This window comes from Varroa jacobsoni, unplaced genomic scaffold (assembly GCF_002532875.2).
Source record: "Varroa jacobsoni isolate VJ856 unplaced genomic scaffold, vjacob_1.0 scaffold_1280, whole genome shotgun sequence".
NCBI classification, from domain to species: Eukaryota; Metazoa; Arthropoda; class Arachnida; order Mesostigmata; family Varroidae; genus Varroa; species Varroa jacobsoni.
The window spans coordinates 571399-643487 of NW_019214182.1; the positions used below are offsets into that span (position 1 = coordinate 571399).

Sequence of the window (72089 nt, forward strand, 5' to 3'; positions counted from 1 at the left end):
GCCTCAAACTAAGAGGTTGTTGGTAACGATGATGAGATGATACGAAACGCTGCACTAGCAGCAAACTTCAGCCTAGAGAAAACCCTGTACATACGTTTCCATATCGCCTACATTGCCGAGCGGGGACTGACGAAAGAATTGTGACCTCTAATTTTTAAAAACCGTCCAAGCACTCCTTATACATTATAATCTGTACACTGCCACACTGATACGGAACATAATACACCCATAATATTGTGAATTTGCCCAATGCTTCTATTGTTACTTTAATCAGCTATATCAGACATACTAAGATTAATGCAATGTTGGTTGGTTTTTACTAGTCACTATGACTTGAAGGGTGAGCTACTGCTTGAATAGTAACTATAGCTTAAACTTAATTGGTCACTTCTATTCAACTTGGCCGAACCATGGCTAAACTGTGTCAAACGTATTATATCTGGTCTACAATAGATTAATTAGACTTGCCCTATTGTTCGAAACAAATGAGGTACATGCTGATCTATAAACACATCCCATTTTCCGTTCTTATATATAGTTACATTTAAATTTCGAAACGCTTGTTGTAGCAGCTGTGTTACTTGATAAAGCTCAAAAGTTAAGTTCAACTTTTTCTGAAATTATACCAATATAATGTGATGACGCATTACATTCAAAATTCCGTAAAAAATATATCTCGACGAGCACTACGCTTCATACAGTGCCTAACTAAATGCCAGTGTTTGTGATACGTTGTATACCAAGTACAACAAGAAGAGTAGATCTGATTGATTAAAGTCGGCACTCTTTTACATTAGGAGTAGGTGAGAATATGTTAATTGCTAAATAGTTAACCATCAGCCAATGGCAAAGTATCACCAACGTACTTCGGAATTCTTTCTTCGAAAACGTCGCTAACCCTCAAAAATGTGACGGAAGAAATAGCTGAGATCGAGAGCGCCTAAATACAAAAAAAAAGACTAACCAAAAGTCGATAATTGCAGTTTTGTAAAAACAGAAATACACAACAGCTACTAGGGGATACTCACCATATCATATGTTCCTAATTAGTATGTCTATAGTTCCTAAAGAACTATGCCTAAACATGCTACTAATATATAATACGTATATATAGACTTGTTTAAGGCGACGCAAATGCCGCCTTCCTGGTAACTAAGGGTAATATCAGTTTTGACAAGCCGCTGCATCCTGTCAAGACAGTTAAACTCGTTGGCGGAGTACATAAGCGATGTTTCAGAAATTCTGCTTGAAAGTTGAAAGAGTGGGTGCAAATAGAGAAGTTCGAGGAACTTCGGTGGTCCGCGAAATAAATCATGTAGGGACCGCATCGTAGCAGGGAAACTAGTGAAAAGTATACGGAAAGAGGGAACGGATCTCCGACTCTGGAAATGGCCTAAGTGCTCATCGACGTCGTCCGGATTTGTTGAAGGAAAAGGCCGGTGGAGAAACGGTGAGAGCTGACCCATTCGTTTTTGCTCTTGCTATGCCCGTTCTCGCTTCTATAAATCAGGATCACCTTAATAGAGCGAACGATTCTCTCTGTAATATCTCGTTTGCTGTGTCTTTCTCCGTCTGCTTGTATCGGCCTCTGGTGAAAGTCGTCACTGGCCAACTGGCCGTTGGCCTTCAACCAGCTCCGGCAAACAAGTCACGTCCTACGGCTGTTAAGTGCATGGAGAGTATGTAGTATCTACCATTGAAGAACTACCATTTGAAATCCTTTTGCTACGTTAGCTGCTTAGTGAACAAACTCAAACTGGAGTGGCTTTTTCTGTTTCTTTAATACTCCTGTATGCAATAGATTGTATATTGGATATACTGGAGGATCTTCTGTGTTTCGAGTTTTACGCCCAGCATCGCCACTAGGCATGCCATCAGATGGCTGGCTTCCATACTGGAAAATCCTGCCGAGCGCTAGCCAAGCAAGTGAGGATACACATGTTAGAACAAGAGCAAATTATAGCATCAATGTCAGGCCCCGCTTCGGATGTCCAACCAAGCAGTGGCCTACTAGAGGACGGGCGCAGCCCGACGAAAGTGTACTGAAGTCCTGCTCTGTTTTTTTGTACCACTCAAGGTACAAAATGTAATCATTCAAACTACTCGCTAAGTTAATTATAAATGCTACTTTGTTGTTCTTTTTATGAGAATGGTTTTTATAGCCTTAGTGGAGGTGGCATGAGTCATCTTATTTGGCAGTTATGCGTACCTCTCAGCGCCGACACTTGTGGCGTTCCTTTCTTGTAGTCGTTAAAATTAATTCTCATACGAACGTAGACTCCACATTACTTCATTTATGACCGTGGTAAACGAGTCAATCTATACGACGCATCTAGATGTACTCGTTTCCATGACTTATTCCGCGCTTCAATGTACTTTTTCTTTCTTTATTTGGGCACGTTATCAGATCCACAACGCATCATTGTAACCAGCCTTCTTTGGAATACGTTTGTCAGTTACGGTCAGTTACCTGATAGTTTTGATTATATCAAATTGCTATAGTTCAAGGCTTGGTAGTGGGCGATATGGCATGGCAGTGCTAGACGGGTTGATATTAAAAGGATGTTTTTCGAGGATATATGATCAGCACTGCTATAAAGCTACACTTCAGTTCTTTGAAGCTTTATCGCCTTCACTTATATACGTTGAGGAGGCCCATCGAACTACCTCCACCTTCAAGAGAGAAACACAACCTTTTACGTGGAAGCTGGTCACGCTGCATTTTTTTTCGGGAAATAGAAGAAACAGCAATCGACAGCTCGATGCTTGCATTACGTTGTTTGAGTGTTAGCCAGGAGTCGATGGCGATACATAGAAGCAACTGGGAGGCAAGGCAGACAGACCTTCGCCTGCTTTCGACACGATTGTGTGGTGCCTTAAGAAGGAACGGCATGTGCTACATAATAGCGCTCATGGCAGACGTCGTAAACTGCTAAGAACATTAACGGACTCGTTCGTTTTTTTTTTTCTCCTTTCTTCATGATCTAAAATTGTTTGCCATTAGTGACAATGGCAGTAGTCTAACACAGAAATACTAAAATGCTTGATAGGTCATACAATTGTTTCGACCACCAGTAGCGAACAGAAAAAAGCCTCGCATCAGATAAGTTCTTATCTTACCCTTCGGGTGTGAAACGTTATTCAAAACGAAACTAGCTTTAAGCAGCTAACGTAACTTTAGTAGCAATGATATTGGTGTTCTGTAACTTTTGAGTGGGCGGTGAACGAGCCGAATCTAAAGAACGCTGGCCAACCCGTCTTTGGACGCGATCGATTTGGTTACTCCTTGATTATGCGTCCGCAGTGCGTGCAAATGTTCTATTTCATAACCGTCATGACAGAATCCTGTTGATCGGCTTTTTTACGTTCCTACTTCAAAGTTGGATCGTTATTGAAATTACTTTCATCTTTATCACTGATCTTCAAATATATCGCGTTCTGCCCTACACAAAAATCATCTTATATAGCAATAGTAATATCATCAACTACATATCTCCAACTTTTACATTATTGAAGATCGAGGCTGAACATGGATTTCGCTATCTAAATAAACTGCACGTAATTTTAAATATATATTTATTAGACTCCCCTATACACAGCATTCAAAATTGATTAACTGATGAAGGGACTCAAAATTTCAATTTCAGAAACGAAATTTCGTACTTAGAAAGAAAAGAAAGACGAACTGCTATTCTGAATGTCTGTATTTTTCGTTGCCGACCGAATAAACATGAATACATGTTAGCACATAACAGTGAGTAACTTGCTACTATGTTTAGTTATTTGTCCTGCCATACTTGCACTGCTGTCATCGGTCCAGCTGCAACTGAAAGTGAGGCCATTTGGATATCCCATACAAACCCCCATGCACTCAATAAATTCGTTTCTTTAGCGACACGATCCTCCCGTTTTAACAAACGAGCGCACACAGATGTTGAATCATCCTTTTGAATTGGGGATTCGCCGGTGATGCTTATGTCGCTCAATTCGTCGCGGCGGCTACTGTGACGACAATAGCGACAACAGCTACTGCCAGTATAGGGGTCAAGCCTTGACGCCCGAGCCCCGGGGGGGGGGTCGAGTACCACTTTAGCCCGTCTTAGTGTACCTGCCGTATGACTTGCATTATCCGATGACTCTGACTCTAGCGCGATGACGATTTGATGACAACGAAACTAGTGATAATGATCATGATGATGCCGATCGAGGTCGTAGCGTTGACTCTTTTATGCTTTGAGCGCGACCGCAAGAACTACAGTGAACAACTGCGGTTGTCGATAAGAGGGATAAACTGCGAGACACTATAACAGGTAGCGGCGAAAACGAATAGGCTTTCAAATACTAGCGTCGTACGCGCAGATTCAGCACGGATGGGGGATTGACAAGAAGCAACAGCGAAAAATCCATCTTCATTTCAACAGATAATAACCCAGTTAAACATCTCGACATCTGCCTGACCCATGATCTGGCTGTCGGTGCGCGTGGCTGTAGTGGAAGCTCAGCTTTGGCGCCGGGGTTCGCTTTCGCTTTGGTACAAGCAATCGACAAAATGGCGATGCAAGAACTCCCCATAACTGTAATTATTCGGTTGCAGCATCTCGATGAGCACAGTTCTACTGACGTTGGCTGGTCCTACTTGCGCTAGTGACTCAGTTGTGGTCGGTCCGTCTGCGTCCAATAGGTCGCAGCCAATATCTCAGAATACAACAACTATAATAACAGCAATACGCTGTTTCCGGCAGTAAATAGATTACATAGTAGCAACAAAGTTCTGCTTGGACCATCGCATCAGTCTCGTCTCCTGCGTTCGCTTCTCCATTTTTCACTGTTCTTCGCACTCTCTTTCTCTTTCAGGTTCTTATCTATTAGATACCTGTGGACGAAGTGTATGTATATAGGGTGTCCTAAAAAAAGTGTACGCAATAATTTATTAAACCATTCGTACTCGAATTATTACGAAAATAATTACTACAACGAAATCGAGACGACTTCGATTCATTTTATCTCCAACAAGATCAAGCGTTTGTCCATTATTATCGTGACACATAGAGGACATATCCCGGTAAAAGGTAGATTGAATAAAGAGATCCTGTAAACCACCCCGCTCCGTTGCCAATGGACCTCCTTTACCTTAAGTAGACGAATTTGAAGTTTGTGAATTAATAGGTCAATAATATTAGTAATGTATTCATCTGCGTAGCAATATTTTCGAGCATCTGCAGAACGAAAAGTTGTACATTTCTTGCACGTTTTTTTTTTACGATTCATGTACTAACTACATGTAAATAAAAACTAAACTCATGTTTTTGGTACACCCTGCATACATATGTATAACTGACTCAATGGGTTTGCGACTATTGCGTCGTAAAATCTTCTTGCGCATTGTTTCTATGAAACATTATCCTGGTAACAGCAATGAAGATGATCCAGAGAACAATGCTATCGATGGCGTGAATGTATAGGAACACATGACGAGGTTGGAAGTGACTTTTATTCGTGGATACAAGCGGCGAACCCATTGCGTCAAAACAATCAGAAAACGAAAAGGAAATTATTTGTCTTCGTGTTTCGAGCGTCGTCTATATATTATAACTATGATGGGGAAAAAAGCGGTCACTTGTACTAGCACTCAGCGCTTGCTCGCAAAAAAGGCAACCTAAAAACGACAGTGATATGATCTTCTGATGATTATTGAAAGCTGCCGATTCAGCCACTAGGAACAATGAAATTTCATTGAACCAATATGGCCTTTATGGCCTAATAATTTGCAGAAAGGAAATTGACGATAGCGTCAGTCCTCTCAATGGCCATTTTACCTAACACTATTCTGTTATTATATAACTGGCTATGTTACCTCTATGGAAATGTGTGTCAGTGATTTGAACTTCTTTCATTAAATTCATTTGTTGGAATTAATTTGCCCCTCAGTCCAGCTTTATTCCGATCTTCGTGTATAGAGCCATGAGTCGCATTCCATCGAAGTATTCTGATAGTAAAAGTCGTGCAGTGTAGATTTAAAATTTTGTTTATTTACCCACAGCTTATACCATGCCCCTGCTCATTCGTTTAAATTGCGCTGCGTCTATCAGATATATTAGATGCATATTTGCCTTTTACGCTTGAGCTGGAAAAACGCATAAAATTTGGCCGTGTTTTCCTCTGCCTAGCAATCCCATTGTTATTGTCCTTATTATTCGAAAGGTATGTGTTGCCGACGCCATTTGGAATAATAAGTATTTGCTTTAACTTTAAACTTATTCATATTTTTCACCTATAGTGTGTAATATTCGCAGAGTCGTTGTTAGTCTAAAAGGCAAGTTCATGCACGAGTTGATCAAAATCGGCCCGATGCAATTGGTCCAGAGGCAGAGAGTTGGTAAAGTAGGGCACCCACCCACAAAAGTTGACTTGATGAAAGTTTCTCGAGGTACGTGAATACACGCCAGAGGTAATGACGTATCCGAACGGTCGAAATCTTGGCTAACACCAACCTATTTAATCACCTCCCGTGCAAAAACGTCCGCAAGTCCATCCTTATTGTTACCTAGTGCGATAACATTGCTGCTGAGGGATGCCGCAAATAGATGGCTTGCGGCTGGCCGACAATGTTCCTTGTTATGCATATGTATATCACTCAGAGATCTTGTTCGAACATCAGAGGAATGCATTATATAGAATATGGTTACGAAACAAAGGAGCAAGTGAAGCGAGCAGAGGCAACGCCGTCAGCGTCTGGGCGCGCTCTTTAAGCGGACAAGCTTGTCAGTATTGTCCCGCCCATTGTGCGCTGGAATTGTGCGTGGTCCCTATTCCTAACGTTGACTCTACGGAAACTGGCAGTGTTTGCTTTTTCGCTACCGCTTCTGCTATTGTTGCATTAGTAGCAAGGTAAGACGCTCCGATAGCTGATGAATCTGAACGCGAATCTCGGTTACCGTAAGCGTTATGTTTCGGTAGCTTACTCGGTTACAGAGAGGATATAATCGATAGCACCGACAGCGGAAGTTGGAACCGTCCAAGCACTAGTTCACGGAACGAAGGAAATTGTTAATGATTACGTTCCTCTTCCTCTCTTTTCTTCTACGATGCTAGTTATTTCTCACACTAAGCTTGAACGATAGATCGTTTGGTTGGTAATGATATGAATTTGTTCCTTCTACATATGACATAGTAGCTCCTACGAGTATAGTAAAAATCGCAAAAAAAAATACATGTCGAGGTGACGATTGCCACTGTTGAAAGAGGACAAAGAAATTTTGAGATCATGCGATTTAGCTAGTTTTTAGCAACGTATTATAATATACGTTAGGTCAAACATGACGATCTGTTAGCACGCGCATCAGAATTGCAATCAATAGCCTTGCTCTGGTTGAAACACATCAACGTCGGTATAATCGTATGCTGAGAACTTCAGTCTAAGTTACGGAAGAATCCCAATAGGATAGTTAATTTTCTTGTTGGAAATATTCATAACCGTAGTATTAGATCCTTTATCATTGTTCTATATCGACTGGAATATATAAGGATGCCATTAGAATGTGGTGATCATTGAGTAATGCTTTATGCTTACTTTTCTCTAGCGTTAGCGAAGGTTTTTATGATTAGTATATAACAGAGCAAAGATGACCTGTCGGCTATTAAATTAGTGGGTTAACTGGTTACTCAGCAACTACAGGGTTGGCTCGTCTTTGTGTGGGACTCAAGAACGGAATATGGGATAAGATGATGTAAAAGTGTAGCGCGCTCTACATCTATTTAGATCGGGAGGAAGGGGGTAATTGTCTGCAGACATACCTTTCGGAGGACCGACACGCTGTCAGTCCTCCGAAAGAGGTAGCCCAGTGGGGTTTACTGGGGAGAAATCATAGTGGAAACTTTTGCAACGTAACAGTGCAGTTATGGCTTACCAGTGAGCAGTAAACTTAAAACCTTGCCATCCTATGAACTAGCCCGGCTGGCATATATAGCTCCGAGAAGTTGCGAGTTGAAAACGGGGTCTCGTGACTTTAACTTGTGAGACAAGATGCTGTATGAGTTGTTATAAGGAAATAATTAACATTGGGCTTGCGTCGGGATGCGTTCAGCGATGAAATGCTGTTTATCATGAACTGTTAGCTCCTGCAGCCAGCAATCGTAGCGGCCTCCTGATCTACTGGATCAGATAAAAATCTGTGGTGTTAAAACATCTGCGCGATGCTTACAGCTTAATCAATATCGAGAACGTTTTGGTGAAATGTGAGAGTGCGTATTTAGATGACAAATTCGATGCACCAGCGGGTGGTTGTTTCTTTTTTTCATGTTTACAGGAAAGCATGAAAGTCATTAGCTCTATTGTAAGTTAATTTGTGAAACCTCGAAACTATTAGACCGGTACCGTCTGAGAGGCGAGAAACCGTTATCGCAGATTGTTGACCAGATGCTAGCATATTCGCATCGTTGCTAGTTAGATTGCATGAAGATATTCAGCTGTCCATCGATAATATCTGGTAGCTGAGGGTGGCTATAAGAGAAATGAGTACAGTTTGGCCAGCACTGGGCACGCAAACCCGTAGTTCGGACAGTTCCGTTTGCAGAGACTTTACTATTATTTTTTTTTCATCATACATAATCATCATTCAGTATACTCGACAGGATTTTTATCGTTTCTAAGCAATGACGCCATGTTATCGTTATTGCATATTATAGTGCTGATGACGACCGTCAATTAACTGATTCAGCGGTATTCACTGATTAGATAAAATGCAGATTATCAATATGACCTACGCTGACGGATAACGGCGTGTATACGACGTTTATGGCGGCGACAAATGAAGTCAACGAATGCCCCACGTATATTTAGGTGACCACCACTTCTATGTGCAATAGTATCAGTTGTTATGCTTGTGATGATCCGAGATTTTAATGAAGGTGAATGAATACAGCAACGAAAATAGCACATCAGACTAATGTACGGAATGGCAATCATCTATTACAGATGAGGCCATCATGTCATCTCGTAGCCGCATCGATAATTAGGACGAGAGTCGGTCCTTCCTTTGCAAATGTGTAACAAGGTCGCGTATCCCTTAAGAGCTAACTCTGTCAAAAGCTGAAGATAGAAGGCACAGAATAATGTGGGCGGGAAACACCAAAGCGGATTACCCGCTATACGGATAAAAGCAATTTTGGCTGTTTTTTTTGTATATCATAACATCGGACATTATTATAAGAATAGGCACGATACTACGGACCCGATTCCTGTAACGCAAACGCTTCTAGTACCAGTGGCCTGTGCGCCATTATTCCTCTTCGGTTACTTCACATCGAAAAGCAACTCTGTTGATCTTTGTATTAGCTGTATATAGCTGAAACCATCGATAACTTGAAAACTTCTACGAGTAACTATTAACCACTATTCTCTAACAACACGTTTAGGCATTCGTGCATATACGAACCCTTTCGACCCACATCTCGCACATAGATCAACATAAACGCCCAGCGATGGTTATGCATCTCTCATGCGGTAGATTGCGGCACTGCTATAGCGATGGCTTGTCATAAGAACTATAACAACCCACATGTCCGACACAAGTGGAAATGGATAGGGACGCAACTCTCGAGTATTCTTTTCCTTGGAACTTCGCTGTTTTTGTGGTACTATCCAAAAAAGCCCAATATTCTTTGTATATTCCCATTTCCCTATTGCTTGACAGAGGAGATTATTGCTTTTTGCATTTTTATTCATATTTTTGGTCCGGCTTATTTTTTGTCCTTCAGCCCATTGGCTCATCCCGAGGAGAAAGCTAGCTTGGATGTAATAGTCGTTTCTTTGTGTTGTTGACGCATTAAAGCCAATTCAACAACGTCGCTGTTCTGTTAGAGACATTTGACATCGTCGGCGGAAAATTCAAACCATTGATACTAGGCTGCAACCTAGCGCATAGTGTAAAGGCTTTACGACAGTCAAACGATTAAACGAAATAGCTTTTAGAACGGTGAAATGTGTCAAAAAAAAAAATAGAAAAATTATCACACTTTTCATCCATAGAGTTCAGGTGTACCCCACGGTGTGAGGATAGGGCGATAAGTCACACGAGTTGGCAGCGATTACGGCTATTACGAAACGATTAGCTTCTTTAGGGTAAATGATGAGAAAGAGAAATTTGGGGCCGACCAAAACAATGGCAGCAGCAGCAGCAGCAGCAGCAGCACGTAGATATAACGTGAGACATTTTCGGTTTGACGATTTTGGAGGTAATCAAAGATGAAGTCGGGCGGAGGAGACAGTAACCCACTACAAACTACTAGCGCAAGTAACCTGGGAACTGAGTAATCACCTACAGATATTAGTGCTAGAACGGTTTAATCTCTGTTACGGCTATAATAATAATAATAATAATAATAATAAAGAGGTGCTATATACTTTGCGCTATGCTAGTCCTCTCGTGTCTTCTTTTTTCCATTTAAATGAGGAACTCATCGCAAACAGACGCACTGTCGCCTATTAGAGCAAGAAAAATGAGGCTAATGAAGCAATGGAAACGATGCTCATTTATAGTGAAGGTTCGATGTATTGAGGTCATCAATTTTAGAACTTCCTCTTTTATATGTGGTCATTCATCTGGGAGGATAATGTAATTAGGCGTAGAGAAGAGTATTATTAGAAAGCGCGCCTGATTGCCAAAGCCTCAGCTGGCACCGAAATAGGAGCACAAGTGAGCGGAAATCAATCTACAAAAATGAAACTGGAAGCAAGTGTAGCCAATAGTTTGATTTAGCCTTAAGAGTATGTATACCTTGAGAATATATCTCAGAATTACTTCTTCTGGACTATGGGACAAACAATGCGAGATAGGAACTGCGACGTATAAATCCCAGCTAATAGTATGCTATGATAGGCATATAAAAAAGGTACACGTACAAGGCTATGATAGAATATTCATTCCAGCTTAAAATCAGTCCGTAACTTTGATCTACCGCTATGTCACGGTTATTTCATCTAATCTTTTATTTCCACGTTTGACATGGTGGCTGCCATGCTCTTGGCTTTGCATGTTTTTTGTCATCCTTGTTTCAACATTTTAACGAAAGGTGGCTGACGTAAGCATGCCTGCACAAAATCCGTCGTCGTAAGGCCAGATCACTGGTCAACTGAACGGGCAGTCGCTCGTGCGGTCGAGTGGCTAAAGCGACGTTTAATTCGGTTAAAGAGGAAACCACCGATTCGACGGGAGCAAACGTTGGGATTTCTTCTTAAAGTAGGCATTCATTAGAGAATGCCACCATAGTCGGTGCGCGACTACATTCACCCATTCTATGATAAGCAGTGCCATTCTAGCATAGGGCTGATTCGCGATAGGGCATCCAACTATGTGCTAAAGCCTGTCTGTGTATATAGAAGCTTCTTCCGGCCTCGACCGCTGCCGCTGTTGGTGGTCGCATGACGAAGAGCCAACGTGCGGTACCATCAACGAACTTCCGAAGGCAGCTTAAGATGCCTGCCGGTCAACGTAGCTAAGTCAGGTCGCGTCACGATATCGTGCACCGTGATCAGCGAGCGAATCAACGGTACGTAAAACGTAGAAAAGGGCGATTCACCCCGTTGTTCGCTGTATCTAGCCAACTCGATTGAAGACAAACGGAATAATGTAGAACTCTGGTTTCTGTGTCTGCCAATTCACTGCTAAAGCAAAATCTGCCGTTATCATCACAATTCAGATAAGATTCACAACGACTCTCCGGCTTTCAGGAACATAATGTGTATCGTATCTATTGTGGGATTCATTGACAATGATCACATTTAGAAGTAAATAAAAATAGCGATAAGAGAGAATCGTCTAACAAATAGCGTTTTACTTTACTACATAAGTGAGACTGGTTGCAACTGATAACGAAATTGGTTCGGACCAGAAATCAGAAGAAACGCATTGACGGTTTACAGTTATCAAGTAATCATCAGTAATCAAGTAATATAGCGTCATTATATACCTAGAATTTTCGTATTTTCCTTCTGCGGCTATCTAGTAGATTGTTTTTAGCGTTGTTTTATATTGATCAATTGCAAAGATTTAACGGTTAAATGAAATTTGCCGACGCAATCCCTATTTTACGTTTTGTCGTAACGTTGATCGCTGTTTGCCAAACACAAGTCGAAGGGAGCTATCGCTACATTGAGTAGAGGGAGAATCTTACATGAGTCTGTTACTTTAGCTATTTCAACCATTGCCACGACTGCCGTCGTCATCGGTACAACCGTTGAGCTGAAACAGTTTTTGCGTAGCTTTTTTTGCAAGTGGCAAACAAATCGCAGGCACAGACCGACCGATCGAGCAAGTGCCAAACAGAACAGCTGCTTCAATGATATCAGTGAATCCTCAAACGATTGCGTTCCAGTGTCCTATTCATGTCGCAGAGTTCCGTTGCAGCTTAACGTACGGCTGTACATCCGCGCAATACGTAAAGTCGCATCTCGAAAGCCCCACACGCCAATGTCAGCCATAAAAATGACGAATACATTATTTATTACGGTCACTCGTCGAGTCCAAATGAATCAGCAAAATGTTATTAAAAAAATTCTTGCCACAGTATAACTAGTAATTTATGCATCTACAGGCAGGACTAGGGGTTACTGCTAGCTTTTCGGGTCCGAAAATTTGTTGGCCAATTAATCAAAGAAAAGTATGCGATATAGAGTACATTCAATACACCCATACTAAGTGTCTATTTGATTTTATCCAACAGCAAACAGCACTGAATAACCTAGTTAGCTATCTGATTCGTAAGTAATCAGTTTCGACACAGCAGTTTCTGTATAGCGGCACAATTTGCGGGTTCGTCGGCAAAATTGATTTACGTTTTCGCTTTTATGAAAAAAGCGTCCGTCACAAATCAAAGACAGTAATTATCGATATCATTGTGGTAAGCGTTCATTATGCGTGCGTTCTACACTGACCTTTTCCACCCTGAGTGCCAGGCCATGCATCGATTAACCCATTGCAACTATAAATCAAAGTTGCATATACTGCAATATATACAGGTATGAAGTGTAGGCACACTTATCTTTCTTATGCTTGTCTCTAAAATCATATTTAGATAAAAACATGCTCCAACAGATGTTTTTGTAAATGCATGATGTCGCCCCTGAAAATTGTTGTCCTTCAATATAACCCTTATCTAGTTTTAAAAATACTGCTTCTTGAATGCGGAAGCAACTTTTTTATAGTAACCGAGCGTCAAGCGATATATGTAAACTAACGTGTGAAAAAAAAGCGAAACTACACTAAAAAGTGTCTATTAAGTTCAGCCCATAGAAAAAAATCTAACGGATGATAACAGGCCAAAATTTCCACAAAAATCAAGGGTTCAAAACGGTAAAACCCAAAGGAGCAAAAACCACAGAAAAAAGACTGACCTTTGGCGCTTACTTAGATGACCCAATTACCAACTGATATTCTCCCCGTTGAAACGGCAATTTTCATTTCTGTGTTAAGGACCTAGGCCTGTAAAAATGGCTTCTTGAACCACTGTGGTGAATTTACGAGTCCTTTAAATGTAAGCCCTATGGAGGATCCCTGCATCTATCAAAAGATTTTTCTCATATTTTGCAGAGGCCACATGAAAATTGGCAATAATGTATATCTATATACATAGACCGTCCGTTTTCGGGAAATAAGCGATTTTTTTTTATCTTGGCGGGCATTTGTCTAGCGCGGAAGTATTAGATAATTAACTGATCTACGCTTAAATTTGGAAAACGATGCCGGGCTGTTCGCCATAAGAAACTTGTTCTTTTGTTTTAGAAAAAACCTGGCTTCCTTCTGCTATCAGAATTAGCGGACAAACGCATGCCCGTTACACAAAACAATCGGTTTCCCTAATTTATATATGTGTGTATATATATATATATATATATATATATATTTAGTAAAGAGATATATATCGCTTTTATTTTATCCAATAAAATTTATAGTGGGTTGAACCGTCGAATTCAGCTTGCATCTATAATAAGAAACCCACAAACCGATGACGTTGAAGATCCATGGGTAGTTGTTGAGCAAGATTAAAATTTTTATTCCTTCCTTTTTAATTTACCGTCTGTTGGTTAATTTTGTTCTGTTTAAGGCTACGTGTTGCGGCGAGCTCTGTTATTATTTATGTGACGATGAAACGATTGTCGTTTGTTTCGTTATACAATGTGATATCTCGATACAAGAAAATGGTGAAGTTGCTTTTATTATAATTTTTTTTCTACGATAAATACTTAACCGTTCAAATCACAAACCGTGTTGACCACTTATGATAAACAAACGATCACATACAACCGAAAGCCATATTATTTTAGTTATCAAAATGGTAGCCATTGATTGAGCTGTTGTCCTCGTTCTGGTCGAGATTCTTGTAGAAGCACGGAAAAAAAATAGAAATAAATAACAATCCCATACAAATTTACCTTGGGCTTTTCTACGTTTTGTTATCCTCTTGGCTTTGTAGCTGTCATCAAAAGCCGTCGTCACTGTCAGGCATAGGCCGTCACAAACCTCAAAAGACCTTGAGAATTTTTGGGCGCTTTGTCTCGTGTGGGTAAATATTCCCGATTTTGATACGCGCTAGAAGTACACAGATGATAGTATGTTTTCTGTATTATCAAACTATTGCTATCCTAAGTCCCCAACCGGCCGTTCTAGCTTACCTAGCAGCCAAGTAGCTCACGAAGGAGCCAACGTCACTAGGAAACCGAATGATAGCGGCACTTTTTATTAATCGAAACTTACTTTTTTATATGAAAATTTTACTTACCGTAGTTATTCTTTTGCTACTCTTAGACTAGTCTGTGTATTACGAACCAGAAGAGAGATCTGTTGATCATTCATATTTCTGTGTGACGTAGATTACGTGCCAATTTAAATTATCTTAGAGATACACGCATAGCGCACTTGATTTCGGCGCACTTATAAGTACGTACGGTGCTAGCCCGTAAAAGTTTACCGAACCGATGCCAGCCGGCGCGAAACAAGCATTTCAACCTGAGCATTAATAGATATTGCCTTATAGGTAATGTGCAATATAGATTATCAATGCCATTGAAAATCAGTAGACAATATGTCACTCTTTTTTTGTCTTATAATTGCCCTCCTCAACGGATATAAGGAATAGATGTTGTAAACAAACGTGTGAAAATATAAATCGTTTTTTTTTGATCGTATATGAATATTTTCTGTTGCTTAATTAAATGTGAGCGTTTATTTGCCTGCTCGCTCGCTCGCTCTCCTTACCTCTTTTTTATGACTTGTGCATCAATCAGTCACATTATCTTCTATTTGCCAAAGAAGAATTGTATGACTGACAGAATAGTAAAGAATATCGACAGCAAATAGTGCTATAGAGAATTTTCCTCTAAAAATCCAGTAAGCAACAACTTATCAACTATACGATTTTATAAATATATGGTGTAGTTTTTCTAAATGTCTGGTGCATGCAGTGCTCCCGGCATCAAATAAATTTGTCTGCTGTTATGGTTTTCTGGTAGACAGATTGTACGCCCTGTCATAAGCGATACAGGTTCTGTGGTGACGCATGTAAGCTATGTTGACCCAATTCAGTGGCACGCAAAACGCATTGACCGCGTTAGGGCCAACGTATTTATTGTCTAATTAGAATTAACAGAAGCCTTCCGCCATAAAATAGTAGCTGAATAAGGAAGAACATAACGGAAATCGATGTATTTAGTGGTGTTCCACCAATTTTAGCAAATACACAAGAGGCATACGTCGGGTATTCGCCATAATTATCGATTTTGGATTGGTTTGACCAACAAGAAGGATGATTCATGGCGATGGAAAGCAGCTGCCAATCTGATCCGAACGGGCCCTTACTGCTTGATCGTTCCGACATATGTCGTGCGTTACTTCAGACTTTTCGCTCCATCTATATCTAGCGGTGTGTCGGTATAAACTGCAAACTATTGTTATTTTTAAATAATAATAAGTTGATGACGAATGGTAATAGGGGTCGATCGAACTTCGCTAGTAGGCTGAATAGTAACGCCCAAGAAAGATATTCATCGACGCATATTATGATAAAGTGTGCCGTGGGATTATATTAGCGATTCTTGACAAAATCTATATAGACGAAAAAATCTCACGTTGCACACTGCGATTCAAGCCTGATTTAATTTACCTAGACGTAAATAATAGAAGTAACAGTAGTGTTCTTTCGCCTGACTTGACCTTGGCCCAGATTACCTGGGTTACTGTAGTATGCACCCAAAAAATAACGCTAACTTTGGACCCATGGAGGTTCCTTTCCTAGGGACCTAAGGTGGAACTTAACCAAGAAAAAATTTCCTCTTTCATGTGCAAAAAGGTAAGGTTTCCAACGAAATTCCACGATGGGTAGATACATACATAAGAGCATAGCCGAATGTACTATTAATAGACTAGATCGCGGTCTGGCATCTAAAAAGATGATCCTTATGAAAAATCATTGGTAATGATTTCTGCAACTAAAAGCGTATAAAATTTGTCGCATGTTGGTTGGCAAGGTAAAATTGCTTTTCCTTGATGAAGCCGTTCACCATCGTAACTGCTACACGGCACGACGGAAGCTATAAAAAGGCCAGCTGATTGATTTTCGTTTCGTTTTTCGATTTGAGATTCTCCATTGTCGGAAGATGTGCCTTCCGCCGATTTTATTAGTCCTACGCATGTTACATATTAGCACGTTTGTTGGTATTATTCTTACACGGCCTACTACTACGCAGGTGTGTTTTTGCAGCTTGCAGGAATATTATCAGTGTGTTTCGTAGGCCTCTTTTAGCTCCTTGAGTATTTTCCTAGGGTAGCTGGAAGACGCAAAGTCATGATTGGCAATCGGCTTGCAGCCATCGAAACATTTACCAGTTACGCTTATAGTTGTGCTGTTATTGTTGCCGTTTAAGACGTAATTTTGCCGAGACGCGCGATCGTAATTTACAAGTTCATTACATGGCGAACGAATGGGATTGGGCACAATGAAACTGAACCTGGGTTATTTTACATTCACCATAGAACAGACCAGCCAACGGTAACAATAATGAAGAAACGAATGCAGCATAAAATGACCACAGAATAGACAACTGTAAGTCAACTACAAGGAATCGTTCGAAAAGCTAGATAGTGAGACAGTGTGCAGAGAGAAAGCTAGAAAAAATGATAAAACGAATGTTACGAACAGAGTAATTATAATTGTAGAATAATTTGCTACGATTAAAATGGCTGCAGTTGACAATCGTCGCCCAAGGAACTGTTCTTCCGAAGCTGAAGCGCTATTTGTGCTATTGTCTTGGATAATTGTCAGAGTCCACGGAGAATAAGTATGTTTCATCATCGCTAGACATTTTATTGTGATGATATTTCTGACTGGCTTCTAAAATAGAATATTTGATATTAAATATAAGATCTTTCTTTGCGACCTACCCTCGACCTGAAGTGCTTCAGAGACCCGAATTCTGGAGCCTTTTTGGGCTTCATTACGGAAGATGTGAGGTATGCTGCTTGGTCTGATCGCACCACAACCTCCAACTGTATGTCTCCCGACATTGTTCATATATAAAATGTTGGAGACCCTATAGTAATAGCCATTATTATTTATTAGAAAGAACTTAACCCTAAATAATGATCCCACTCATTGCTTCAGAAATCACAATAGCGTACTGAAGTAGAAAATCCTCCATTTTTTTTGTTTTCAAGTAATTTTTTTCTTATTTTCTGATTCGTGCCAATATATATTTTTAAAAAATGGAAAGGGTTACAAAATAATGTATAAAACAATAGTATCACTATCACCATTATATGTATCAATTATGAATCTTTTAGATTGACACGATGTTATATCTGCTCGTCAGTGCTAAATCTATTTTGCATTATGCGATAAAGGATAGGGATTTGTTAGGTACTAGACACTGAAATGGGGCGTATTATAGGAAGTTTCTATGGTCGTCTAGCTTAGAGCACTTGCCTCTCTGAGGCGTTGAAAACGAGACGTGGCATAAAAATTAACTGAGTTTCAATGCTAACACATTTACCAGACTTTGCAATGCAGATTGCCTAGGCCTAATACCGCCAAAAGGATTCCTGCATTGGTCGTACCTTATGGCAGAAAGAATACCCACCACCTTCGCACATATCCCTGATGAACTTGCTTATCGGCCGCGCGACAGTTGTTTTATTGATATTCAAGAGCCGGTGCTCTCCAGTTTCTGCCAACGATTGGAAATCCATGAGGGGCTTGATGAGCCGTTGCGATGGATAAGCACTATGTAAGAATTTTAAAGGTCACGGAAAAAGACACTGCCACACTGGAAATAGATAGGAGATGACAAAACCTAATTTCATTGTCATGAGGTGCGCGGCCTTTTAATTGGCTGCTGAAGATGGAAACCTTGTTTGTTGTTCGTACCTTGTTCGCGCATCGTTAATTGAAGTCACTGGGGGGGCAGTAACGAAATAAACAGGGTAATATTACATACAGGAATATGCAAAAGCAGGCTGAAACGGGAGCGGGATCCAGTAAGGATGTGTAGACAGACTTTGACTGAAACATGCTTTCTTTATTGCTTGCTTGATTGCTTGGGTCATAATTGTCAGATCTGGTTAGTACATACTGCCTTCGGTGGATATGAATAACTAGGCAGAAATTTAACTGCAGAGACTTTTGCATAGGGCTGAAACGATAAGCTTAACAATACTTTTAGCTGTTACGAGGCTAGGGGTACTAAGATGCAGGGGTACTTGAAAATGTCCCTGAAATTAATTGATTTTAAGAATAAGTAAAATAGTTTAGTCAGTTTTGTAACCCACTTTCAAAAGACTTCCCTCACCCGCCTTGCTCTAGGTTTCGTTTCCTACAATAGGGTCTGTCAAGCTGATCAGGAATGCTTTTCGAAATTTACCTCGAGATCATAACGCTTAATTCTAATGAAAAATAGATAACCTATCGGCACTAGTAATTGAAAATGGCCAGTTACTTCCCAAAACATATAACGCACGAGTATCATTTCATTTAAAAGTAGTAAAACCCGAATAATATATGCTGCATTTTCTAGTATTTGCGCAGAATTTGATCTTTTGGGCATTCTTATAGCAATATAAAAGAAGTTTGCTATCTATTCATCTGAGCTAATTTAACTTTCGTCCGCTCATTGCTATTCGTAGAATGCAATTCTTTTTTTTACAATATATAGTATATCCGAGGACGCAAGCTTCCTTATTATATCTGAAGAATCATTAAGGAAGTGCCGAAATTGTTTAAAAAGATATTCCAAGTAGAAAGCTGTTGCATTGTTTGATAAGCCAGCAACATGCCAAACGTCTTATTATCTATAGGAAGGGACAGTAGTTAAGCATGTAATGCTATCAGCCTTAACTTGACGGCCTCAAGTTAAGGCTGATAGCTCAAAAAGATGCACAAAAACGGGAACTTAGCCCGTGTGTGCGTGTCGAGTAGTTCCAAGGTGTTTTCTGGTGGCTTAATTTTTCTAAAAGCGTGCCACCCAGTAGTTCATTCACGGCCTGCTTGACTCGTGCGAAAACCATAGAAGCCCTCCATATCACATGTGTACCACTCAAGTAGACCCCAAAACTGCTCTAGTTAACTCAACGGCAACGGATTCCACCAAAGCGAGCCGGCCGGATGGTCAGACGGCATGATATGTCAAAAATTCGAAAAAGAACAAATAAGTTGCGACGTTACAGTTAGCAGAACTTATTAGAGCTGCTATCCAGTAGCGGATAGTAAGCTAACTTTCAAGCGGATGCTCTGTACAGTTCTACGCTGAGAACTTTCAAGATGTTGCAGTTCAATTGCGGCGACTGGAAGCCAGTTGTAACATTCTTGTGTTGTTTCGCCACAGAAGACGACTGCAATGGTATTCTAAAAAACAGGTAGTAATTGCCCTTTTGTGCTATTTGTGCCAGCTACTAACTGCTTGATGGAGGAGGGGATGTCGCGTTCTCCATGTGACAGAGCTGTTGGAAGGAGGATGCGTACCCCTGTTGCGCTTTTCGCTGCTAGCAACATCTTGCGCTCGTTTCCCGGAAATAGAAACCTATTATTTTCTAAGCTTTAGCGTACATATGAAGAGCTTGCAATCGTACCCTAATTCGTCTTTCCAACACATTAATCACCTACCATAAACGTTTGTCACTCTTAGTATCTTCGTACTACGAGGTACGAGCCATCTTACGCAACGCTTAACAGCAGTGCCGAATGTAAAATTTAACACGTTGATTTATCTGCCATTTTCAGTTGATGCTAAAATGGATATTTGGCACCCTACCACAAAACAGCACCAAATCAAATACCCTACTGGGCCTACAATTACCCCGAAGTCGTATGATAGGCAAAGTGCTCTCTTATTGTATAAAATGAAAATAAGTACTTCAAATTTTACTCTTGATACTTCTCCTAAGCCTTGCTTCAGACGATTGGGGCGTTCTAGCACAAAAGGTCGAATAATTCCGTGAGCTAAGACTGCGGCTTGCCGTGGTGAAAAACATAGGCGAAGCGGTGTGGTTGGGTGGACGTCTCCACCTACAGCTGCTGGGGAGATCTGCGACAGGCGATAATGAGCAAAGGCCATGGAACGTGTGAGAACATGGTATGGCACGGCAAAGCAGGCCTGGGTGAGCGTCAAGGGGTGACGATGGAACTTGGGGCCGTTTTAAGGCTGCAACGCGTACGTTACCCCAAGTAAAGCACATGCATAGAGTTGATCAAGTAACACTCCGCCATTCTGCTACTAAAGAGATAAGCAAATGATGTATAATAGAAACATTAATAGATAATTTGATTAAAAAAAACATTAACTTGTTGAACTAAAAGTTTGACTAGGCTGGATGAGTCGTCTCTGTTGTTGCTGTGCAATCCGCTGCGCTGCGATATATTAGGCAACCCACTAGACCACTCTGGCGTCACAGACGATATACAAATGTCAGCTCTAATATACCGGGCCCATACTTAGAAGGACTCATAAAAAAAGAAGCGACACAAATGAGATATACCTTTTTTTGATTGTACTTAGTAATTTGAGTTGTTAATTGCTCGACCTCGTCAAACCTCCTAATCCCTATATAACATAATACGCATAGAACAAAAATGTATCGAGACTTCATATATTATATTTAGCAATAGTATTTTGCACTTAGTACATGAACGTTGTTAGCTTACCTCTCATTATCCTAGCGATGGCATAGTAGAAAGTGAGTGACGCAATCGCAAAAATCGAGTGACGCAAATCCTGAGCGTGGACACACGGTTCGTTTCGTGCTGGGAACCAGCCGTCTGATGGAACGCCTAACGACAGTATTGAACATAAAACTTTTACCTTACCATTGGTTGCCAGGTTGACATCAACGTGAGCCTGAAAAACGAATAGATCCAAGAAAATTGAGTTCCACCCATTTTTGCATACTTTTAGCTAAAATTGAAATAAATTGCCAGTCGGAAAATGTGAAGTGTCGACGTGACTTTCTTATATATTTTCCTCCTTATTTTTCTTACTAAAACACAGCGCCAAGGTAAGTCAAGCAAGTGCCATTTTGCGAAAAAATTGCGATGACAGCCCTGTAATCGCTACGATATTTGATTGACTATGCGGCTATGAAGCAGCCTCATTATCGGTTCCATTGGTGAACCTGGCCTGGTCGATTTTGTTTGTATCGATATTTTTCCTTGTCGTTTTGATTGGCGTCGGTGTTTACCAACTCACCTTCGCCCCATACTGCTACTCCGTGATGGCGGCATGTGTGACGATGATGATTTTCATGCCAATAATGATCGATGTCGGCTTCGAACGACCCAATGTCCACGACTTCGAAACTCACAGCTTGTGGGTTTGACTGCTTAAGTGTCGTCATTGCAATATGGAGGAGGTATGCTACTGCTGCATCGTTTATTGTTAGAACTGTTATCGACCCAGCCTTGTTTGAACCGTGACTGACTGTTCATAAATGGACTTTAGATAGGTATACACGACCGCCGTCTATAGCTTTCCAACGACTCGAAACCAGCAAACTAATTTTGAGCTTGGTGGAGTGTCACGTTTTTTCCATATAGGAAATTGAGAGAACAAGTTCTGCTTCATCGTTAGTAATTTGCTTTTTTTCTGGTAGTATTTTTCAAAAATGAGCAAAGGAGCCAATTGCCCTGCTCGTAACAGAACAGAACGAAGAAGACTGTCGAGCACTTTCTTAGACAAGAACCAATATCATAGAATAGCTCATTACAAAAGCGGTCTTCATAAATAGAAACACATTCATTCGGTGTCAAAGCGTTATTGGCCAACGTTAGGCTCATCATATCTGACTCCTACTAAAACGTTATCCTGGTTATTTGGGTCGCTATTTTGGTATTGACATTTCGCCAACAAGCACTAATGGTGCTAATACGAACAGTGTCGTTACAGGCCTTTAATACGTGTCCTAATTATCAACCATTACTACGCTATTTCTAACTTTTAAATAATTGTCATTTTTGCCTATAAACCGTAATGGATATTTGTCGGCCAGTTTAGTTTGTGATGACTCATCAAATAACCACCTGTTTATCCTATAAAAACTCAAAAACGATCGTGGCCGTCGCTATTCGATCTTAATCACATGTCATTTATACGTATGCTTACTAAATGCGGTCTAAAGCATGACGTCAGTTGTTTTTCTTAATAATTAAATTTAAATGAGCTTCTGTTCTCAACGGTCCAGTGATAGCATTAATAGGCCAGCACGACACCGCAAAGGAGGTAGAATATAAAAAGACTGTCTACGTCGTGTATTGTTGCAGTCATAGTTAATGGTACGACTGCTACGCGCAACAGCGGCAGCGAACATCCCATAACGCCTCGGCCCAGTCATCCCAATACCTGGGTGCCTAGCTGGAATAGAAGTCATCCATAGACGAGTCAGCAAACGTCATTTTGTGGTGATTTCCATTTCCCGGTAAATTACATGACATTTAGCCAACGACAGATCTATCGATAATGAGCGCCGTCATTTAATGACAACGTCTTTAGCTTGCTAAGCGCCATGATATGGATGGATGCAATGGGAAGTTCTGGTTGCAATGGAAGAGTTTGAAAAGCGACTGTTTCACAACAGGGTTATATTACGTTGCTTTCGACCTGACGATAACGGAGCCTGGAGAACGCTTATCTCCTAGGGGTCTTTTGAAGGGTTATAGGTTGGGTTTGAGCCATTGTCGCTCGTTGTAAAACTCACCAACCACTCAGGCTGGCTCACAGAGGAACCTCGGTTTCATTTTAAGGTAGCTCCACTATACCGTTGGAAAGCCTTTATTTCTACACTTTATTATTCAGTGAACCTTTACAACGCTGAGGGTCATTCGGTTATATAAAGAATATTCGTTACGTACACGCAGAGGCTCCGCTTGATTGTGAGGACTGAGAGAACACTGATTTCGACTCCTTTGAGGAGCCAATATTAGGTGTAATTACCGTAAGTATCGTTAATTTAGTTTGTGCGGCATAGCGCTGATGACTCACCATGACGATGGTTTCTTTCCAAGTAGTGTTGTTGGAGGACAGATTCCCCATTGTCGAAAGATGTAATGGTGCGGCCGCCAGAGGGCGACGGCGTTACACTGCGCGGGGCATGGTATAAAGGACTCAAAATTTAGAAAATAATGCGATGCCAACGTAATCGGAGCCTCATATGTTGTTGTTTGATTTTCACAAATAAAACGGGATTGTCCCTGACACGTTTTTCAAATAACAATATTGCTAACAGGGCCAATCGAACATTAGGCCAGATCCTTTGTCCACAAAAACACCGTAGATAAAAGCTACTCTTTACTACACACTTCCTGTTACAGTTACTTGTTATTAGTTTTACTTTGGTACTGGATAAGACTTACGAGCCACACAATCATCCAGGAAACCATAATATGTTTACCAGCGTAGTACCTACTTTGCGACAACCGCAACTGCCACCGTTGTTAAAGCTCGCCTGAATGAAATCATGGCACTTGGAAACTATTAACTGTTATGTCGTATATTACTATCCCTGGACACTTTGTCCGCGCTCTCATCTGCCGTTTGCTTTTTTCAGTCGTCAGACCTCGTCGCGCGCCCTCTGACTCATTCGAATTCCCATTGATGCTGGGGACGACCGCTCAGCATCGGCGGCGTCGTCGCCGTTCACTGATGACGTCTGCCTGTTCTAAGCGCGGGCTGTTCATTGACGAACTATGTAAGGAACGAGAAGCAACGTCGACGCGTTAAGCATCAAGTACTTAACACCGTGCTACGCTGTGTGAGCAGCGTCCGTCTGGTTTTGTTTGAGATTTGCCGGTTGTTGGCTTTGTATGGTAGGGTTGAGAAAAAGGACTACGGCAACAAAAACGAGAAAAAACCGAAGATAAACGAACGAAGTCAAATCGCTTTGTTCCGCAACTCAGCTTGACACCGACAATCATTGTTTGCGTCATCGTGCCGTTGGAACTGTTTAGCCTGATATCTATCAGATATATGAAACAGACTAGGGCTCTGACAACTTTACCTTCATAGACTTTGCTGATTAATCGTTGATCAAAACTTTACAGTAGTACTCGATGACGACTAACCTCGTCGAATGTGGTTCTACCGGGATTATTGCTGAGAAACTTCAACTACGATATCTGTATCGTATAGACTAGACGAAACATTTCACCGTGTTTGTTAATTGACGAAATTTTATTCTAAGTTAACTAAAGCTAGTATCTAGACAGACGTTAAGATATAGCTGTCGCTTTTTTTTTATAGCGCACATATGCGGTAAAATCTATTTATTTCGCCATCGTACGCGTCGTAGATACATTTATTTATGCTAACACGTATTGTTAAATCTTGCTTTTTTGATTGATCTGTATTGAGAGACTGGTCTCTCTATTTAACATCTTCAGTTTCATTTAGTAATCTTTGATCTTCCACTATCTTGGTAGCGAAACCCTCCAATAAAGTGACTGCACGTGAATTTTGGGCGCACTGTTATCTTTGTGTTGCGTAAAGGTTTACATACACAAAGACCGTGTGCGTGCACAGGCATCACGCGTCGTTTATCCGAGGGGTGAAACCTTGTCAGCGACGTGGCGCCGTCCGTATTCCCTTGAGGACTTATCTTTCTTAATTCAAAAAAGAAGGCCAACCAACCCTCTTATTATTGTTTTGGCGAGCTAAGCGGTCAGCCGTCACATGAAGGTCCACCTCTCCGACCTCAAAACGGCCCTGTCGACACTGTCACTTCATATCTTGTGCAGCGGGCTAAACAACAACTCCGTTGTTATTAGAGCCGGCTGTTAGATTTAAGAAACCGGTAGCTGCTTCTTTGCTCTTTTGACTGGCTACCCTCGTTGCGGAGTCGGTCATGCTTATCAATTGCGGACCGTGCGTTACTTGAAAGCTTCGATGGCTTAACTGATCCTTTTGAGTCGGTGACATTTATGAAGATACACCCAACACGGAACGAGAGAACTCTAGATGAATGACTCTCTGATTCAACCAAATCGTGATGCAGATACATTTACGACAAGAAGTTGCTTCGAACGAGACGTGCATGACCCTGGCACCTACGGTTTATCGATGGCAAAGACTTTGGCACGTGTCACATTATCATAGATTACGGGACAGACTATCGCTAAACTGCTCAACGTACCACACAATATTAAATTAATAAGAGCGTTTAAGCACCGAGAATTTCGTTCTGGTAACATCCTAGCTTAAATCCCCTTGAAAACTGTCGAGTCAATAGACATAGGTATTTTCCCGAGGATTGTAGGTATTGCCTTAGCACTAAACTTATAATATTAAAGTCATAATTATCTGCTCCTAAAACTTGGTTTTTGATATACTTAAAAACGCAGCTAGCTAGTTCTCGTAGGAACTGTAGAATTCTCTGTAACGAAGATGCCTCTCACCTATGAAGGTATAGAAGAGGCTGCTGTACGTCTGTAGCGTCTGTATGAGTTCCATCGATTAGTTTCCCTAGGTGGTTTGTTAGAAGACGCAATCGTCACGGTTAGCCTTCAGTAATTTAGTCGAAGTAGTTTAGCTATGCAGGTGAAAATCGACATAGCATATCAAATTGATTTTTTAAAAATCATTATTAGTCGGAGAATATTGTAATATATCTGGAGATTCCTTGTTTATAAAAGGAAAACAAGCACTGCAAGACTACTGTCGTCTAACCCGAAAGTTATGTCAAAAGCCCCATTTCAGACTATGGATAACGAGTTTCCACTGCGGAAAACCTTGAAACAGGTTCGCTGTCGAAGAAAAGTAGATACTTAAGGTATTAGACTATTACCCACCGACGGAACGACAAGGAACACTCGGAAAGGCTGTTGGTCTTGGAAAAGAAAAGCGCTGGTGAAGCACTGCATTACGTAGAACAAAGTACCATTCTTGTAACATGTGCATACTCAAAGTCAGTAAATCCTTAGCTACGGTTTTACATGAAATGAAAGCTCTATGGACATATTATTTAAGCTAAATGTTATGTACTATTTCGTATTATTATTCAAACCGGTGGCCGCACAGCATACCCCCATAATTTAAAGAAAATTTTCAACATTTACATATATCCTTAGCGCATATTTATAGTAGAGCACGAATGTATGTATATGATGCTGATAGTGAGCCCCTGTAGTCAGTGATCATTGCCTTCAGTCCTACCCTGTCAAACGATTTAATACTCTGCATATATTCGCACCAACATTGGTACGCACATGCTGCATTTTCTGCGAAATAGGGCTAGCGCCTCGTTCTCTCATGACTTCCTGAGGGCGTCGTCCAGCAGATGCTCAGCCAGAACGTAGGGCCGTTTATGCTGCTGCTTGTAGTCGAAACTGCTGCTTGTAGTTCTTCCAGACATCTTTCGTCTCGTACCGTTTTTTTATGAGTATGTCAGATTGATGACTCCTCTCGCTGCCACTAGGTAGTAGCTTTTGGACGTTTATTGTACAGTCTGTTTATTTCTATCAATTGGCGAAGTGCTACAACGCTAGTAGAAGTGGTCACGGCAAAAATGAAACATTCTATCATAGTTCACTGACTATCCATGACATGTACCTGCCACACGGACGGTATTCACTGCTAACTAGCGGCAGAGCCGTTTACGTATTCGTTTAACGTTAATATATTTCTTCCTTATATTATGGATCTAATTCTCTTTTGACGCTGTGGAAAAACATATAGGTTCTAAGAAACACAGTTTCTATGCTTGCTTACAGGCTTCCTCATGGTGGACCTACACACAAACTGTGATTACTTCACGCACTATACATTTACATATGTACACGTAGAGACAGGCCCATACGCCGGCGTAATTCTACGCCGGTAGCAGGCACACTTCCAGCGTCGTTGTTTACACAAAGAAAAAACGCTTCAAGGTCAGGGGACATCGCATGAATACGAGATAGGGGCATCAAACTCATCGGAAAGACAAGATCAGCCTCTACCAAATAGATGAGCAAGTAGATGGATGGGCATATACATAGTTATGGTTCATTGTGCTCAGTTGCTTCTGAGCCAACGTTACTACAGATAAGCGCTACAATCAAGAAACATAGTATACGTTTTATGGCAGAGGAATAGAATACATCTGTTAGTACAAATGTGTATTACTGACGAACCTGAATGTATACAATTGATAATGAACTGTATTGTTTGCGCGGCCTATACACAGGCACACATCCGTGTAACAGGCCCTATATCCGATGGCGATGATCCGATATGCGCATTATACCAACGCTCGTTTATTCCGTTGTGACAATAAACATTTGCACTAGGCATATAGCATCTGCCTTTACCTCCCAATGAGAGACTAAGTGACGACATGTTGATATCAAAACAAACAGCCTTTTTTTTGTCCATGTCATTCATTACGATTCGGCTGAGTGGAGTTTCTTCCGCTTTACGAATTGCCCCGCACAACACTTTTTTCTTTGCTAAAATATACAAACATGAAATAAAATATAATAGGCGAAGAATAAGACAGGTCGTAGATAGCTTTCTATCTCCTTAGTATACGTTCGTGTGTGGGTGTATATATTGAGCTTACCGTGTGAGGGCATGTACATAGTTCAGTGAATTTTTTACTTATTGAGAGGTACCCGTTTGTACGGTTTTGTACGGTCACGACGGTATGTTGCCACCCCCCACCATTCACAATGGATGCTAGCGGTTTTCGGCGAGCGTTTTTTCCCGTTGATGCTGCTCATGTTTGTTCGTTATGGTCGGCATATGTATATAGTTGTTCACTTAAATCGCACCCTTTCTTTCGTCATATAATAATGTCCTGTAGTCACCAGACAACCGTTGAATAATAACACTGTCGCCTATTTTGTCCTACTCTAGTGGAACTTCGTCCACTAACTAAGCAAACACTCAAAATGGTGATCGCCCCCGCCCCGCCCCCCCCAGGAAGTGACTCACTGAACAGGCGACGCCAGCAAAAACGTCAGCAGTTATAACAAAAGAAACAAACCCCCTTATGTTCCACCTATTGAAAATGGTTTTTCTTTTGTTCATTTTGGTCAGTTCTTTACGGTTTTGATCTTTGTCCATCATATCGTTATCATCGTGACAAGGCGTCACGCGAATAGATACATCGGACAGATGAAGCGAATGATGCTTGCCTTTCGCTCCTATGGCTGCTATTAACCCATTGAGCTGTCGTCCATAGAGATGAGTCGATTTTCCTTTGACTATAAAAAAAAAAACTGCCACCATTAATACTAGTGGTGGTAGCTGTAATAGTAGGCTAGCTCATGGTGTCGTTTGTTCCAAAGACACGGCCGCCGGAGCGACCGCTGTCCTATCGGTTGATAGCGGAGTGTTTTCGGTAGAAATCGTCGGACAAATATACGGTGACTGCGGTCGGCATTGACGATCTGTCGCACGAGCAAACTATAGATCCTTTCCTTACAGCGTAGCTGATCGCAGCATAATACGCCACATTAGCAGTACAAAATAATGCGGCGTAGCCTTTATAAACAATCATAACAATAAAAATAACCAACAAAAATAACTTAAGAGAAACTATTTCGTGAAGAAACGATGGGGAATCTTGACTAGGCATATGATAGACCTGGTACGCGATGTTCAACGTGTGCAATCTAGCCATGTTTTACCATCAGTCATCTAGTTATTTCGAAATTGATTTCCTGACAAATGAATGTTACGTGCGTTTTCGACGGGTTATCAATCCTTAACTTAATTTGACAAGTCGATAAAAAGAACGACATTAAACTTCCAAAATTTGACAAATTCTTGTATATTGAAACCCTACAATAGGTTCTTCGGCCTAATATTTCCAAATGAAGCTTTATTCGAATCCTTTCCAGTATTTCCCTGAAAGGTAACCAGGCTTTGGCCCTACGGCCTAAATCGGGACAGTCTTTCCTCTCGGACGAAGAGACCTTTGCTCCCGTTGCAAAACGCTACAATCTACGGAGCTCAATAGGCGGTCATTGGCTCTAAAAAATATCAAAGGGATGCCTTCAAGTTTTGCTCATTCTCTATATAGGACAAAAAAGGGCATGATACTCATCTGTCGGAGAGTAAAAACAACTAATAATAAAAAGCAATCGTTGACCAAAACGGGGTCACATAAGTCACATGAGTTCTGAATAAGCACTGATTTGGAGGTTGGCCGCAAGCTTACGAAACGGCGTCCTTATTCTGAGGAATAACGCAACCCAGGTTAGAAGAAGTCAGCTTCTGTACGCTCCTTTTTTAGGGAGAGAAAACAAACCAGATCAAGTTATTACAGAAGGGGCAGGGAAAAGTTAAAAAAAAAGGTCTGAGAATTTCCTGCATATAGAAGCAAGACTTCCGAGACTAGTTATTCCTAGCGCCCTTTCAAGGAAGGGACATAACGTCATGCGTCTAGTGCGAATAACTGCAATTTCGTCAGTTAATTAACCAGCTATTATAAAATTAGGCTTTACATATGCACCGTTTGGCTTTGGCAAGAGAAGAACCGTCGGTGTTACATGATAGAAGAAGACATTATGTGCGCTTTAACGTCCTCTTCAACTCTACAATGGGCGGATGGGTCTAAGGATACAGGATCTTAGCAAGGCACGCGTGAACCTTCGCTAATTAAGAAACCCAACGATATTATTTCGCACATTTACAAGGACTTCGATATTATCCTATTAATTAATAACTACTACAGCAAATAGTAAGCTTTTGGCGGGGAATATCGGGGTTGACATGTTTCGTTCTTAGGTAAGCGTCGAGAGATAATGCATGGTAACATAGACTCCGAGTTTATGATGCCAATGTTCTTAATGTAATAAGCGCAAAGCATCGTTACAGACGTTCCAAGCTTTTAGATATTTCGCTTTACAGATATCACAAGTGAAATAATAGGTCGTTAAATACGAAAAATATACCCACCTCTTTGGACAAGTACCTGTGATCGTAAAGATATGTTTATTGTTTAGGGTAGGGCCCAGTTCATATATTTGTTATTAGGATCGACATTAAAACATTGCCTTTCACACGATTAGAGGTCAAAATCAAAGTTTTTTTTTTTCTGGAAACTCAACCGAAACTACTGACAGCAAAATAGATAAAGCTAACAGTAGTTACTTGTTTTGCTTATATGTCATAGAATTAGTTACCTATTAAAGGTTGTCGTAAAGGCTCTATCATGATCAATAACGATCAACTCTACTAAAAATAAGTTTCGATTTTGTCCATTTGAAACGACGCTTACGCAGTGAGAATATGGCAAGACATATAACATTTTTTCCAAAGCAGATGACTTAAAAACCTTCGGACATATATATTCGGAACTGTTTCATATGGAACAAAGATCATACGCATTGAAAATGTCTGGGCATGTATCAAACAAAGTTGAAAATCCTGCCCATATTTCTAATTTTCTTTATGATTTCTGATGCTTCGTCATTTCCATCAATTATTAAATAAACCCTTTATTATTCACGTGATTCTTTTCAGTGGTGTGGAATACACGGTGATACAATAGAAATACATCTAAACCATGCCTGCCCGGGCTGTACAATAACTACTGCCTTTTTAAATCCAGACAGACATGTTAAATAGTCTTTCTTTAGCAAGCACTTTCTTTTCTACTGTTACATTAAATACTTCTTCAACCGCCATAGAATTTGAGCTTGATTAGTTTATTTTAAAACTTTCAAAATATATTTTCTAAGTTCGGCACTAAAAGTAGCCTCTTCCGAAAAAAAAAGATTGGACTTTTTAAAACAGCATATAACTGACTAACTCTAAGTAAGTATGTATGTGTATATATATATATATATGTGAAATAAGTATGGTCAAAATCTCTATCGCTATATATTACCTGATAGACTAGAAAATTTTGCACGAACAGCATCTCATATAAATATCAATAAAATTCTCTCTACAAAATTCTCTCTAAAAATACAATGAAATTTTCATTATAATCATTTTATTAGTTTACGAATCGACCAAATCATTCGGGTCAAACGATTATCTGATATACTTTCTTTTTATCTTTTATCAGAAAACCGATCCCCTAGGTATAAGATCCCTTAACACTTACCGTATTCATGTACCTCTATAGGCGTCTATTTGTGCTAACCACAAGATGAAAGCGAGTATTCTTGAACTTTTTTAATCGCGAAATATATACTTTTATTACTATTGAGTACCATTTCTTCATTGAAAACGCACAAATTTTCGAATACAATTAATTGTATTAGCTTATCAAAATTTCTAAGTCAATGGCGCAATATTTTCTCTTTTTTCCTCGCTTTCTGGTTAGAACTTGTGTTGCCTATTAACACCCGGCGTGCCCCCCACCAAACGCGTGAATGTGCTTTCCTAGATAAAGTACCTAAGGGCTTATACTTTTTATGATACGAAAATTGAGGTCGCTATAACAATGTTTCGAATTAAAATTACTATAAGAAAGCAGCGACTTAACAGCAGTTTATGTTGAAATACTAGCAATTGCAACATTAGAATGCAGCGTAGATATTAAAACGGATGAAACATCAACGTGCTCCTCTCGATGTGAGGTGAGATCCTGTTAGCATCAAAGAAGAGTTCAGTTTCCAATACAAAATCTAGGATATCCAGTAAAATGTATATATGTTGTTGAATGTCAGGTGCTCTGGCGACACCTTTATACGTGTATCTGCCGAGGTTTCTATGATAGAACACATACTCAAGAACGGGATAGTCGGTTTGACGGACGTCCGATATGGAATGATGGCTTTATAGATTTACAAGCCAAAGATTTCTTCATCTATATATATATATATATGCGACATGTTATAGGCGTTATATACAAGGCTCGGCAAATAGTAACAATGAAAATAGTTGTACTACGAAAGATATCTCTATTCTTCATGAGACCACTTTATTTAGGACATCTTTGTTCTCTTTCCACTGCACCTCGACGTTCAGGTTATAGCCTTTCATCGGAATGCTATCCTCTTTTCCTATAAATATTATGACATCAATATAAATTTAATACACTTGGACTTCTAACGACTCTAACTAATTAACTGCCTCTAAATTGATACCGAGGAGAAGAAATACACATTTCGAGACCTGATTTTACTAGCAGCCAATGGCTGGCGTTAGTATTAGAGATCGACAGCCACGCAGACTGGCTGCTAGGTTTGAACATAGACAGATTGAGCATTTTACCAGTCGGACTGATCTGAAGCAATGTCCTATGTGTTTCATATGAGTTTCAGCGCCTCGATTCAGAGCTGCGCGCCACGTGTCGCGGACCTACCCAACGAGCCAGCCAGGGAACAGCCTATCCCATTTGTTGAACCAGAACGACACGAAATGTCTCAAAGATATAATTACTTCCATAAGACTAATGATAAAAACTACCATCATGGACAATATATGTGCGCTTCATTCGCATTTGTCCTGCTCCCATCGATATTTCTGAGTCGCCGTTGTTGGTCGAACCCGTGGTCGACGATGATCCCGTCCATTATTTAATTTCAGCCGAAACTAAGCGAGCAGATTGATTCGCACCGTATCAGTCAATCAAGATGATTCAATCAGTATGATCAACAACTGATGATGATGATTCGAGTCATAACAAACTCGCCACTGCTGTTGCTCGCACGTTTAGGACAAAATTGCTCAACCAAGGGTCTTGCCTTCTTCCCCCACCATCTTATTCCCTTCGAACCTCTCCTAACAGGAACCAGATGAAAATCTCGGTTTTGCTGGCAACAGCAAACGCGGTGGTCAGTTAATAAAAATGGCTGCCATAACCGCACAAACATAGGCAGCTAATGCAGCTGCCCAAACTCACGTAAATAGTAGCAAAGCTAGTGGATTAGGTCTTACGTATGCATGTACGGAAAAACAACGTAACTGCCATTACTATCTGTCTTCATTTAACCATAATTCAATACTCCTGTAATAGTGTTAACCCGATCAGTTCTATGCGTCCTGCGTCCTATCTTTTTACCTGCTGATAGCCACATCTATTGTATTTATAGCAGCAGCGACAACAGCAGCAACAACAACAACAACGGCGTCATCAAAATCGGGGACGGTAGCAGCAGTTGTCGTTGCTGCTGTTATTATTTTTTTACGCTTTGGCGTCAGATAGTGACGAAACGCCTGTCGGAGCAAATTGATTTTCGGCGTTCATTTCCACAAGCCAAACTAAAATCGTGAAGCGGTGACTAGGGAAACCTGAGAATGATTCGTCTTTCCTTCTACATATATAGCATGTTTGTGTATCGAAGCAACGATGGTCGAGTGATGGAATTGACATTAATTTCAATTGGCGTAAAACTTTATTGTTCTATCAATAGTCGCTGCTAGGTAAAGCTACTCTTGATATTTATCTTTTCTTAGCTACGAAGCCATTTGCCTACAGGTCTAAAATAACAGATACATGCAATCTCATAATAACGCTGCCAACAACAACAATGTTGTCGCCGCTTGTGAACATCACGATGGGCATACTGCATATCGGTCGAGTCCAGCTCGACTTATCGAGTGATATAATCGTCATACCAAAAGGTCGGAAGTATATGAAGGCATCGTTGAATATATACCCCATGGGGTCGCACAAGGAAACAGATGAATGCAGGAACGTGAGCAAAACTTGCATCTTTGTTGCATTTCGTTAGGTGGATGTTCGCCGGTCACTGGCATAACAGGCCTCCATCGAGTCATCATTGACTACTCTAAAACGTTGGAAAATAGTATTTTCACGAAAGCAAATGATAGCTAAAGCTTACCGATAGCTGAACTGTTTTCCTGTGTTTTTTTGCTCCGTTTACATTAATGTGTAGCCACATAATTTGCTACTGATAAACAGAAGGCACATAAGAACAGATTCTCTTATTTTCTCCTCGACAAGACTTCAAAGCTGCCCAGAGTTATTCTCAGCTACTTTTTGTCCCAGTCAGGTATCGGCATAGTGTTGCAGATAAACAATAATTAGCACACGACGCTGTTTGATCCTCGAAAGTGGTGCCCTCTTTTGGCAAAAGAAAAAAGTTTCTATCATAAAAATTTAATAGAGACGGACGGACGGACGGGCGAGTATCTTAATTTCAACTGGAATTTAGTTAGCTTAATAGGATTAATATCATATGTAAATGTGGTCTTTTTGATAACGTTTAATGCGACTACGTGGCGCTTCGTCAGGCTGAATATAATGGGAAACCGCCGCAGTTTCTCTTCGTCTGCCGAAGCCCCTGTCGGTTGTAAATCCGATTATCATTGCTGAAATCACGCTTGAATATGTACTGGATGTACCGCATCGATTCGTTATTTAAGTGGACCCGAAAAAATATATATATAAAAAAAGTATAAGAGTAGGAAGAAACGAACACGTAATTGATAAATATTAGTGTTTAGCTGACATTGAGAAGTTATCTAACTTCAAAAACGGCTAGTTAGTTCAACAGTTATTGCCATACAGGGAGACGCAAGTTAGGCCTTTTGTAGGTACGTTCATCAAAATTTTCATCTTATCAGTAAAAGTTATCAAGCACTAATATTATCCTTACCTTTTTTTAACTGTCTCAACGAATATAATACCCATAAAGATTATAGGCATATTAGAAAAAAGATAGTGTTTTCTATTGACAAATAGAGAACGCTTGATAGATAAGCATATAAGACGAAGGATAGTAAATACAAGCCCGCGCATTTAAAATGGATCGTTAATCTGTCACTACTGCGATGAGTCAGTATCAGTTGTATTTTTAGCACCAAATGAGTTCGGTCACCGGAAAGATGTGATAAATACAAACAAATGTACACTACCAAAAACCCAATAAAAGGGTTTGAGCAGGACAAGAAACAAATGGGCAACATCTTTACCCAATAATACGCATTGGTATCTACAATATCAGAAACAGCAACGGTGATAGAATCATATACAAAAAAGAAAAAGGACATCCGTGTTCTCAATTCTCCCATCGCAACAGGATGAATCCTGTTACGCTGACCGGAGACTCATGGTTGACTACGAGACCTACAGTGCACATACGATAGTGTATAATATACATATATACAAATATAACTAGTCCCACTATAGTGGAACCACCATATAGCAACTACGGATTTTTGTAAATAAATAAAAATTGCTGTGAAATTCACTGCTGCAAGTTGCTATATCGTTGCAACATCGTGTTGGATTTCTAGAATCGTCAGTAGTGCAATGACAACGCCGACCGCCAGCGTCCGCTGATAACGTGCTATTACTATCATAGCATTATTACTTTGAAGTGCTACAGACCTAAATAATAATTTTGTTACTCATTCAGCTTGTGGAAATGAAAAAAGAATTACTATATCAGTTTGTAAAAAGTGAGAGTGATCGATGTCGCCGGTGGGCAAAAAACGCACTGCATTGGTATCGTTTGCCACGCGTAACGTGGCAACGGAGCTGTTGATTGAAGGGTAAAACATTCTTCGATTTACCCCGAGTCAAAACAGTGTAAGAAAGAAAATGTTCATCTTGCCCACTGTTCTTCGCCTTGTGTATGTCAGCCTGTATGTGCGCCTGAGCGAACTACATCGAGAAGCCTGGCGATGAAGAAGGCCTTTGAAAAAACTATACAACACTCACATATATATACATCAGCGTCGTGCAAACAGCGATGATGGCGACGATAACGCTCTAGATGAAACAGGGTTTTTATCATTGAAATGAAACGTCAACCGACAAACGTGTGTGGACACGGGCAAAACACACGATAATCAATCAATAACCAATTTCTTTCCGCCTTCTGTTAGGAATTACCGTTCAAAAATCGACTAGCATGTTTATAAGCTATAGAATAACTAACGGTGTCGAGGCTAAGATTCTGATTTTGTTCTTAAAATTTTAGTTTAGGAACAGGGATGCTATAGCGATAAACTCTTATGATGCTAACATACATGTTACATATTATGTATCCAATATAAGAGACTTAAGATTGTTTCCAGATTACCAAACAGTGCGCTAGTTCGGTAAAAATTAAGTACTATCGTTAACGACAATTGCGATTTGTTAGATTTTTACAATTAAAATTCTACATTTCAGGTAAGAGCAAACGACGCAAAGAACATATCTTCTAAAGTTTGAGCTATCGCTGAAGTGTTCACAGCAGAGTAAAGGTGCGTTAATAGACATACACGTGTACAAACCGTCTGCAAACGGAAATCATTTCAATGTACATATTAGTTTGTGGAATATTATTTGTGGCCGTTTTAGTGATAGCTATAAAATTCTATCTCTGACCTCTGTATTGAGAACCAGTGATTAACAAAGCTGCCCTACGGGCTTGTGTGCGAAGCGAAGAGGTCAAGCGCTTGGCAAAAAAGGCTGAAATTTCGTTCTTAAAATTTCCACGTGGAAGATGCTCATCGCGGTGGTCGACCAGTTACGAAAAAGTTGATGAAATTATCGCAAAGTTGAGCAGAGTCGATACGTGAGTATCTATGATATCGCCAAGAACGTAAACATCCATTACCAAATAGTTTGAAAAGAGAGAATTCACTTGATCCTATTTTCCATTTGCGAAATTCTGCCAAAACCCTACGAAACTGAATCATCTTTAAAGCGGTTGATTGCGGGTGATCGATACTAGGTCACATACAATAATAATGTGCAGTAATCCACAGTCGGTAACAGTGGAAGAAAGTTGTACATTATAGGTTCGTGGCCCATGGCAAAACGACCCCTGCTGGCAACGAGATTAGAATACTGAAAAAGTCGAATGCGTTTAATGGCCGGAAAAGGCGTTGTCTTCTACTATGACAATGTCAGTTTACATGTGTGTTTAGTTACCCGGCAAAATCGAGAGAACTGGGAAGAGTAATTTTAATCGATCCACTGTATTGCCTGGATCTTGCACTCAGACTACCGTCTGTTTCGGTCTCTGCAGAACCCCGGTGGCGATGATAATTTGGTTTCAATGGCAAAGACGTCACGTTTTTTCCTTCCTTAAAAGCCGGAGAAGTTCTACAGTGGTGGGATTACACTATTACCAGAAAAAGGGCAGAAGGTCATTGATCAAAAAGGTACTTTTAGTTAAGTAATATTATTTCAAAACATGCAAATTATTTGCTCTATTAATTCATACATCAGTCAGTAGGTAAAAGTTCCCTGCCATAGTTAGCCGTTTGATATCGTTCATCTACGATACGATACGATACGAAGAAGAAGAAGAAGAAAACTTCTGTTTTTCTTTGTCCACTTCTGTTCTCACCATGTGCGCATGCAGCATTCGAGGCCGATATTAAATAAAAATAGGTGTGAGGGGTAAGAGCACAGCTTGCTGACATCTCACTAAGCAATTTCAGTCGATCTATGTCCGCTAGTATTTTGTTCTTTCTACTGATTCTTGCGACCGATTCCCTTCAACAAGTGGGCTTTTTAGAAGCTGCTCTGTTCAGTACGTCCCTTAATAGCTAAAATGCTGCCTACATATATATTATTGTTGTCTACGCTACGATGACTGGAAACCTTAACTACAAGAATCGTAAGCGCGTACTGAAGAAGTTACTCAAGACTAAGTTTCAGGACTTGAAGAGGCTGACTAAGTGGTTAACGCTGTAACGCCATCGTTGCAAAATAGTAAATACATTCATTAATAACGACTATTATATAGACTCTTAGCTCATACACACCCGCCACTTCGCAATGCTTTAAATTTACTTTTGCATTCGTCTGCGCGAAATATCAATGTGCTTCTAAATAAAGAACACTGAGTCCGCTTGTTTTGAATGGTAGTTTGCCAACTTTAAGCCACCTTTCTTTATCATCAATGCCAGTTTACCTAACAACTTGTGTGTGTAACTTGCTGGCAAGTAAACGCGTTTTATGCCAGTGCACGAAAAGCCTGGTACACGAATTCGTTTGTAGTTATGTTTATGTAAACCCTTATCGCAATATTCGTTCGAAAGAAGAAACTCTTGTATCTGAACGTTTTTCTGATATTCGCGCATGCTTAATCGTGGATAGCAATTTTTTTTCCACTTACTTTGCATAGTTCGATAGTATGGTGAAGTAAACTAGCCACGCCTACACAAACGACAGTCTATTAATACTCGTATTGTTAGAATTTCGTCTGAGGTGAGTATTATTGCTACGTGCAACCGAAGTGCATGTTAAATGGCATTGCACGTACAACATATGCGCTATTTCTAACGCTATGCTGCTCGCTTTTACGCCCTGTCCATAAGGAGAATTATTAAACTGCTAACGGAATCATTCTGTTTTAAGTTATGGCATAAATTGGCATTATCTAGCTTTCAGAGGAACAAGGCGAATACGCAACTGAAGATTTACTAGGGAGCCGGTTTCAGTTTTAACTTACAATCGTTCTTGTAACTAGGACAAAGACGGGGCTCGTTGAACTGAGTTGATAGTGGACGTCATATCTTCGGCAAATCGGCTTAAAGGGCCCATCTTGCCGTGGATTTCGAGACCCCTTTTTGAAACAACATTTGCTGCGAAAACTTGTCCACTTGCCGTTCGAAAACGGCATCATGATGATGTACGGTACATCGGCTGATTCGCTCGGTTTGTCCTATCTGACAGTTTCGCCGATTCGCGTACGGCATAGCCAGTGATGCTAGCATTTAAACGTAGCTCGCTAAACAGGAGATATAGGCAGGCGAGTTCCATCAGTGTTATCGCTAGAAGGAACCACAATAGGAATTAAGGGTCAGAGAAAGGCGTCTTGTAGCTCAATGGGCAACTTCACTTGTTGTGCCTCTCTGTAAAAATACATTCTAGCAAACCTCAGGAGTCAGCGAGAGCATTTCTGCTCCTGTGATTTATTTGGTGGACGCCATAGCTCGTGCCTAGTGGTATGCTAATAGAAAAGCTTTGTAATAGACATACACAATAACGACCATCATCATCATCATCATCATCGTCGTCGTCATTGCGGTCAACGTCGATGTTAGCATCAGGAGCAGGCTCACTTTCAGAGCTGCAAGTGGTAACAGCAGGCAGCTACAACTTACACATACGTACGTAGCAATAATGACCGTGCTGGTGGGGGTAACAATAACCGTAGTTGTTGATCTTACCATCGGCTGTTGTCCTTCCATTTCCGTCGGCAGCCGCGAAGCTGACCAAAAGAGGTGCTAACGGAAAGCACTACAATCGCAACAATATCGGTAGCATGATTGACAGCAATAACATAGACATGTCAAGCGGAAAGCAGAACAGAGGGCGCTAGCGGCAGAGAGACAACAACATGGTTTGTGCGGGTTACTCGTATTGCCGACGGTGGCGTGGCTTCTATACCGGTGGCTATTCGACATCTGTGGCTGAAATGGATATTGCTCAGCAGTCGATCTTAAAATGGCGTTATTGTTGGCCGAGCGCTGTTCTGGACAGCATGTCTCATGCTAATTGATGCTGATATATCTTCTCCAAGGAAAAGAATCATCCCTTCACCAGATCTAGATTACGTTGCATAACCCTGATATGGGAGTACGTTTTTAGTACCTGCAAGCTAAAGCTTTTGGGTTTTTCGCATTTCCTGATCAACTTATTCTCGTATTTGGTGATTTTATTAACTTGTCAGTCAATCCTCTCCGCAGTTGATTAGCAGGTCGCTTTGGTAGAGTTACGTGCATCGAGATACGAACCAGCTATAAGTTAGGTCATTAGTTATGCCTTCTGTATCAATGTCTGATTCCTTGTCGTTCGTTGATGACTGTTAAAGGCGATGATACTGCCGCTGTTGCCTGTAAATTATGATAACACAATTTAGCCTCAGTCTCCAATCAATGGATCGCAAACAAAGGGATGTAAGGACTTGAAGATCTACTATGTTGCAATGTTATTTCTACGACAAGAGTCACTGCTAAAAAAAGCCCTTACCACTACCGCCCATCAGCAGCAATTGTCGCACTACTTACAACGCAGAGTAGGAATGAACTGTATCTAGAGCCGACACGAGTGAACTACGATAACAATGGCAGGAAGTAGGCAGAGTGAAGAAAATGAAGGATAAATATAATTAATAATGACGTATTAGCATTACACAGTGTATTTTTCTAGCGATAATATAGGCTCTCTGGATTTACAATTGTAGACCGGGGATATATATAGCACTATAACAGAGAATAGTCGCTAGTTGAACCAGCGCAATATTGAAATTAGCACTATCACGATCAGCAATGCAATAAATAGATATTCTTACATTTTCAAATTGATATCAGTTGGCCTTGATTAGGTTTTATATGACACACTGCTGTAGGTGTGCCTATGACTGGTAACTAATGGAGGGACTCAACGTTCACACGTTTCGATCAGCGACCATTAGTCGAGACATTATAAACGAAAGGTAATAACAGCGACTCACTGACAGTATGTTATGCTAAACGTAGGGTGCATTTTTCAACTGAACCATTGCGGTAGGCCAGCAGAATCAGAAGCAGGAAATCAAGGTGAGCCAAATTAAGTCAGCGAATGTATAGATAGAATTTAGAAGCACTCGAATTTCGTATAGTATCTAGGTGGCGTCAGATCTTTTTTTAGCCGTCTAAATGCGATAGATAAACAGATGGACGCTCGAAAACATTGTTCAATCAAACACGAAACCATTACGTACCACAATATTGTATTGCACTCCGCATAAAATGATTATGGTACTATCCATAGCAGGTGACTAAAGTACTACTTTACCCTAATTGTCTGGCGGGGGCGAGGGGAGACAGATCTTGTAGGCATTTTTCCCAATTTCACCACTGAAGATCGATCACTTTTAATAGTTTTTATTAAATATTTTTTGAGTGATATTACAAGTAGAGGAACAATAACTCGAAATGTTAGTCAATGTTGTTTCCTTGAGAAAGCAAATAATGGATGTCATAACTGTAATATAATAGATTGCATCATCTTTTAATTATCAAGCAATGGATTACTTCCTACCTGATTTAGGCCAATATGCATAACTGTGTCAGTATTGGATACCCCGCAGCATATTGGGAAATTATAGATATAACGAATCCAGTTGTCTTGCGACTCTAAAAGGCCTTTACTTAATAGCCACAGACGGGAAACTAGCGTCTATTTCAAGCCGAACTCTTTTAGGTTAGAAGTTAACGAGTATATTTGCTCTAACCAAATGAGGCACATCCAACAGGACGCTATGGAAACTGCCATTTTCGTATTTTGTACACCGACAAACCCTAAAGCAACTCAATTATTGAGTCGGTTTGTTTTTTTGCCGGCGTCATCATGTCACAGATAATATACGAGCCGGATCTTATGCAGCATATTATTTATATACATAAGCCCTACAGCAGTCATCCTAGCGGAAATGCACAACCGTATTGTTGGAAAAATTTGACGCAGATGATAGTATGAATATTAAGTTAACATTGTGAACATTAACTGATTTTTCAACCTTCTTTTAGCAGTATATCAGAGCTCCAATAGCTATTTCATGTTCCGCAGTTCTTGAATCACGTTATTGATAAACATACGCAGGTGGAAGAAGGACGGTGGATTTCTTTAATTACGTCTGAGAGGTGTACCTACATCACTTACCCTGTAAAAGGTGGAATATCGGTAAATAGCAAACTCCACGGATAAGACTACATAAATTCGGTAAAAAATATTGCGTAACGTTGTAGATAAATCGCCTGCCTGCCGACATGTTCCATGTCAAATAAATGCAAAATTAATCGATTAAAAATAGATACGTTGAATTGCTATAACAAAAAAGATCGTTGCAAGTCGCAAATCATTGTTTCTTGTTCATTAACAACGTTAGATGTACACGCACACACGCACACGCTAGGCCGTTCGATCTTCTTGTGTAGGCCGCATTTGTTTAGTACATTTGCGCGTCAAACATGTCCATTCCACTTACCAAACAGTAGTGAACCGGATGTACGCTTGAAGTTTTACTTTAATCGTCGGAGCGAACCTTCAATTAGACATGACCGCAGCGAGCGCCACCATCGTTGTCTCTCGCCACAGCTGTTCCAGCCACTAAATCTATCAAAGCCACATTACAGATGCAATATTTACTGACTTTCCTGCTTATGTAGCAAAATTTCGAGTGTGACCGGTCGTTAGCTAGTGAACAAGCGTTATTGTATCGCACTACAGCTCTGTATGCCTAAAGTTCCACCCAGTTTTCTCATCGCCTAAGAAGCAGCGAAGAGTCAGTCAATCGATCAGCACTGGCGGGGAATAATGTTACCTATCAGACCTCGAGAAAGCATCTATCCCTATTACTAATGTCATTACAGTTGCGGATCTCGTCCACTTTATGGCTGGTGCTGCCTCGAGCGACAGGTTACCAGAATCGAACAAATCGTAAAGGCAAATGCACCACCATGCGAAAAGAGATTAGATCCAATTTGAATCAGATGATTGCTTAGATCAACATTTTTAAGGCCTTTGGATTCTCTAAAACTGAATATGGAAATTTGCATTTGTAAACGAAAGCTTTTTTTCTCGTCTAAATTTGCTCGCTCCACTCTATTTGCTCGCATATAAATAAAGAGAAGACGGAAGCAAGTATTAAAAACGCGGTGAGATACCCATGGAGAACAAGCGCTGATGGCGGCTGTTTTCAAGACGCGTTTACCCAACCATATTATAGACTCTCTCCCGCCTCGCCCTCTCTCTCCCTCCCTCCTCTCTCTCTCCCCTTGTTATTTACGCTGTGCTTTAATGGACATCAATGCTTTGAAGGCGTCGACGCGGCAGATTAAGGCCGCCATCTTGTTTTGCACTTGTAGGTCAACTAGTGGCTGATCGTACAATTTCATTTTAAATACACATAAAAACATACGACTAAATGCCGTTTTAACATATTCAGCTAAATACGACCAGGTTAAGTTATAAGAATCATATGCACCGTTTTTAAGGCAAACACCTATATGTTATTCATACCCATACACACCCACACGTACACACATATATTCGCTATAAACGAGAGCAAACGTTAGCAGACTTGTTATCGTAGTGGGCTATTATTATTACTTATAGAAAAAAGCAATCTTTTTAGAACAGTGCAACAAATTTATATTGGAATACCATATGATTGAAATTCATAACGCGCAGTAGAACTTGGAAAGCTCAAAAACTCAGCAAAATCGAATAAAAATAATATTTCCGATGACTGCTAAATTTTTTGTTGCATAAATTAGCAGCCGCCTATAGGGAGTATTTACTCAGACTGGGTCGCCCAGTATTTAAGATTACTAGTCTTTAAAGTTCGCACGTTTTTTGCCTTTTTAGCTTGTTGGGAGCCTTTGGTTCTGGAGACTCTTCAAGTTCTATCAGTATACGATGTAGACCCACATTTCTTATGTAAAACATGGCTAAGTAAATCTTCGATGAATCCGAGCTTACCGATACTCATACCCAGTACTATTATAAAACAAGTTTAGGGTAGAAGTTTTTCAGAATAACTTGTGATTGGCTGGTACCCCGAATTGAAGCAATGTTCGAAGCGAGTAATAGTTACACGTCCGTGGAGGCTAACGCTATTGGTTCTTGCTAGAAAAAAGATTATACTCAAGTGTTTGTTTTCATCTAAATATAGCTTACATATTTAATAGGTTCAAACTTTTGGCGGGCTGTTTATCATAACGGGCATGTGTTCATCGATTATTTTTTGGAACAAAACAACGAACTCATCATGGCAAATAGCAATGCATCGTCTTTCGAATTTAGGTAAAGATCTACCGCAACTAGTTTCTGCATTAGACGAACCCTTACCAAGACCAAATACTTCATTTTTTATTTGAAATCGGCGGTCAACATTTTTCATACGGCTTCTGAAAACTCTGAGGAAGACTTTCATGAGATGAACCGGAAGATCTTTAATAAAATTCATAATTTTAATGATTTTGAAAATTTATCAAAATGGCTTTAGAAACCATTTTTAGTGTTCTAGCGTCTTTGATTCAGACACTAACGACCGTTTTGGCAATGATAATATCAATCGCCAATTAGGCCATCCAGATAAAGTTCAGTAGTAAGGTGTTGTGAGACATTTTGTCTCAGCGTTGAAGCCTATGTTGAATTTCTTCAGTCCTGAAACCTCTGGGCAGTTGTCGAAACCCGAAATTTAACCGTGTTAAAATTAAATCGCATCTAGCTTATTTAAGCGAAATTCTAGAGAATTCATATTTGCCAGTGTACTTACGGTTACTGTCAAAGGTACTTGTAGATTAAAGGAGGGGTGAAAATGTGTAGTAAGTGGTTTTGACCACGAATTTAAGACTCATATATAAAATATGACACGTTTTTTTTTATTGATAGATTATCTATCTATGTACTATATTATAATAGTTCCGTTGGTTGGTTGGTTGATTTGTACGTTTCACATTATCTTAGAACTCAATACGTAACCAGCTCACTTCTTGATCAATCCGTAGACTGACTAATAACAACAATGGCAGTCAATCTGCACGCTGCCATAAAGACAACGCCCCAAGCGAAGGGGTTATTCAGTTGAAACCACGATCACCACTATCGATCGCTCCGTGTTAGCGTTGCTGCCAGCAACCAGCTGACAAAATCACAACTGAAAAGTAACTATTATAGGCGCACGTCGTGTTCGTGAATGGGTGGTGCTTTTCTTAAGATTGTTTATTATGCAGTGGCTGTGATGGCGCTGACGTCGCACATGCCAAAATGATTCTTTTTATAGAATTCGAAAACAAATCAGCTTAAAAACCCTTACTTAGTTTGTTTTCTTGATTAGATCTACTTACAAGACCAAACCAAAACAATTGCGCTTAACCTCTTCTATTTAGGCCAATTCTGCCTATCTGCATGCTTCCTAGCAGCTTGGCGCAATTGTAATGTCGAAAAGACCTAAAAATAATTGATCCGTATATTGCTTCTATTGTAGTGGTGTTTACACAACGTTTCTCATCTGATAGTTAAATTTGTAAACGTTACTTCAGAGGCCCGGCAACCAGTTCGAAACGAGGTGTGTCAACACCTGGATTGGAACCTAGACCTTCGCGTGTCCCTAAGTTCAGCAGGTCATCACGTTACCCACTGCGATATTTTGGGGACAACTATGATAGAGCTTGATTGACTAATTTCTCGTAACGACGTTATTGCTAAAAATAAATTTTTGCCTAGACAGCGATGCACGACCATCCGTAAGCATAATGGTTGTTATCAATATCAGTAGCCATAATGATTTTAGTTATCTGTTATTCTCGCCCGTTTTGATTCTCCTTTTAAAATGCTGTCAAAAAGTACGATTTGTGAGTGTTCCCCACCTGCATCCACACCCTTTGTTTTCTATGATTAATTTGTCAACGGTTTACTGAACATCCGCATGCATGAAATATATAATTTTAGTTTGATCGCTACTGAAGTGAAACGTTCATTTTGATTTTTGTGAAAACCGTAACATTAAACACAATTCCTATCTCAGCCGTCCAATTGGAACCAGCCGGCCAGCCGCATTAGCAACGGCATTCTTTGACTTACGTTTAGACACAAGTTACGTCAAAGTTACCGAAGTGAACTAGGAAACTGCTGCTGATCTTGCTCCGGGTGCTGTTGTCGTCGTAGCTGCTGTAGTGCAATCACTGTAGAACTATAGCGAGGGAGTCGGGATGAACAGCTTATCGTACTGAGGCTTAGATTGCAAGCCGACTATTAACCTGTTCCGCTTTTGCAGCGGAGGTAATCTGGCCACTAGCGTCCACTGGAGGATTCGGCGACGACAGCGGCGGTCTCGAGGCCTCGCTTCAGTGCGCAGTGGCGGCTGTCTATTTGTTGAGGAAACAACGCTCGAATGATCAGCTTGGGGCCACGACGACCTCACTCGGACCGCTTCGACAACGCTAACAGAGAAGACGCAGAAATTTGAAAAATATACAAATTTAATGTTGCCAAGAAGATAGGAATACTCATCCAGCGAAACGAGCAGAGTCAAAATGTAAGCGGAAGGGGGCAAACGAGCTTTTTGGGATAGCAGCAACAATGCAGCTGTTGCTAATACTGGCATCAATCACGACGGTGATGATATGACGAAGCGTAACGATGGCTGACTCACAGTTCTCTACGTATAACATGTCAGTTTTCTTCTCTCCTCTCTCTCTCCCCTCTCTCTCTCTCTCTCTCTCTCTCTCTCCCTCTCCCTCTCCCTCTATATATATATGTATATATTGCTTCTTCATTGCTACTTGCAGCCACTGTTGTCGGGGCTAACGGCAGATGCTGATTGCGAAGATCGAAAGACGCGCTCGGCAACAGGAAGCGCAAAACTGCTACTACTTCTGCTTCTGTTAGAGCCAAAAATAGAGCGCCAATATTTTTGTTCGTATGCGTCTGAATGTTGGCAAGTTTACAACTGCATGCAATAGTGACTACGGTTGTGTTCAAGCTAGAGGAACGCCTACGCTAGCCTGCGTAATATCACGCCATGTAACTTTAAAGCCGATAGGAAAACTCGTCAATTATTATACGATTAAGGTGTCTGAAGCCGTAATCGTATGACTGTCGCCGGCAATAACATGAATGATCAGCTTGGCATGCCGTTAGCTAAACGAGCCATATAGCGGATCAGAAGCGCACTACTTGTCGCTGTGCGATCACATCAACGCACTAAATGACTGCTGGAAAGCTTTCATCAGAGGCTGTACTGCTGTGGTTATTTTCACAAATTGATCTGTAGCAACAGTGATCGGGGAAATCGAAAGCCGAGTACGTAAAAGAAAGGTAGTGAGCTGCAATATCGACGCGGTAGCATTTCCAGTTGTCATCTTCTCCGTGTGCCAATACCAAAAGCGGGTTCAGCACATAACGCAATAACGGATAGTCAATCGTGAAAACATTGAGACTCATCGAAAATCGATGCTCGTACTCTAACCAAACGGAATCTTCAACGATCGTTCCTGTTCTTACTGTTTGTCTCTATGATTAACTGCAAAAATCGCGACTTTCAGGTTCAGTGACAAATGCTCACAAAAAGAGATATGCGCAGATTCTCACTTTTCGCTTAGAAAAAGATAAAGTAGATAATAGCGCAATGGTACTTCAGCGTTTCGATACTCGTAAGCAACGTCTTGATCCGTCAAGGTAGTACATTTGATTCACATGACATAATAGGCGGCTACCCGGTTCATGCACTTATGGCATGCTTAGTTTGGGTCTAAGGCTTGTACCTATCTACTAGTTTTACCTCGATTTGTTGAAGTTTTTGCTATCGGCTGTAAGCACTACGCTTTGACTGAGTAAGCATCACATTCTACGCTGCGTCTTTCAATACTGAGCATTCATTAACGTAAAATTAAAAAATAAAATGGACATATTTACATGCATGCAAGATGACGCTTAGCAGTATAACCATCTCTACGATTATATCATTGCATAAGTTGCATTAGCAATTACGATTTCACACAATTGAAGTCCTTGCGGGTCGGGCGTCAGCAATCCTAATTGGCCTAAAGATATCTAACTTACCCGGCAAGATGGAAGATAGCTTCTCTAGCCTCTACCAATGTTGTTCCAAGTTAACTGTACCTAATGTAACTAATGTTAACTGTACCTAAATAGTAAATGTGATCGTCAAATGCTACAATTGTCATAGTTACAACTTTAATTTTAAACTTGGCAGTTTTAGATACCTTGAGCTAGCCAGGTGAGCTATCGTAAAAAATGTCGTTTTTCAAATTCGACAATATCCCTCTCAGCATAGGTGTTCAACCTGTCTTGGAATGTTAAAGGCAAAGGTACAAATTCCTGCCCATGTATTCCTGCCCATGTCATAGTGAGTATTCCTGCCCATGTCATAGTGAAAAATATAATATATAGGTATCATTAAAGTTAATATTGGTTGAAATGTATTTGTTGATCGTGTGGGTTATTGGATGTATCATTTTCCATTTACTTAAACTATTTTATAGTATTAAAATGGGCAGGTTGCAACTTTAGACACTATTCTACCAACAAAAGTTTCTCTCAGCTCTTCCCTCAACTTTGATCCTATATGTTTTGGATACATCTGTTTTTGTCCCTGGGCAGACATGTCATGATTTTCCCTTTTCATGAAGAGGGAGGTTATCGTGGAAGTATATAGCGTCAATAGATGCTTGCCTTCAAAGGTTCATGATATACTGGATTGGCCAGGATGCTATCTCTTGCAAATGATAGGTAGTGGACTGAGGATGAGCTCAGGATAAGCGCGAGCATTTCAGAATAGAAGTTACTTCTGTCCTGCGTACAAGACGGCAACGCGATTGTTGGGGGTTGGCCCTTCAAAAAATTTGCGTTACAGGCTCCAGGAGTCACCTAATACTAAGTTGTAAATAAAATTGTTTGCATTTATGCTTACGCGGTTTTAGGTTCCTCGTCATGTATGAGTGTCGTTCGGGTTCGTGGTGGCACATCATTGCATTGGGTGTACACCAAGCATACAAACCGCCTTATTTCTGTTTAGGACTATTAATACGAGTATGATTTATAGAGCCGCCGTCTAGGTAATTGTACTTTAAAGTTCAAGTAGCAATGCTTGTTTAAAGAAAAACAATTATAAAAGAAAATGAAAAAATTAAAAGCAGGTGTAGACCTAGCTTATTATGCGTCATATAGGAGGAAATCACGTCTCTTCTGTTGCGCCTTTACTCCTCTGCACCGATTCTGCCGGGACGAGAACGCCGAACCCGAGGGGTTAAGCGTGCACACATCTATTGCACACTGCGATAAATTTAGCTAGCTGCCTTTGATCATAGCTAGTTTTCTAATTGAATAGTAGCAATGTTCAAATATGAAAAGCTGAAGATTAACGTTACGCAGATCTTATCTGTATTAAAACAAAAAAGAATCGTATGAAGAGATGAACCTAATGAAATTGTCTTGGAGATATATCGTACTGCTTACTTCAAAAGGGTATCTATGCAATTTGCTGCAATTATGATAGAAAATGTTCGGTGCGCTCGCAAAACGGCACACGGATTGTGTGGAATCGTCGAAACTGGGCTACGATAAACTTCAAAGGCACACCTCAGCTTTTAGCCGAGAAAGAACAGAAATCTTACTATCAGAAGAAGTTCGATACGCAACAACTGCTCGTTTCCTTTCACCGTGTCGGGTAATAGATTCAGCTATTCGATTGTCACCATCAGTATACTACCGATTACCTCTAGATGGCCTAGACGTATATATGTGAAGAGGGAAGCAGTAAGATAAGCGAAAAGGCAACAACTCTAATGACAACAAAACGTTAGCAGAAAAATGGCCTTGGAAGGCAGCTTCAGCGAAGCTGAATAACTGGTTGGTCGACTAGTAATCTTTCTATCTAAACGAATTTTGAAACTGGACAACAAGAAAAGCGCGAGCCGACAAGTAACGACTGATGCCCACTAACAGAAGACAAACACCGCTCCAGCGGCCGCTGCTACCGCCGTCGCCATCTTACTTTGTGTATCGTATAGACGGCCATGTGGACGCTGTTTCAACATTCAACAGTTCCCGTTCCGAAAAGAAGCAAATGATTGGAAGCGAGGAAGGCTGACGGACACGGTCTACTTTTTGTCGATCGTCTTCATCCTATCTGCGAACAAAATGGGGCGGTCCGCCAACACCTAAGTTGAGCGTTGAATACTTTGTTTTTTTTTGCGATTTCTCGTTTCGCCTTTGTTTTTTTTTTGCTTGTTATCACTTCATTAGACCAACCGCTCGCCTAGATACGCATTGACAGCTGTTCTCGTTGTCGGCACGAGTCGATGGCTAGCTGAAATCGCTGGGGCAATTTGTGTTATTTACACTCACAGGCACACCAACAAACATTGTAAAACTCGTACAGGTTTTTATTTCTCCTTACTGCAACTGGTCTTGCATTTAACTTTTGCCTTGTCCCGTACACCCCCTTGCCCCCCATTCTGTTTGGTTTGAAGAGTCTGTGTTCGAATCGGCGCTTCTGGGTGTGCGACAGTATGCTTTGCACATTTTGGCGCGTAAATTTGTCTTTGTTTTACCGTTATATGTGCGTACCAACGTGACTGCGCGTTTGTGTTGACATGTGGGTGTCGGCCTCTGTCAGACGCTTCGTGAACACAACAGGGCAAGCTTTAAGATGTCTGAGGGATCATTTGTATTAGTTCACGCACTTCTTCTATTATACTTTCGTCACATGGCACGAGTAGGAGTTTGCTTTGTTCAGGTTTTACTGGATACTTTTCGAAGCATCAAGTAGGCAAGTAAGCAAGCGATTGGAAAAAAGATCTGGTAAACAGCTGTTCTCTTTTGAGAAGACACCAACCAAATTGTTAATTTGCCTTGGACCATTCTTATTACTGTTCTATGCCACACTGCTAGAAGGCGGAAAGGTTCTTTTGACAAGCTAGAAGATTCCAGTTTTGGCCGGAACCTTGCAGTGGACTGATTCCCCACTGTGTGTTCGTACCGATTCCTCATTCGGCGAGCGAGCGCTTTAGTGAATGAAACTTTTCCTCGACCAATTTTATTGTTATAAGTACCGACGGATCCAATGGTCGAACGAAGCGCCCAAAAAGAAGGACTAATCAAACGTTACGTAACTTCGTTTCATCTTGGCATGTGCAAGCCTTTTTATCAAGGACTGGGGCTGCATTGTCAAGGGTTCCATTCACTGAAGCCATGCATTCATTCAAAATGATCTGTGAGCACATGCTTCTGACCACCTGACCGATGGCGCTATTAATAATAGGTAACTATTTTTTTCCCTTTTGCCGTTAATCCCACGTCATCAGTGTTGTTCATTCACTGCTTCGATATGATTTCTATCAATTTAAATTTTTAGCAGCCGTTTCATTAAACTTTAGCACAGACGTTGCCGTACGTGCCTACTCATCTCCACACCTATGTGAGCATACACATGGTCCACTAGCGGCTCTAGCGAGTGCTCGTGCTTTCTTTCCCACTGCCCGATAGTCCCATATAGCTCGTATGGCATTCGCGTGCAACGTTTACGTCTTACGTCTCGCAACTCGTCGCTAGCTTATGCCATCACGACAGTACGTATTAGCAAATGCGCGTTTGCTCCAGATCGCTACGTGTACGACCTGGCTGTGGTAAGGCGCTGAGGGACAAGGCCGAAACGACACTTTGTAGATGGACGGCTACTGAATTTTAGTAAGTTGAATATTGTCAACGACCGTAACAAAACTCAGTACGTCGTTCCTAATTCGATTGCTACGTTGTAGTTCTTAGAGGTACGATTGCGGCAGCTGAAGATTTGTCGACTTCCGTCGGTTTATAAATCTCCCAATCCGCAAACGATACGGTTCTAAAAAGAGAGGATGGTGTACGCTTTTCCACAGTTGCCGGTGTGTTGAGGCTGGGAAGCGTCTGGGGGATGTCTTAGAAGTGTGTACAATAACTATTTCCTGTCGAAACACATGTGGCCGAAATAAAGCCGACTCCATCGACAGCGATAGGAGCTGCAGGATCCGTCGAAGGTGTCGCACGGATACGGCCGGTGTCGCAGCAGCTATTGGAGCAGTTGTTGAGTACAACGGCCACACTAGCGCTGATGTAGTTGCCTCTGCTACAGAACGACAGAGAAATAAAGCGGGAAATCCTATTTCTTTTGGTTTGTCCATATTCTCAAGCAGCAGTCCACCTTTGGGCACCATCGTTTCGACATCCGACACTTAGGGCTCACGATGGCATAATAGCAATGTATCTTACTAAATCGTTCATATCAATCACTTGTTTTTCTTTTCGAAAAGCGATCAGTAAATTTGTACGACACTGTATGGCATTGATTGAGTAACCAATGGCAACTGCAAGACAACAACGATTACGCAGAGCAGCCATTGTGAATCGCAACTTACCTATCGTTGTCATAGTATCATCGTAGTAGCTTGAGACCAATGCAACTTTACAAGTACAAGTTTTCATAACGCTACTTCTTCGAACGCTTATACGTAAGTCACCGGTAGTAGTGTTGTAGTCTGAATACTAGCTGAGGAGTTACCGCGTAACTAGAAGTGCTTACTTCTGCCGCAAGCAAAATTATTACAGGGTGAATCAGAAGTAAATAAAAAGCATGTCCACATTTGATAACTTCTTAGGTATTAGAACTCTTTAGGATTGTTGAACTCAACTTTAACTATCTGAAGTTGTTACAATTAAATCTCTAAAAGTCTACAACTCACAATACAAGCCATTCCGATTGACGCAATTGACCCAACAGGTGTAATACAATGGGTGTGTGTCTGCAGCTTATCGCCAGTCTACTTAAGTCTTAGAAATTAGTCTTTTGAAACCTCCTTCAACCAAATGCCCAGTTGGCAATAGTAGATCGCGATGTGCGCACTTAATAAGATATTCTACAGAATTAGAGCTGACATATTATCGTTGTCGGTCAAATTGGAATCGTTTGTGTGCGCATCTCCTCATTGGCACAAAGCTGTGCTTGATTCGACCTATCAGCAACGTACTTAAGCATTAAGAGGCCCGTTCGAAGCTCCCTTAGCTACACATCCTTATTCTAAAGGTTTTATTGAGGCACGCCAAGTACTAATAGGCTTTGAGATATACTCAAACGCTGTGGAAGATTTCAACATAAAATCGTAATATAGCACGGTTTTTTTTTTATACGTCCTATAGCACCACTCCGTTCGCTGTGAAACATTTCTGGTCGACAATCGTACGTAAATGTTAATTTCTGCACGAAAGGTGACTTTTACAAATTTGAGCTCCCAGACAAAAGATGAGCTGTAAGAAAGGCTGAACCCTCTTTACTCTCATCTAAGGTCTCACAGATAGGCCTAATAGAGTCGATCCTAGTCCAGATGATCGTTTGGAACTTCGGCTATACAGTAAAGCCATATAACCTAAGAGTAACGCTTGTGTCTGTCGTACCAAAAGACTTTTGAGGCAGTCATCTATCGGTATTAATATGTAACTGTCCATACGAGGTCTTTGGCCATAGAGGTACAGTCGCATACACAAGAACCTATGTTATTGCAAGATGTAATTTTTTGAGCAAGTCACCTACTCGAAGACCGGCTACGTTGCTGCTATCTAACTGAATTATTTGCCGCCTGCCTATAGCGAAAACTATTTCCATGTAATGAAACCTTAATATAAAAATAAGTCTTCATCACTTTGAGGGATGAAGTAGTCTTCCACACAGAAGTCATCTTCAGTGATGCAGAAATCAGTAGCTTAGAACTTCATGATTCTTTTTACCCGCGTAGCGTCGCCACAACAATATAATAACGAGTGGATCATTTCTCGTGCGCAAATGACTTAAAGTAAGTGGCTTTTTTTCTACGCACCAGACGCTAAACGGTAGATGATTAAGTACAGGCTTTGCAAAGAATTGATTGGATCCTCTAAAAGCACATGCATTATGTGCTTGCTTTGACAAACAGGTAGATAGACGAATGTTTGAAAACGTTTTTTTATTTCAAAAGTGATGGTCGATTAAATATAATTCGATGTCAAGACGCTAGACAAACGATGGGTTTTTCATCTTTACATTTAAGTCCATAGGACTAAAGAAAAACAGTTAGTAGTTATTTTCAATACTTCCAGTTCAGTGATTACTATGTATTTTGAAAATTCTCCGAAATGTTGTAATCAGGTACCTATTTGGAGCTTCGAACGAAAATGCGAAACCCACGAAAAATTTTAGCGAAAGGCCTACCGCCCGGTTGGGAAAGTTAATCGAACCTGCCTATTCTGTCTCTGGCGGTTGGGGTGATCTCTGGGTTCCTCTCGACACGAAACCAGGTCGAAAAAACAAAGAGGCAATGCTCATTCCGTTTCAGCTTTCGAGTTGCAATAGGTCATCTACAGGAGCTACCATCAGAGCAGATTGTGGGAGGACACAATTTCTCGACCAAGAGGATAAACTAAGATAGATTTTAGTGTTGAGCAAATCTAAGGTGACGTATCCCAATCAAGCTACGTCCTCGAGTAGCAGGTGCAGCATTGGGCTGGGTTTCATCGCGCTTTTGCTGTACTGTGGAGTATCTGCTGTTTACGATATTCTTGGATTGCAGGTGCAATTATCCACGACGAGAAGATGAAACCATTGGTTGACAAGACAAGCAGATATCTACCACGACCATTGCTTTAAAGGTCAGACCACGCCATCGTGTGAACAAGCTCTCTAGTGACGTCCTATCGAAGGATACGCAGGCAGACGGATAGACACCGTTGGCTACAGCCACTGTAGCAGACATAACCCGAAGTTTGTTGGCTTGGGCTGGGTCGCGGACTGTCAGTGACCTCCTCGAAGACCCTTATTTATGTCATGTTCCATGCGTCATGGTGAACTGATAGCGAACGATTGAATTGGGAGGACAATGACTCGTCTCAACATAATATACAATAATGATCTAGGTAAGAAAAAACAAGTAGTCGTCGTCGTCGTCGAAGTTGTAATACTTGTAGTAGTGTCAGAAATGGAAAATGAAGCAAAAAAAACCCGACGCTTTTTTTCATCGAACTTCGAAGGACTAGTGCGCTGATCAGGCGTAGAGTCTCTGACACTACAGGCATTCGCTTCCGCTACATCAATGTCACTTTATAATTATTCAGATAATTATAGATATTATGTCATTTCGACGTCGTTGCATTGTCGATGTCAACTTCACCAAATATATAGATTTTAGAGCGAGAACGCCCAATAACATCGTAAACACAGCTGGCAGCTTCTGCAGTATGTATTACTTAGCTTAGGAACTTCAATCGAAAATGCCAATCTTCGTCGGTCGGTGACGGTCGTAGCGTAATCTGGAAAAAAAAGAAGAATTACATTGGCATCTCACTCACAGCAGTACTATTCAGCCCTACAACGCTAACACCCATAGCATGGATATAACATTTCGCCATCGATGAAGCTCCTCCGCTGCGTAAAAATGCTAACTTTGTAGTAATTCTTTATGTACATATCGCTGCTGCTCTACGGATAGGTGCCCAACCTACAAAATCCTCGTGAAATTCTTCACGCTTCATTCCTAATAAAGTGATGTCTGTTACCGCACCCTATGGGCAAAGTTGATTATTTGAAACTGTATGGGGCTGTTATATTTTTCGATAGAAAAAAAATCTGTATTTTTCTGCTTCTCGAATTAAACGTACACAGATGATAAGAAGACGTTATATGTTGCAATATCGCTTTAATCACGGTGCCATGTTCCAGCTATTATCAGGCTTGAATCTATAACAAGTTTAAATACTCACAACAATGTGTTTCGATACTAAATTAGGTGACACAGTAGACCATGACCGCTCAAGGCGAACAGGAAAGCCCGTAGGTTATTAACTTGTTTTTTAATTGTATTTTTACAAGCTGGCCCAAGGTACCCTCTGTACGGTGACCTCAAGCGGTTTTAGTTGTTAGCTTTCTAAATCTCTGTTCTATGATATACTCCAGCGATGCTTACCCAGCGAATATCGGGTTCATTGCACGATGTGGATGAAGCGAGTCTTCTCCGGCGACTTCTGCATCCGTGCATGGCCCTCGATGAAAATAATTTCCGTTTGATCGCGACTCTGCTTTTGCTCCGCATTCGTTCGCGCCATTTTCTCCTGTTGTCTGCCGCATTAGTTATTCTGGATCATTCATTATGGTTAACGTGCTCCTCCTTAGGTATCATAAAATCAATAGCTTTTAAGAACATTCGGCCAGAACAACAAATTTCTTCAGTTAAATGTGTTGAGTTTTACGTCCAGTATTGTTACGTTATTAACAGGCAGTCTAAATGGCTAATTTCTAATACGGACTGAAGTGCGGTTGTGTCCTTATTCGAATTTAGGCTATCCTACGCGTCCTTAAGCTTAGCAATTTGTTTGCTTGTTCCTGTTCATCATTCATGTATCCCCTTCTTGCAATCTCCTTGCAATACGATAGATGAATAAATAAAGAGAGAGATGGTTTAAATTCTTTATCTCGCTGGTTAATTTACCTTAAAGTGTCTGTCATTTATGTTACTTTATTTGTTTTTATCTTGAACAAAAGTTGAGGATTTCGAGGTAAACAGAAAGAAAAATGATACGTTTATGGCCAACGACGGCATAATGCAAAAAAAAACATATAGAATGATATAAACGCAGTTTCTTGTTTACCCTGAAGCACTGAGACGCGTTGCCATAACGACGAATACCCAGACAGACAAACGTACCCAAACAAAAACTACAAGAAAAGCAAATATACATTAAGGTAATATGTGCATGTATGACGTCGCGTTTTGTATGAATTGCCAACATCATAAAACAATTGATTTATCTTTTATAATTCAATATCTGCCCGTGAAAATGTATGTAGCTATTTTATCTCGAATAGCAACGAACTTCCAAACGGTAAATTGGCTAACTTTGTGCATATGTTTACGTTACTTCAAACCTTACCCCTCGCCCCCCTTTCCCCCACCCCCAGGCGTTCAATTGTGGATTTCTTTGAAGTGCTTTGGCTGAAGTGCCTTTATGAATAAAATTATATTTGCCGATGCTTGCGGATTTTCGCTGGGTTTAAGAGAAGGAAAATAAAGGCTTGATAAACAGGTTTTGACTTTACACAGGGTTTGACTGTGACGACGAGCCAAATTCAACAGCGCAATAACAACAAAATAAACCTTTTTTTACTCAAGAAAATCGACTTAACTTCAATGTACTGTAAATCAATCACAGTATTTGCTACTATTTTTAGTGGCTTTTGCTACAATAGACCTTCTGTTTAGCGTATCGTAATATGCAACAGATACTGCCTAAAGCAGTAGTAGTTCAATATGAAGACCATTAGACTTTACCCTATCGCTTGTTTCACAAGGCATTTGGAATAACGCAAATGCAACTTCATTTATGACAACATTTCATATGATTTAATCACGACCCTTGTTTGCCGGCAATTTATCTACTAATTTTATTTCAGTATCTTATATAGAATCTCTTATCTAGTAGATGGGATAGTGGTTAACGATCGATTTTTTCAAGTATAGCACATCAGATATGTATGTACGTGCAATCGTACTAACATGCAACTTTACATTTAATTTAAAAAGTACACTTGACTCGGGGCCTGGCCGCGCAGGGTTCATTTCAAACGAACTCACGGACGTATAAGCCTAAGAAAACGCTGAAATATTCCTTGTCGGAACCATGCCGTTTGCATTGCGTATGTGGGGAATTGTTTGTGCTCTTGTCCTGACAGGCGGAGATTACTGAACGCCCGTCCGATACACTATTAATAAAAATGAATGGAGGACTTTACGACGTTAAGTAGTTGTCGTCACAACTTTTAGCCTTATTTAGTGGAATTTGATTGTTGTGGTGGTGCTGTATCTACGGGCTAAATGGCTTCGAAGAGTGACCTGCATGAGAATAACGCCGCCCGTAGGGCCATGTCATGCGTGTGATGGACTGAAAGTTCCCACTCGACACCTATTAGGAGATTATTCTTTTAGGGTGTCGAATGCAGGACGTCTTGCAACGCACTAAAGCCAGCACTCGGGATTCTCTGGAGTCTTCTGTTGAGGTCGAAGCTTTCCTTTCTTTCGAAGTCGCCTAGTGGAAGTAACAGTTACTGAATCTAAGAAGTATTTTCTTATTTCCTATATAATTTATGTAGCATTAGATGAAAGTCTGTTCATCTAAGGTGGTACCTTTCGCGTTGTGTGCTAGCAAATTCAGTGCGTGTTACGGTTGCGTGCTGGATGCGTGCCTATTTAGATGAGAATCGTCCAATACACTATATGTCCAAAAGGTCGTATCTGGGTGTTTCCTGATCACAGCTCTGCAGCCCTGACTTCGAAAAGGCAAATAAAGACGGTGCTTTGGTCACTAGGACATAATCCATAAATCTGCAAAGTCTGCAACTATGTTTGACGAATATGTAACCGTAATATCGTCACGACGTCAATAAGAAACTTATGTGCTCACCATAAGCAGTTGTTATATTCAGTTGAGAGTGTCTGATTTTAATTTCGTAACTATAGAAAGTGGCACAGTCTTGACTGTGAAATAGTCACTCTTAACACAGGTGAACGGACGAAAAGCGATGACCGAAAACAGAAGTTAGTAAAAATAAAAGGTTTGCTGTTATACCGTTAATAACTAAGTAAAATTGGAGCGAGCGTAAATCCTTCCCTCAATAATTTTTGGAGGGGAAGTTCAACTAGTTCCATTTCCAGTATAGTAAAAAAAAAAAAAGGTGACAACAATTTAAGCTGAAAACAATAACTGGAACTTAATTCCCTTGATTAGAAAAGCTGGGCGCAAATAAGCGTCAATAGGAGACCTATCTTGCCGCTGGTAAAAACTTCGTATTATTTTCTAGTACGTCGGGAGCTGGCTTTGTCAACCCGGAAAAACTGTTGATTCCGCCCTTTCCGTTTCCCGCTGACTGAGTGCTAAAAGTAATTCCGCAAACGATTAGCAAGACCTACGAACTGCGACCCACCTCTAAATCAGTCACATAAAGATCCTAGTAAAAACGAAAACTTCGAACCGAAACGGACTCGTTTGCATTCGAGTATCCCGACTTAATTGGAGGGGGTAATACGTTAGTGTGAACGGCAATGAAACGTTGGGCTCTTGGATGCTAACACTGAACTATTTGAGTTGTGCGCGGTTCATGCGATAGAAAGCCATGTCGTTTTTGGCGTAGAAACTGATGCTAAAAACGTTTCTTGCTTTAACAAGTAAAATCGCTTTAGCCAAACGGCGCGTTCTTTCCAAAAGTTTCAAGAGTCGTGCTGGCCCGTAATACGACGCCAGTGAAGGATTCGTAGGACAGGCCTGTCCGACTAGACAACCACTTGGTAGTACGCCAAACATTAGCATAGTGTGCTGTATTCGTTATTACTTATCTCGAAACAAAAAGCAAACTGTGTTGTTTTGCAGGTGACTTCCTGTTCAGCAGCTGATGAGCCAAGAAGTAGTGCGTGTGATTAGAAGAAACATTCGTTACATTAAAATATGTGTTGACTTTGTACGTAGACTGGCTGGTCCGCATGATCACATAAAGCCAATAAATAGCATAGAAATGCATCTGACATACGTCAAATCAGCCTTTGATTAACTGGATCCTTCTAATCGTTCGCGCGGTATTCTGAACTTTCTCATCTATTTATAACTAAAAAGACAAAAAAAAAAAAAAAAAAAAAAGTTAAAATGCGGCTTCCACAGTTTCGTTTTAAATAATTTTAGAAATTGGGAAACGTGCTATCCTAACAGCGTACAATCACAAACGACTTCTCGACCCAGCGACTATAACTAGAAACATCGTAAGGATGAAGGTAAATATATAGTATGTATATGTATTTTTGGCCTCAAGCGAACAACTCATCAAATCTACTTGATAATGGCGAGGAAGCCAGGCAAAGAAGATGGCTGCGTTTCAGCATAACGTTTACTCTATCGGTGTGTGTGCGCTTCGGACTGCTATAGACCATTAGGCGTCACCTCATCAGTCAAACCTGCCCATTACCTATCGCAGGATGCTAAAGTATTATAAGAGGAAGTGGCACTTGTTACAGGATCAGTTGGCCGGGGTTTCCCTGGTGAGGTTCCCAAAGACCCAGGCTGGTTCGGAGTGAAGTATTAGTGGGCAGAGGCCTTTGCGGAGGCAACGCTCGGAACCGAACGCTACGTTTGACCCACACAAAATGGGCTCAGATGGTGTCCGATCAAAATGGATCGTATTACCTGAACTCTCTTAAAAAATATCAAAATATTTAAAACGAGTTGAATAATAGAGTTCGCAATGGCAACTTGAAAACCTAAAGCATAACCCTGTCTAAATGAGGCTCGCACAGAGGTAAATAACAGTGATCCTTTAGTTTGGTCGAATAGTTATTTGAATCCTAATTTAGATGCTGAGAACTTTCCGTGCGTAAAATGGCTACCTATTTTCATTTGTGAGGTCTGAAGTTGCGACCAATAAACTGAGAACTGCATGCCTGTAGTTCGAAAAAGTACAATTCATCTGTGAAGAATCCGCTTTGAAAGTAGTTAAAAAAAAAAACGTTATCATATATTATACATCTGTAGAAGAAATTATTCTACTATTGATCTTGCTATAGTATATGCTGCTAAATACAGCGGATACAATATGTCACCATTATTGGCTTCATATCTATCAGCTGATGAGGGCTATCCGCTCTGTAGTGGTTTGATACAATCGAAGAGACTGTGAGACAGTCACTTTAGTTGCATTCAGTCATTTTTCGCGTTTCTGTACCACTTCCTATTGGTTAGTCAACTTTCTTTGCCTTGTCACATAACCGGCATTGTAGTTCATGCTCATTGTGTAACTGCATAACTACGGGGTAACGTAGACCCACAGACGCTCCCGAACGTGTGGACACGATGGTTCTAGGTACAAACTAATATATTGCTTCTGGCTACTAAAAAAAAAAAACACAACGATAAAGCGCTTGTAAACCCCTGAGGGTCTCGTAGCGCTAGCCGTTGCTAAAAGAAAAATCATGTCAAACGTTTTTCTACTTTAGGCTTTCAATAGCATAAATGTTGAAATTTTTTACAGCTATTGCGAGTGTTGTGACCGAATATAAACTGAGGAACTACCGCTTACAGATGCGGCCTTGCGCAAAGTCTGTAACGGCATTTTATGAGATGGCGAGAAGATGCACATCTTCAATCACTTCTCGATAGGTCTCAATTCACTACCATGCTGCACATTATATGGAACACGAGAAAGTCTTGAAGAAACGCGTGAAAACATGAATATGCGTGAATACCCATATTTATACCCATTGAAATATCCATCGGCACTGATTCATGCTTACGTAAAAACATTTGATGGCCTGTCTAGCTCGAAGAAGACACTCAAATATATCGAAAGCCAGCTTCAAAATAAAATTATGGTTATAAATTACTTAAACAGGAATGAAATTAGCAGTTTTCTTTTGAATAAATGCCTCTCTCTCTTATCACAAAACTGCTGCGTTTGATGGTTAATGTCTGACTGCTTTGATTTGTTTATATACTTCGGGAAGAGTGATTCAATTAGTTCGTGTCGTTACAGATCCCATACTCAAGCTACGGAGAGCCTCTGAGTCAATCGGCTTCAAGCCAATTATATAAATACACAGTTATGGATATTGCGTCTAGGACTTCGTCACGACTACTTTGGTCCGAATTCTAATGACATGTCTCTGTTCGTACTGCTGGTGCTACCAAGACGGAATTAATAAAAATTCTGGAAGTGACTAAACCAGTCGGTGTTGTTCTCACTTCGACTGTCATTGATGTTAAACGTTCAAACGAATGCATGCACGAAGACCTGATATGCATGCAGTGTCCTAAAAACGGCCGAACGGTCTATTTTCGAAGATGACTGAACGATTACCATCATACAGCACAAAATTGACTGCCTATAAATATAATCGAACTCCAACATCAATCGGATTTCGATATGGAGCAGGTCAATAAAGCAAAAGGAAATCAAGCAGACCGCGACCAAAGATACTGCAATGCTTATCAGTTGTAGTTGGGTGGGCATATCGACAAAAATGCCGCACTAATATCGTAAATGAATCTGAATCGTCGATGATTCGAATTAAACCCTTCGGCACGTTAATTAACTCACGTCAGATTAATGCAGTGTCTTACCTTATACGTATCGCAGGTGCGGTCAGAGCGCGAGACACGGCTCGTTCTGCCCGAGAGGAATAATATTCTGTATTACTTTGATTTACGATGCTTGGCTGAATAACAGGGCAATGCTGGGTTTGAAATATGTCCGTGTTGCCTTTAGAAGCATTAGTGCGTCTGTTAATATATGCGTAGATGAAAACTATCCCAAATGTCAGAACATTCTATCATAGCATATCGATAACGTAACAGCGTTTTACTCGAGGATATGATATTGACATGGGCAGATGGACAACTGCGACGGGCACAAAACCGCGATCGGGGTCTCTCGTCTAATTTCCATTGTGTCGCATGGTAGAGTAGAAGGTAAACCCACTCCTGGTTTTCGTGGAGAAAAAACTATGCAGTGTCTATGTAATGGCCCAAAGATTTGCTGAAGGCTCGTTAAATCTCACCAGTAGCGCTCCTAAATGCAATAGATACGTTTATTTAATGGATTGTTTCATTAATTAAATAATATTTTAGAGCGAATAATGGTTATCTGTAGTCGTGCAGCAAGGCAGGCTTCATTCTCTACTTATCATTGACAACATACTATTGCGGTTAGATAGGCCAACCTTTTAATTAGGATCAATTTAAGGATCTGAGAGAAAACGACGCCTTCGTGCCATTTCTGGAGCTTATATATTTCTCGATAACGCAACGGCAAAATATCGGATCAGGCGTAATTTATGATACGCTTTTTATGCATTAAGTAAATTGGGACGATATATTCTAGTGACTGGATTGTCAAGATTAAGGCAGAATTCAAAGAAAACAAATTTAACGAATTAACCGGGTGATCGTTTCATTAGGATGTCCAATCGTATAATTTAAATATGATGAGCACCCATCTTTATAGGTAAGCCACCATCATTTGCATAAGATGATTGGGGGTTTCGTAGCAACACAATGTGGAGCAGGCGTATCCCTGAGAAGTCAGAGTTTTTTTTACAGATTTTTTTCTCGGCTTTCAGTCTCACACAGCACACATCAGAGAGGTGAAACATAAATTTTCGTCGTCGACTACTTATTCCGTTTCGTTAAGGACACTTCTTCCAGCCTCAATAGAAGGTCATCGATTTATCATCGGCAATCACGTACAACAGAATTGTCAAAGCGTTTAATTTGACAAACATTTCGCACTTTTCAACTATTCTTATTGTTACAGCCTCCGCGTGGACCTTACGTTTTTTTTTGAGGGTGCCTGGCTTTGCTTATAGAAAAATGTCGGTACAGCATTCGCATACATCGATGGCCACTTATATCAACGAGTTGCGGTTGCTGGACCCAACGTACTCTAGTCTATCGCACTGGCTTTCCAGATTTCCTGCTGGATGCAGACTGTGCAGCGTGTTCCTTCATAACAAATCTGGGCTTCACGGCAGTACCATGGGTCTCTCTCTATATATGCTATTGTGATGGCCGGATCTCTGCGTTAGCTGTGTTTAGAGACCCGTACATTGGAGAATCGCACGTAGCCATAGCCGCGATCAGTGACTCACTCCGCGTCAGCAGACGATCACGATCAGTTCATACCGAAGTTATCCGTGAATATTATTGGTGATGATTGTAGGTTAGTTGATATTCGCTGAAAGCAAAATGCAAAGTGTTTTTTTTTTGCTGGCAGAACACATTCGTGTCCTATCGATTCTCGTCCTTTCCTTCCTCCAGCGTCTCTGTGTTGGATTTGGGTTATAGTCGCGGGTCCTCGGATGGTCATTGGTGGCAGAGGTAGTGTTGGCGTCGTCTAATCAGCACACCGCCAACGGATAAATCCTGCTGCAATGTTATGATTATAATAATAAACTTGAACCTGACCATTAACGAAGAGGGTAATGTTTTATAAAAGTACGCAGGTCAAGTTCGTGCACAAACGCCCCACCGCTCTCTCAACCGGACACGAGCGCCCCTTTAGATCACGAAAGGCGACCACATTTGGAATGTACCTATGATACGATATTGACTTCAACACGTGGCAAACTGCTTAAATGTCATTGTACGATGCATTGAAGCTTGAGGCATACACTTTAGTAACATATTCGAGACTCAGTTACATCAATTGATAGACATATCAAAAAATAGACATTACTTGCTCCTTTGCCATTTGTTCCACATTGATAGTATCGCTTGTGGTGTCGTTAACAATGACCGGTAATATGCCAGTAAGCCAGTCCTGACGGTCAGTGTTTTACGTACAGACGCCAACAGTAAGTTACAAACATCGAGTGTAAAAGTAATAGAAGACAGCTACTGCAGGACAGAATCGTTTCTATGATTCATTTTTCTGCTCTCAAGAGTAGACCGGAATAAATGAGTCACGCCGATGTGAAGGGACAGTTAAAACTACTCAAAATGTTATGTACATAATATGATGCATTGCCTTGTTTGTTTTACTACGCAACTCGTGCGTAGAAATGTTAAGGCTATAACAATGCCAATTGTTCTACTGATTAATAGTAGTCGTCGTAGGGGTATATATACAATGGCGTTGCGACAGGCGTGCGACACAGATGGCGTCAAGCAGATTGTTGTTTGTCTATTTGTCCAAATATAAAAGCCCCGTCGTATTATTCTTCCAGGCCAACTGCTAAAATAGGTTTACGGATTTAACGGTATCGCTGAAATCACAGCAGCAGCAGCAGCAGCAGCAGCAGCAGCCGGTAGAACATTGATTACTCGTCGATCGAAGTAACAACAACAACAGTGATGGAAAAAGGAAAAGCATTGGCCTTAACTGTTATTGTCCTATCCCACTGTCCTCTTGATTGTCTTCAATCCCATACTTTGCCCGTTGCTACAATGCCTGGCTTTACGACACGTTGCAGCAGCTTCTGCAATTTTGGATTCTGAATCTGTCTTGTACAGGTAATGGCTGGCCGTGTCGATTAATTTATGTGATCGGACAGTACCATCGATAACGCCAGAGGTGATAACGGCAACAACTGCATAGGCGATAGAAGGCCGCGATAGCGCTGAGGGTGCATTTAGCTTAGCAGAATGGCGGCTTTGGTACACAAGCACAACAGAACAAATGTTCTGACCTGCAAAAGAGATTCGAGGCAACATTAATTTCGGATCAAAAATGTCATATTTACTTTTAAAAAGCTCACATATTTGAGTAAAGAAAGCGGCTCAAAATACGCCGAACCGGGCTATTAGTTTATATTTCCACTTTATCCCGCTGATTTCAATTGTTCCCGTTGTAAGCTATGTGATTTGTTTGGTAGTTACTATGGGGTATTAGAGAGCGTAATAACATGATGGTTCATATCAAAGGTTAGACATTTAGCGGTTCTTCAGTACATGACACGATCTACATACGCATTAGACGCTATTCCGAACAATTATTCAGCAGCTATCTAATGAACAATGCTCACCCAGACTTGAATCTCTCTTTGATAGCTCAAATTCAGTAATCTACGATCGTAACTCACTGGGTTCAATGTTGACATCGCTTGACTCACGGGGTCAATTTTTCACCCTCAACTCTGTGTCTGTCACTCGCCGTTTCTCCTTTAGCATTCGTCATCCTGCTAGCTTGTATCACCCTTTACATTTATTGCTTCTATATCTAGCTCACCAGTTCAATAACATTTGTTCTTTATTCGACTCTGTGGTATTACGTAAATGGCTTTCGTTGTTGAAATTGACATTTCCCTCGTATTGACCGTCCTATCTCAATGGTTGACGCAATTTGCAGGGTCTGAAGGTACCAGTTAAGGAATCAAGAAGCGGATTGTCGTCAAAAAAGAATGCTCACTGTATCACTGATTGAGGACGCTGCTATTGCCCCTGTTGCGTAGCATATCGAACGTTTCGAACATTATTATACCGCTACTCTAATAAAAATTGCAATTATTGCTATGATATTCGTGTTAGAAGTCACACGTGATGCTGGAAGCTAACGCGTTCTCAAGCTTTTTGCTTTTATTGAATGATAGAAACAGTCAGAAGTGTCGAGAAGATAGCCGAGAGGTATAGATATCTTTTGTTTCCGTGACTAAGTGATCATCTCAATGCTATCTATTTTTCTCGTCTTCATTTCGATATCACGTAAATATGGAGTAGGAGTAGATGCAAGCTAGTAGTCGGCAGCTTATTCAAACGGTGAACGGATGATCTAGGTATTTCTGCAAGGTAGTCGTAGTAGAGCGTTGGCCAATTTTGGCAGTATTTCTGTCCGACCTCAGTCCCCTATTAAGGGGGCGAAATACACTACTAGAGTAAAATGTATGATAGCTGTTGATGATTGCCGGTTATACACTGTTTTCAAACGCCTCAAGCACGTCACAGCAGCGAGGTTTCAATATACTACCACAACGGATAGTCTTGCTATTCTATACTGCCCCACCGTGAGCTGTTGAGCTTATTCGTTACATTTTTTATCGAACTAGACAAAAGGTATCTTGTAAGGTACGGTTCTTGTCTGTCTGCTGGCTTTACTTAAAGGCTCGGCTCATTCGGCTGCTTCCATATGGCAGAGTTCAACCATCTGGCATTGGTTTGTCATGGTGAAGACATGTTAAATTCTGCATGTCTTGCCCTTTACCGTTTCTCGAAACGATAACACGATTGCCAAGAAAAAGAACGAAGTAATTTCATCTCAGTTCGTTAAGTTCCATTGCAATTCGTTTTACCCACTACAGATACGAGCCCCCCCCCCAAGCCACGACGCAGTCCGCCCAGATGTAGCTGTTAGTTCGTTGCAATTGTCTTCTGCCTACTCTGAAAGCTGTCTGACCTTTGTTTTTACTGCTACTTCCAGTAATCTCGATTGACAGACCGTTTACTCATAAACGGAAGTAGACTTGGCCACAAACATGCGCACGTTCAGATACACACATACCTTAAAGTGGCACTCTGCCCCTGAGCTTTTTCGCACCCCGCCGACCGGCAAGCACTTAGATCATGCAACTTCACTTAAACGTCTCTGCCATTTTGAATTTAGTTGAGCTCCGATTATTCGCCTTGGCATTTTGAACAGAGATCGACCATAGAAGGCGAAGGAAAAGGAAAGAACAAAGAATAGCAGAGACATCGCGCGACGAAGTGGAACCAGACCTGTACTGGCATCTATTATGGCAAAAAATGAAAAAAAGAATGGATGCAAGAAATTCTGCCGGCTTCTGGCAAACGTTAGATTCATAGACGCAAAACAGTGATTTCGCGTCGTAAAAAGAACCGACCCCTTGACGGGTACGCAAAACAAGACAAATGCGAGCTACATTATGTAGATGGTGGTAGTAGTCGTGTAGACAAAGGGAAGGTGCAAACAACAGGTGAAATAACAAAAGGTATACTTGACAACTCTCAAAATGGTGGAATGCGCAGCTTTACGCAATACAGAGGCTGTGGACGTTATAAAAACACATAATATATTGCAGGATCTATTCCCCATCTAGGCCCATCGTGACATAACCACAGAAAAATTATACAATACTTACTGTAAACCTATAATTCGTTGCTCCAGATGATGTTGCTCTTAGGCAGGACATTATATTGCTTATTTTTGGTCTTATCTCAATTAATTCTCTTGGTCATGTCTGACTTCAGTCTGACGCCGTCTGATGCCGGCGTTCCGTCGTCGAAATGGTAGTGTAAGCGTCTTTTTGAGCTTTTTTCGATACCGTACGCTTGTAAACTCTAAAGGAAGCCGCGAAAGGGTTCGAGATTCAGTGAAGCACGGTAACTGTGAGGTTCACTGCATTGTGGACCACTTTGCCTACCCGCCCAAGTCTTGCAGACGGGGTAAGCGGCTTGACCGGAAACGTGTGCATATAATTCCCGCACTTACCTCATGTCGCCCCTGTAACATTCTGTTGTCTTTCGCCATAGCTCTCACGCGTTCTTATTTTTTTTTACCGCTCAACTTACCGTGTTTCGAATATCTGCAGCAATACACAAGCTTAATAACTAGACGTCAACACTGGAGAAGTTTATCAAACTTCGATTATCGTCTATAGGACAGCTTAACAACGTGAATGCAGATACAATGATGTGCAGTAGGTAATATGTGATAACGAATGTTTTTCTTTAATCGAGATAGTGGCGTTTTGATAATGTTTTTGCTTCCATATAGTTGACGATTTACACGTTTTAACCTTAATCGGTATCAGAAAAGTATCAACATTGAGTAATGTGCTAACGTTCCTTACATATCAAAGATGGCGCATTCACTGGCAAATATTAGTAAGAAGGTCGCGCAAAACCTCATTGTTTGCCTACTCTGGGCCTATCGTGCCCGCTCAGTGCACAAAAACATCACTCGCTACTGTCTGGTCATTCTTTTCTAGCATCTAGTCGATTGGCGCGTAGTTGAACTGTTACGGGGAGAAAACGACTGGCAAATGGCAACGCCATGCAAAAAAACAGTAGAGCGCCGTTTGGGTTTTGATGCCCATACCCGCGATGCTGCTTGTGCGTCATCAACTGTTCAAACTCTCATTAAAACGACGCTCTTTGAACCCATATGTCCGAAATATCTCAACCCGCCACTCGTTCAGGCAAAAATAGAAACGATCCGATACACACTAATTCGAAATAATGCGACGTCCAATTTAATCGGCACTTATTTTTCGGTCAGTCCATCTGGAGATTAGAGATGTTTGTTGTGCTTTGTTTATATGGCTGCAATGATTAACTGCGATACTTGAAGTTATAGTATAAACTATTTGCATGGCCACCAAGCCATGTGCATTACGCAACTTTTTTTCTATTTGAATACATAAATGCCCAATTTTTGACGTAATCGGTGAAAGCTGTGGTACAGTTGTTTTGTGCCATGTCCCGCTTCACAAATATGGAAACTTTTAAAACTTTTCTAAGGTATCGCGTTCCGAATGAAATATATTCTATTTTCGAACGAAGAAGAGGATCATTTCAATGGCGAATAATTATATAGGTGAGTAAATGTTATTAATGATTACGTTAGCTCGAACATTGTTAGGAGACTAGCACAAACAATATCGACATAAACGTTTTCAACTTAACACAAATTAGAACTCAGATTGGTGTGGTTAGGATTTTTCTACGGCGTACCGGTCCTCTTGGATACGAGGCCGCTTTTTGATGCTGTAGAATTGAAAGCTGCTTGCAATTATCAAACACTGTTAACATATTTTTGTCCTGATTCCAAAACAAGATCCTGTTTTCGTTGACACAGCCATACTTAACTCGACATTTGTACAGACAGCGACCTTGGCGTAACTGATAATCTCGCCTACCTAGATCACAGCTTCCCTGAACATCTAGCAGATGCAGCCAAGCTGAACGGTCGTCACTATTGGTATAACCCCTCACCCAGCGGCAGCCTTCCGGCTAACCTCATGGTCCTGTTGAGTAGCCCCGCCTGGACTAATCTTCAGGTAATGGGTCGATGGTAGTGGGACCAACATCAGCCACTGCGAACGTGCGTGTCTCCATAGACGAAGTACCTGTGTAGCCGACGTCGGTTAAGCAGAACCAAAGGGCTCGGAACTGCTGAACTCCCCTGGGTTCGGGGTCTTTGGTGGTTCCCTCCTTTCGTCTGAACCATTCCCTCTAGCCGGGCATGTAGTCGGTCACGGGAACTGCTGCTGCTGCTGTTTCAGCGGATCCTGTGGCCGCTGCTGATGACGACGCGGCGAGAGTCTTTGGAATAGCCGCAACTGACAGCGGTGCCCAGTGGCTATAGTTTACTTCGATTTCGTACGCCGGCGTCATCGTCAACATCAGACGATATTCATTGTGGCTCAGTTGGGGCCTGGAAAAGCGGGATGGAGGTAGGGGTAAGGGCGTTAGGCTGAGCAAGGGAGAATTCGCTTTCGATCATCGACATCTGCAGTGGCGGTAGCAGGCTCACATTTAGGCGGCCGGAGCGAGGATAGCTACGCTGCCTCTCCATCGCCAGTACCAAAACGAACCGCAGTAACAACGACCAGCTGCCGATCGACCCGTAGCTATCTACCGGTGTCAGTTGCTGCTACTGTATTGGCAAACGGCATAACAACGACGATAAGAAGAAAAAGCAAGAGACAACAGGGATAACTCAAATTACCGAACAGCGGTTGCTGGCGGCGGACGACCCACAGCGCTGCTGCTCGTGCCGGTTCCAGTGAGCAGCTCGTAACAGCAAGCAGCTAAATAATTGACAGCAGTAGCTGCTGGGCGGCAATTGGTAATGAAGAAGCCAAGCAAGTTAAAGCTGCCTACTTCAATAAGGGCAGTGTGAATGAAGCTGTTGTTGTTGTCAAAAACTTGAAGTGGCTGTAACGCCTTGTGCTGCTGGTCCTGGTGGCTCTCAACCGGGTTAGCAATGGCCATGTAGTTGTGGGCCTGTCCGTCCGTCCGTCCGTCGGTCCGTTGTGGGCTGATTTAACTGAGCAACTATCAGCAACAACTGACCTAAACTCGTAGTTTTGAACGGAGCTAGTGGCTGACTCATCGATATGTCATTACGGTAACGGAAAAGGTGAAGGCACCGATGGTGGCGGCGAATGATTATTGTGTGCAACAACAATAGCAACCATTAGTATCGCTCTCCGCTACTACGACTGTTATAAGGATCACAATTACAACGAAAGCGGCGGAATCGCGCCGGCTTGGCGAAGCGAGACTAAGTAAAGAAGGAACGGTGGAGGCCCTTCAACGCGGCCAGGCAGAGTTACTGCACCAGGAGGCGATGCAACGAGCATCATCGTCATTGGTGCCTGCGTCCGAAGCTGCCGCCAGCGTCAGTAATCCGTTTTGCGGAAGGTCGATCCTAAAGCCATTCCACTTGCGCCGTTGCTGCAAGAGTCCAAGCTCTGCGAGAATTAAAAAAGGCACGCCAGTGCAGTGCAGTTACCGAAAAGTGTTCAACTTTTGTTAATCGTCGTGCGGACAATGACGAATGACTGTTGATAAGGACAGAAAGAGCGAAGATCGGTGACACGTCTGAGAAGACAACAGGTACCGTTCCTGGTTGGCCTGCTCGAGTTTGTTTATTTGTTTTTGTTTATGTTCAGCCAGTAAATCAGCAGGACAAAAGAAGTAAAGAAAATATACTAAAGAAGTGGTTATTAGTGAAGTGTTGTCAAGCACAGCTTCGGATGCCGAAGGATACATACTGACATGCTCATGCAGAGATGCATACTTCCTAGAAAACATTAGAATTAGAAACATCTGGAAGTGATGAACTGTGATCAGTAGCTATAATATTTTGAAGATTTAGTGCATTGACGGTACAAAGTCGAGCGGCTCAACAAGTGAAAGGCTTTGTGAGCAGAAGACAGGGGTAACGCTAAACAAACCTCATCTGTTTTGTTATCGAGGATATGTAATGCCATACAGCTTGCGCTACTTCGAGGTGTCGACTTCGGGTAACACAAGCATTTTACGTGACATTATTCAGCGTGCCGATCCAACAGTGCTTCGACATTTAGCGACTGGATAACCGGTCCACCCTTACGAAACGATACGAGGATAACCTACGCAAGTTAAAATGCGTAACTCAGAAGATCTCACTGTAGATAACAGATGACCAGCGCATGGTAAGCACGCCCTACGACTGTATAAGTAACAGCATGATGCCGCCTTCTCGGTGTGACGCACCATCAGCTTTCACTGACTGGTTTTTCAGCCGATTTCCAATGCGTCCCTTGTGTACAATGAATTCAGCGTATTTTCCAAATACGATGAATCGGCACCGCATTTTCCAGGACAGACAAAGGTATACGGTTAAGCCGATCAAACTGAACGGGAAAATAACGCCCATCGATTTGAAATATGATGAGTTCTACGTCCGCTATTTCTTCTGGGGGTTCCTCCAGAGGGTTGGTTACCAGTACGAGAGGAAATGTGTCCATTGCTGAGATTCGTAACCACGTGTTCCTTATGTTCAAATTAAAATCTATCTACGCGTGTTGAACCGGTAATGTGATTCTAGATTTTTCGTGATGTTACAATGTTAACATTTCTACCTATTAAACTCGAAGACAGGTGAGGTAGTCTAGTTTCAAAACCGGGTGTCCTTGTTTTGCGCCGAGAGCTAACCACTTGATG

General features: G+C 41.1%; 2 long non-coding RNA genes across 10 annotated transcripts; one reads left to right on the forward strand and one right to left on the reverse strand.

The window, feature by feature from the left end:
• Window positions 1-21277: 21277 nt before the first annotated feature.
• On the reverse strand, window positions 21278-43492 carry LOC111268398 (uncharacterized). Of its 9 annotated transcripts, none has more exons than XR_015314193.1 (4): window positions 42355-43457; window positions 38833-40219; window positions 37302-37494; window positions 21278-21376 (listed from the first exon to the last, which is right to left on the reverse strand). It is a non-coding gene; the product is annotated as an uncharacterized LOC111268398 (long non-coding RNA). The 9 variants fall into 9 exon arrangements; XR_015314191.1 differs by lacking the exon at window positions 21278-21376 and adding an exon at window positions 32354-32469; XR_015314192.1 differs by lacking the exon at window positions 21278-21376 and adding an exon at window positions 32490-36661.
• Window positions 43493-49896: 6404 nt separating this feature from the next.
• LOC111268401 (uncharacterized) lies at window positions 49897-55460 on the forward strand. Its single transcript, XR_002685200.2, has 2 exons — window positions 49897-51159; window positions 54470-55460. It is a non-coding gene; the product is annotated as an uncharacterized LOC111268401 (long non-coding RNA).
• Window positions 55461-72089: the final 16629 nt, after the last annotated feature.